Consider the following 72,089-nt stretch of genomic DNA (forward strand, 5'->3'; position numbering starts at 1 on the left):
CTAATTTTTGCTCCTCTTGGAAACTCTTAACTGCCCATAGCTCTTCTTCTAGGTGTGGGGCCCTGTGGAAACAGGCATTTGTTCAGGCAGGCATGCTGCTGAAGTATCATGTAGCTTTCCTGTCATAGCAGAACTTAAAATTATAAGATAAACATAGCTTAAAAGTTACCCTAGCCCTTTTAAAATATATTTTTGTTCAGAGAATTTCACGTATACATATGATGTCTTTTAATAATATTGTCCCCCACTCTCCCTCCTATTTCCTCCCAGATCCACCCTCTCCTTTTCACAATCTTTCAATTTTAAGTCCTCCTTAAAAAAAAAAAAAAAACCCATTAAGTCCAATTTGTGCTGTATTCATGGGTATAGGGCCGTTCACTGGAGTGTGGTTGACCTGACAGTGAATGAAAACCCACCCCACCACCCCCACTGCCTCAGGAGCCACCAACAGTCAAGATCTACTTAGGTGGGTTTGGGTCTTGTAAGCCCCCCTGCCCCAGTTTCCTCTAGAATGTTCACAGGCTTCATATTGTGCAGATGACCAGGCTGCCATGAGCTCACGAGTGCCTTGGTCCTGCCATGTCCAGAAGACACTGTTTTGGTTTGTTCCTCCCTGACTCACTCTTTTTACCTCTTCTTTTTGCTATGGTCCCCAGTCCCAGGAATGGGGAGTTAGAAATAGAGCTCCCATTTAATGCTGACACTCCCAACTTCTGTAACTTCCTCAGGAATGCCTTCTTCTCTCAGTCCCCACTTGATTTCCTGCTCTCTACTCCCCAATGTAACCCCTTACTCCCATGTGGAGCTCTCTTATTCATAATCCTTCTTTTAACTCTATGTCTAGGTCGAAGTATATGGGATGAGTAAGGACTGAATCTCCCCATGACACTCCTAATAGTGTCTGGAACACTGCAGGCATTCAGGGTGTGGCCAAAGCACAGACACCTGCTGCCACATGTGACATGACATCATGTGCATGACAACTGCTGCCACATGTGACATGATGCCATGTCTATGACAGCTGCTGCCACATGTGACTCGATGCCATGTCCGTGACACCTGCTGCCACATGTGACATGACACCATGTCCGTGACACCTGCTGCCACATGTGACATGACACCATGTCCATGATAACTGCTGCCACATGTGACATGATACCATGTCCGTAACAGCTGCTGCCACATGTGACATGACATCATGTCCATGACAGCTGCTGCCACATGTGACATGACACCATGTCCGTGACACCTGCTGCCACATGTGACATGACACTATGTCCGTGGATGAGCCACTCATATACCCCACAGCTAAGATACAGGGTGGACTATAGAGGGACTGTTTCAGGTCACATGATGGTTGGTGATTGCATAGCTGTGTATAAAACAGATTTATTGGCCATTGTGACAGAAATCAATAGTTCTTTTCAGCCCTGGGCATATGGTCAAAGTGCTGGAAATCTATCCTGTCTCTGTCATGTTTTTGTTTCATTCCATTAGAATTGTACAGAGCTTCAAGTTAGCTTGGGTCCTAGGAAGAGGGCTATACTTTGTTTAAAAGAAATCATACAGGTAAGGTCCACTGGTGTTAAGACCCCTCTGCCTCTGATTCCTACATGGGGTGGAACCATGTATGGGAATTCTTTCTTCTCCCAGGAGCATGAGCAGAGTGAGTGGTTTGTGCCAACGGAAGAGACGGGAGCCTTCTCACAAGCAGCCAGGTCTCACATGGAATGCGCAGGGTGGTTTTTTTTATACAGGGGCCAAATTAAGTTTCCTGCAGATAGGGAAATAAGGTCACGGTGAGGACACCTTAGGTGGATGTCTGCTTTGGGCTCTTCTAGGAAAAGACCTGAAAAAATTCTTGGCTTCTTTTGGCGGCAGTGGTATTTCTGAGGGGTAGAGGAGAGAACATGGAAACCTTCTGCTTGAGGCTTTAGTCAGGAAGGAGGAATTGGCTTCAGGGCAGGCACCACCACAGAGCATGCAAGAAGCTCAGTGCTGAGTGTTCAGTGGATGAGGCCATGCCCTCCAGGTCCAGCAGCTGGCTCTGGTAGCAGCTGGGTCTGGTACTTACTAGCTATGTGCTTTTCATGTTGCTGTACCTTCATTTTCTCCCCTGTACAACAGGGATAATGCTACTCTCTAGTTCATAAAATGGTTACAAAAGTAAGGGAATCGTTGTACTTAGTCTAAGGGGAGTATTAAGCTAATGTTGGTGTTAGTGGTTCTTGAATTCATACTTGTAAATAGGAAATACAGATGGACATAGTCATGGACTTTAGACTTGAGGGAGATAAAAATTAATTAAGCCGGGCGTGGTGGCTCACGCCTTTAATCCCAGCACTCAGGGGGCAGGTGGATCTCTGTGAGTTCAAGGCCAGCCTGGTCTACAAAGCCAGACCAAGACAGCCAAGGCTACACAGAGAAACTCTGTCTTGAAAAACAAAAACAAAAACAAAAACAAAAAATTAATTGAGTGTAAATTAAATGTTTTAGTTCTAATTTTAAATTTCAGAGCCAAGAGACATAGAAACTGTAGAGATGAATTTAGCTTAAGGCAGTGTGGCAAGCTTTTATAGAAAGGGTGAGATAGTCACTATTTTTGGTTATGAGCTGTGGAGTCTTCCTGGTAGCTAGTTAACTGTGAGGAGTAGCCCTATCACACCAACAGACAATGTGTTAACAAATGGGAAGGTCTGTGGTCTAATAAAACTTTATTTACAAAAAATTGCGCAGTCTCATTTGTAAACCCTTGGACCAAGAGGAATAACACACACTGAATCCACAGATCTTTAAAGGAACTGTATACTGTACTGGAGGGTGTGTGTGTGTGTGTGTCAGAAAGGAGGGAACTGTGGTGTCTGACACCTTATATAATTCAGAAATAAACATCATAGTGGTGTGTGTGTGTGTGTGTGTGTGTGTGTGTGTGTGTGTGCCTTTCACAGATGAAGATGTCTATGAATCTTTGTATGGTTGACTAAAGAGAGAGAAATAAATCTTGGAATGTGTAATTAAATCTATCTATCTATTTATCTATCTATCTATCTATCTATCTATCTATCTATCTATCTATCGGTGGTAATAGGGTTAATATGCGCAGAAGTTTGAATGAGGTCAAGGGTGGACTACTTTCCCAGTGCAGTAATCAGATGCAAATGGCGGTTTGTGGCTTCTGTATCTTCCCTCACATGAGAGAGGACCTGGAAATGGCCTTCAGGACCCAGAAGTGACCTGACAATCAGAAGTGACCTGGTGATTGTAAGGAAAAACTCCTGGAAAGAACTGAAGGGCTCTCCAAGAGGCCTGAGCATTGCAAACACAGTGTTGGCAAGTCTTTCCCTCTCCTCTTCCCTCTCCCTTGCTAAACTGTTAGAATGCATTTGGTCACTTCTTTATGCCTGACCAAAGCTCCACTATCCAGCAATCAAAATCCATTATTTGGCTATACCGACTAACAGGTCTGAAGAGGGCTCATCCTAGCACAGACTTCCCCCTTTTTCCTTCAAATCACTTCTGCAGAGACACCCCCTGCTGTCTTTGTCAGATCCAGAGGCAGTCCCCACCCCTTTTTCCCTCTGTTCTGAGAATTTTGTATCTGGGTGTGTTCTGTGCTGACTCCGAGGTCCCTTCAAGAACCGCACTTTCCACCGAGACTTCTGCAAGGGTCATTAACTGATCAGAACATCAATGCTCTGGAGGAGTTGGAGGTTGCAATATTGCAGGTATAATCATAACTCATCTTGGGCTATATTTAGCCCCTTAGTACCATTTCCTTGCCTACCTCTCTGGCCTAACATCCTTGTGACTGGCAAAGCAAACCTGTTGGATTTATTAAGATCACACAAGCTTCTCTCAACCAAGGCCATTGTTGGATGGCATTCTTGGCCTATAGCAGAGATTTCCCCATTTTGCTTTAAGCTGTCTACCTGACATCTCACAAATATATTCGAAAGAGTCTTTATTATTTCCAAATTCTTACAGATTGGAGTATAGAATTTGTGGTAACCTGAATCTGTGTTTCTTGGCTATAGTTTCTCATATTGGTTTCTAGAATAAACTATTCCTTTCCCTCTCTCTCTCCTCTCTCTCCTCCTCTCCTCCCCCTGCTCCCCCGCCTCTGAGGTAAGAGATTTGTTTTACTGTCCATGTGATTTAGCAGTTTTACTGATGACCTGGAAGTGAAACCCATGACCCAGAACCTGACAACCTTTTGAGAGATGTGTGCAATGTTGCCTGAGACGACCCAGTTTAAGCTATGAAAGACAGAGCTTGGCTCAAACACAGCCTCAGCCTTGTCAATGAGGGTAAGACATTGACAGATGATCGGAAAGTTCTAGATGCAAGCACACACTGCCTCCAAATATTGAGGTCCATGGCAATTATTTTTAAAAACATGTTTGCACAGTTTTTTTTTTTAAATTATGATCACATATTTCTTTTGAACATCCAAAGAAAATGGAATCCATTTAGAGTGGAAGAATTCATTTAGGAGAGCAGCGTTAGTTTTGGTGTTTATAAATCATAAAAAGGCTCGTTTTCACTCAGCTTGGACGGACACTTGTCCTTGTGATGGTCTGAGTTATAAGCCACTGAACGTGCCAGATCTTAATTGCTTTCCCATCAGCCACGTTCCTTTCTTTTCCTGAGACTAGATCTTGTCTTCTAGTACATTCCTAATAAGACTTTTATTAGCTTCCTTTGTAGTTAAGGTAGAGATGAGACATCCCATATTCCAGCCAAGGAGGTACTTCCTACGTACTGGGGGAAGCCGGGCTCTCTCCCTTCTCTCTTACCCTTCCCCCCCTCCACTCTCTTTCTTTTATCTCTTCTCTCATAGCATAAGTACAGTACACGATGTTATCAGCCACATCGTGAGGAACTAAACCCAAGATCACCATCTAATATTCCAGGGATAGCAGATACGCAATGGTGGAAAGAATAGGACTTCAGATGCACAGGAAAGGAGCCTTCTCTGCCCCCAGTTTCTCAGGCTTCTAAGGAAAGTGTTATTGAGGTGGGTTTGGCTGTGCCTTTTACACTTCCTAATGGTTCAGCCTGTCCCAGAGCATCCACCCAGGCCATGATATGGTCATTACCTTAGACTATCTAAACACTGTCATGTGTGAGGCGGGCTCAACAGTCTTGGATCCCTGGATGCTACTCGTTTTCATGTAAAAAATCTTGCAGTGAGGGACCACAATGCAGTTTTGCAATTTTATTTCATGTCATTATATTTTGATGCTTTAACTATTGGGGGGAATAAAGGCCTTTTCATATGGCTCACTGGTTTCTCTTTCTCATGATGGCTGTCATCCTTTCCCAAGGCCAGCTCTGTGGGAGACAGGGGTAAATCCTGGAGATTCATGTCACTAAGGGATGAAGTACTTATTTTCTGCATGCGGGAACTCATGGGCAGGTCTTGGGGCAACACCAGCCTCCGCATCTCCTACGAGGCAGAGAAGAGTCATGAGAGAGAGAGAGAGCACCTGGGAGTCGAGAGCACTTCTAGATTTCACCAAAGGGAGTGTCCATGGGATTGCCCTGTCGAACCTCCCCAGGTTCAAATCCCAGATTTGCTATGGGATACTAAGAGTTGCAGACAAAGTAACTGTCTTTCCAGCTTGATGTCCTTTGTGGAGAGTGAGCACAATGCTCCTTTGTCAGAGTACATGAGGATTAAGTGTTTGTACAATCTATAGTGCTGTGCCTGGGTGGCAGTTTGAGTCAGAAATGGCTTCAATGGACTCACATATTTGAACACTCAGCCCCCTAGTGGTGCCTTTGGGGAGGTTGTGGAACCTTTAGGAGGTGCCTTGCTGAAGGAAGTACAATACTGAGGGGTGGGCTTTGAGAGTTTATAGCCTTATTCTACTTCCTATTATCTCTTTCTGCTTCCTGTGTTGCCACCATGATGTGGCATCCTTGCCATCACGGAGTCTGTCCCTCAGGAGCCTTAAGCCCAAATGAACCCTCTCTTCCTTCTGTTGTTTTGTTTTGTTTCTTTTGGTTAAAGCGTGTTTTTATCATAGCAACAGAAAAGTCGCTGCCGCAACATGACATGTAGCAATAGCATGTGGACACTGCTCCTTCTAGAACATGGGAGATGATCTCTTCCCATCAAGAAGGTACCCATTTCCAGGGACTTGTTCTGCAGCAAGACCATGTGTGAGTGTACAAGTGCGTGTGCGTGTGCACGTGTGTGTGTGTTTAGCAGAAAGCGTGCTAATATGGATGGCTCTTAGTTCTTTCTTGAGTAATCACTTTGTGCCTATCCTCATGAATCATTTATCACGATTGCGTCTGCAACATGATTTTGGTTCACGGCAGTGTCTTCCTGGAGGAACACAAGCTCCTTAGGGATGGGGTTTGGATTCTCATTCCTAGGTTTGGGCCGGGCATGAGCACAGTGTCTGAGGAATACTGCTCAGTGGACAGAAGAGGGATCTGTCTAGGTCCTAGAAAGCTAGCAGAATAGGTAGCTTCCAAGGTTCAGCTCCATATTTGCTCTGGCTCCAAGGACCCGAGACACTTGCTTTTACCACAAGGACCTTGCAGTCTTCAGAGACTCTAGAAGTCATGTGTTAAAAGCTGGAAACTGGAAGGATGAATGTGAAAGCCAGTCTTGGGGAAATCAGGATGAGCTGGTCACTTCATCCTTGGAGCTTCAGGACCTGATGATGTAACGTCTAGGATCCAACCCCCAGCTTCTCATATAACTGTCCTGAGAAAGACTTGGGTGTTAACCTATCTAAATGCCTGGCTGATTCTGATGTGCAGATAAGCATCAGCACAGATGCGCAACAGTGGGGTCCAGCACGCACGTGACTAGTTGCAGTTGACATCCTGTCCCTTCCACGCTTGGGGTTCTGGTTGTTTAGCCCCATTGGTGGCCTCCTTTGTTTACCCATCTACCCTCCAAGAGATATAATTTTCTGTGTGTGCCACGGTGGGGAGGAGTATATTTGGGACATGTTGACTCAGTAAGAACATACAGAGGCGGTAAATAGAGAGTCATTGAGGAAGGCTATTCCAAGCTCCCTCCTGCCAAGACTGCTCTCTGTATAATTGAAATCATGTAAGCTCGGGATCCATTTGCATGCGTGCGTGCGCGCATGCGCATGTGGATGCATTCATGGGTACATGGAGGCCAAAAGAGGATGGTAGATTTCCTACTGTATCATCCTCTTGAGACAGGGCCTTTCATGGAAGCCATAGCTAGGCTAGTATCTACTAAGCCTTACGGAACCTTCAGTTTCTGTCTCTTCCCACCCATAATCCTAGAATCACCGGCACGGATGGGGCTGTGTTCAGCTTTGCATGTAGATGTTTGGGAGTTTGAAGGAACTCAGACCCTCATCCTTGCACGGCCCAGTAGGTCATCTCCACGGCCCCTGGAATCTACATTTCAATTAGTCTTTCTGGGTAGTGCAGAGGCACACAAATTTTTGGACCGCAAGAATGTATACCAACTGGCCCCTCCTTCTCAGTCTACCTCTTCCCTCGAAATTACCCCATTTCTGAACATCAAAGCAGCTGCAGCCGCTGCCTTCTAATCTTCACCTGAACTTCTCCGACAGGTCATTGTCCCCGTAGGGCATGAGAGATAGATGGGAGAGGCAGGTGTAGTGGCAGGTGGGAGGAGGAATCTCAACTCTTTGCCCCGTCCTGGTCTATGAGCTGGCAGTGTGAGCAGAAGTGCAAGGAGTGTATTTCTCAGGAGAAGAGATCCTTGCCATTCTAAGATACTGAGTTTTGGAGTTCAGTTTTAGCCCTTTGTTACTCAGCATTACCGGGGGCCAGAAGTGACTAATAACACTCCCGGAAAGTCTAAGGAACCAAGGTTTGGCACTGGTGCCCCACAAAGACTCTGCAACTCACTGCGGTGGCCAGAGCCTGGAAAGGAGAGAAGATCTGCCCAAACTTATAGCATTTGTGCACATTGATGTCACCAAACCGGCTACGGCGTTCCTTCCAGCCTGTCAGTCTCTTCTCTGCCTTCATGTCCATAAGGTGTCGGAAAGGGCCTTGCTGGGGCAGACGTGCCTGCAAAGAACCAGTTACCGTGGATACATCAAGAGACAAGCTGCGTTCTATAGCAGGCGGCTCTTGCCTCTTGTCTGTGACATGGACCTTCATTGACTTTTGCTGTCTTGAGAGACAGAGGAAAGAGCCACGCCCTCTGCTTGCTGCTGGGAGTCTAGCACCATGCACTGAGAGCCAGAGTGCTGACTGAATTCCAGCTCAAGCTGTACCAATTTGCTATGGGACCTTGACTCATTCCTCCGCACTATGGGGGTGGGGTGGGGTGGTGGAAACTATTGATCAAAGGTCCCCCGTCCCCCACCCACAGCCTCGATGTGGCATAATTGAGATGAAAAGTGCCACATTTGGCTCAGTAAAAGGAAAGCATGAGGCTCTGAGTTCGAATCCCAACACTCATGTAAAAAGCTGATTATAGCAGTGCACACGCATGCTGCCCTGATGCTGCATCACCATGGCAACAAAACCCTGAGCATATCAGTGAGGAATTTTCTATGCTAGATAAAGTGAAGTGAGAAGCCACACCCTAAGTGGGGATGATATCTCTCTGTGGCTTTGTGTCCTGGACTGAATCAGAAGCAAGGTATCCAAGAGACTGCATTGCCTCATGCTCTTGCCACCAGGAGAGCCCCATGGTGTACTGAGCCTTTGCACTGTGAGCACCAGGCTATCCTCCCAGTGGTGGACTGTGCCCTTGCACTGTGAGCACCAGGCTCTCCTCCCCATGGTGGACTGTGCCCTTGCACTGTGAGCCAAAATAAACCCTACCTTCCACAAGTTGCTTGGACCAGGTATTTTGCCCCAGTGATTAGAAAGATAACAAATATGTTTAGCCTGCAAGTTTTTTGTTTTGTTTTATAATTTCTAGCCATATTAACCTTGTCTCATCTCTCTCTTCTTGCCTTGCCCCTTTAGACAACAGGTCGCGAATTCTTCTGGGACAACAGGAGTCTCCCTTGTGTAGTCACCACCCCCTCTTCTGCCCTTGTGTGTGGCCAGTTTGGGGAGCATCTCTGACTCTTCACAGAAGACTTTTCCTGGGAACACTTGGCTCTCTCGCTGGTGGAGTAGTCCCAGAAATTATCATCTCTATCCACACCCTGATTTCTTTTTGTTTCCACAAAGCCAGGAAAATGGCCAGTCACTGAAATTGGTGGCTGATGGCTTTGGGCTGCTGATAGTTGAGTGCCCCCCCCCCCCCCCCCGCCTGCCGCTTCCTTCTAACTAGGCATCTGGTAGGGTGAGGGTGTGCTGGGGAATGGGAGGCCAGACTCACCACAGGAACTTGGTCCCAGTGAGGGAGTTCAACCACACCCTGCCTCCCACATGGCAGGAAATAAGAGCATGTTTTGTTTCTTCCAACACTGACCAGAAAGACGCCACCCTGGGGAGTGAGATAGCCACCCTGGACTCAGGACAGAGGAGCTGACAAACATCAGAGGCCAATAGGATCTCAGGGATCAAGCCTTTCCCTTCCCAGATGGGGAAACCGAGGCTCAGCAAGGTGAAAGGGGGACTTTTCTAGGTCCTGTCACCCTCTCCAGCGTCAGAGTTAAGTGTCTATATGTAGCTTCAGGGTAGAGACTCTTTCGAAGGAAGGATGTTCTCAGAACTCTCCACAAAGGGGTGTAGGACTTGTTGATGACGGGTCTCAGATGGCCAGAGACCAACCTTATCACCTCTGACCAGAGCTGACCTCCTGCGGAGCTGTCTCCTCCATGAAAAACGAGTGAGCCTTCCATCTCTCACCACCTCCAGCTCTGCTGTTTCTCCCAGTCTGTTATGTTGACTTTTTTAGAAGACTTACCATCACCATCATCATCATCCTCATCACCACCATCATTGTGTTTTTGGTACCAGACCTCAGCTTACATCTTTTCTGCTTTCATCTTCCACTTCCATTGTCCTCTTGCCTTCTCCCTGACTCCTGTTCGTTTTCTAAGACCCTGATTTTGGCTTCCAATTACTTAAGAGCTCTGCTGGAGACCATTCTAAACTCAACTGAGCTAGCTTTCCTCGGGACTCTCACAGCATTTTCTCAAAAGGGTCTCTGCCCCTATATGATGTACATGTCTATTTGAATCTGTCTCAATTAGACAATAAGGTCTTTGTGAACAGGGCCTGTGTCTTATCCACCCACATGGCTTATACATCGTGGAGGAAGTCCCCCATAGAAATTTGTTGCCCAAGTGAGCAATTCTCTTTGGATTTTCTGGATTTTTAAATGTATATATCTATATCTATAACTATAACTAATCCATATCTAACTATATCTATACCTATATCTATCTATATATATAATGGATAAAGATTCAAAATAACTTTGATCTGTTGGAGAAATGCATTTCCCACAAAGTGAAATCAGCTCATTACCTGCGAGAAAGACAGTTAACCTGTTAATGGCAGGAAAGAAAAAAAAAAAGGCCTCTGGCGCATCAAGAGTTAAAGACCAGTACCAGCCTATGTAGTGGACACACACAACAGAAATTCAGGGCATGGAGGCAGAACAGAGGGATCCTGGGGTGGAAAATGCCTCCAGGAACCTCAGACAATTGTGCCCATTTGAGAGTTTCTTCCTGCAGGGTCTCATTTCTCTAATCTGATTTAGTGGCAGGCAGGTGATGGGGTTGGGTGGGTGGGAATCCTGCTGAGTCAAAACCACTTACTCCTGTCCCTCCGATGCACCACCCCCCCAGCCACTGCACCTCATTCTCTCAGCTCACCCTTCTGTGGGGACACATCTCCTCAGTCTGCAACGGGGTAAGGACAAGAAAGAGAACTCACGTCGTATATCCGGAAGCTCTTTGCTGTTGCGGGGGATAGTTCACGACTCCGTCCTGCAGCTTTGCTGTCACTCACTCCTGAGGAGACTAGAGGTGGATTCGTAGGTCCTAGGGGCATCGGCAGTCTCCAATCTGTTTCAAACAAGCAGGAAGAGAAAGACTGATCTGGTGTGCTCTGCTTTCCTAGCACGAATGGGGTTAAGTTTGTGGTGTCTGACCACGAGACTCTACAAGAGAGGAAAACAAACCCGCCATCAGGAGCGGAGAACGGAAGCCCTGGTGGGGATGTGTCGTGGGGCTACCTCTGCTGTCAGCTTGACTCTGCGAAATCACAAGCCACTTGGTGCTAAGGTGAGGGATTCTCTTCATCAGATTATTCCGAACAGGAAGCTTGGCTCCCAAACGTGGGTGACAGCCTCTGCTGGTTGTCCAGGTGGACATGGTAGAAGGAAGGTGTTTTCTACTTGCTCGCTCACATTCTGACATAGACTAAAGACCGGCAGTGCTCCAGGAACCTTCCATGCCTTCAGCTCCCTACTGGGACTGCTGAGCCGTTCAGCCTCGCTGACTGCACAACCACGGTACTCTTGGCATCTCTGAGGGCAAGCTACTAAATTCCCTTTTAATATATGTATTCACTCTGTCAGTTCTGTCCCTTTAGAGGAACATGACTAATAAAGGGTGCCGTGTAAACCCTAGATGGTGCTGGGAGATGCCTTTGTGGCAGCTCTGACCCTGTGCCTCAGCAGGAAGCTGGTCTGTAGGCCGCAGTTCTGCTTTGTGAGCTGCTTGCGCTCTCACTGTGGGAGTTAACCAGGTAGAGAATATCATGATGGTTCCAACACGGCTGGTTAATTGGGTCAGCGAAAGAGTCGATTCTGTAGACCCTGCATTTTGCTTGCACGGATGCAGAATTCTCCTATCTTAATGCAGACGTTGACAAACCTTCTCCTCAAAGGCCAGATGGTAAATACTTTAGAATGTGTAGGCCACATGGCTTTGTGTTTTGTTTTGTTTTGTTTTGTCTTCCAACTATACAGCATGTCTATTGGAGCACAGAAATAGCTTTGGTTGGACCTAGGGAGGTGGCTCAGTTAGAAAAAATGCTCGCTGTACAACCATGAGAACTCAAGAAGTTTGATCCCAGATGTGGTGGTGGTGATTGCTTCTGATCCCACTGCTGGAGAAGCTGAGACAGGGGAATTCCTGGGGCTTGCTAGACAGCTGGTCTAGGTATATGAGTAAAGCTCTAGGTTCACTGAGAGACTCTACCAGAAAATAAGGTTGAGAGTGACCGAGGAGGGTGCCCTATGTCAACCTCTGGCCTTTACATGCATGCTTATGTGTGCATATGCGCACATGCACACACACACACATACACACACGCACACACGCATACATACATGCATCTGCATTCAACTCACACACATGTCCATGCACACAGTTGTACTTCCATAAAACTTTTCTTGCAGACACTAATATTTGATCTTAAAATTATTTGTGTGTGTGTGTGTGTGTGTGTGTGTGTGTGTGTGTGTGTGTGTGTTCATGCAGGAGCCTATTGTGTGGATACGTGTAGAGGACAACGTTGGCTGTGATTCCTCCGGTACTGTCCATCAACTCAGTTAGGGCAGCTGGCCAGCAACCTCCAGGAATCTGCTAGTCTCTGCCTCTACAGTGCTGGAGTTATAGATGCATGCTGCTGTGCCTGACTTTTTACATGAGTGTTGAGCGCAAACACTCTGCCTATGGAGCCATCTTTCCAGCCCCAAGGCTCCAAGGCTCCTGTATATTAAAGACAGAATAAAGGATCCTAATCCTAAAGTGAATGACTCCACTGTCACCATCCTTAATCACCCATTCTCACGCTGGCCAGCTTTCAGGGATCATGAGAATTTCCCAGGATGCGGGGAAGGGCTACTCCTTCTCCCACACATGAGCACCAATGGGTACAGGAAGGGCATTGCATCCCCTGGGTTTCCTCTACTGAGCCGGCCCTGCTCTCGCTGTGGCTTTCCCTCTGTGGAACATCCCTCTGCTCTAGAGGGCCAGGGCTGCTGTGTGCTTCATTGGCCATCAGTGCTGTGAGCTGTGTCTTCCCTCAGCACCTCCTGCAGGCTGAGTGGAAGGCTTGCATGTCTCAAAGGATTAAAAAACAGAAAAAGTAGTAAGCTCCCCACTGAACAGTTTCCCCCTCAGAAGCCAAAGTAAATATAAAAATATGACTCGGAATCAAACCTTTCTGGGTCTGCTAAAAACATTGGAGGCCATGGTCAGGTTCCAGAATGTTGGGAGCATTTTTTTTTTTTTAATCCTTCCCTGAATTTGTGTTCCTGAGTGTGCACATATATGCAGGTGGGTGTGGAAGATGGTGGTCCCCTTTAGGTGTTGTTCCTCATGAACTGTCCACCTTTTTTATTTAGGCAGGACCTCTCGCTGGCCTGGAACTTGCCTGTTAGCCTAGGCTGTCTGGCCGATGAACTTCAAAAGTCCATCTCCCTCCTTTTAGTGTTGGGGTTTCAGATGTTTGTCACCATTTATTGCATAGGTGCTGGGGGATCGAACTCGAGTTCTTGGGCTTGCACCCAGCAGACACTTTATTGACAGACATTTCTCCAGCTCTGAACGTTTTCACGGTGGGAGTAAGGTGATGATTGGGCTACCATGGCTTAATGGGGGTGTCTGGCATTTGACAGACCCCCCCAATAAATGTTTGGGAAACAAGCATATGTGGAGATGACTGGGAAAGAGGGTGGTCTGGGCAGTGACACTGCTTTTCTTCCAGCTGCTCAGCCTCCTGGGCTGCCTCTGGGGACTTTGCAGAAGTGTGTGATATGCCAGGAGGGACTCCCCTCTTTACACCCCAGGCACCAGAGCACACACGGCTTTCCATCTCAAATGTCTTCTGCTGGTCCAGCATTATCTTAAAAAGTGGAATCCAACCTCTTGGGGCTTTGCTGAAGCCTCCTTAGGCCATAAGTACTAGAACTTCTGGAATCAGACAACTGAGTCAGCCCTTCCCAGATCGGGATGTGCTCTTGAGCCAAATGATGGATGAGGCCCTAGGGATGAGGAAAAGCACAGGCAGAGGAAGGCAGAGCGAGCGGTGGACTCCATGTTGCTCTTTAGGTGTGTGTGTGTGTGTGTGTGTGTGTGTGTGTGTGTGTGATAACCACAATTGAGTAATTTAAAAATTATTTCTTTAGTAAGATTTTTAGGGAGCTCAGGGTGAGGGGAAGGAGGAGGGAAGATGCAGGGAGGCAGTTCTCTGGAACTGATTAAACCCTGGAGATAACACATACTCATAGAAAACTGGAGACATTTAAAAAGATTTGTTTATAACCTCAAAATTAATCCCATGCCCTTGCTGCTGAAAATAATTCCTTTTGGGCACAGAAAGGGCACCTTCCTACTCAACTTGGGCCCTTTAAAGTAAAAATAGCCTTTTACTGACCTATTCCTTTTTCCTCTTAAGAGGAAAAAAAAAAAAAAAAACACTGCTAAATACTGAACTCAGGCCCTCATACATACTTGGCAAGTAGCCTGCACCTCCCATCTTTCTTTTTTAAAATTTTATTTTGAGACAGCACCACTGTGTAGTGTAGGCTACATAAAATACATGGAGGCTGGAGGACAACACTGGGTGTCACCTTTGGCATTCCATCACCTTTGAGCCAGGGTCTCTCATTTGCCTGAAGCTCACCAATTTAAGCTATGCTGGCTGGTCAGCAAGCTTTAAGAGCCTCCTGTCTGCACCTTCCCAGTGCTGGGAGTCCACGTGTGCACCACCACACCTAGCACTTTCTGCAATTGGATGTATGTGGGTTCTGGGGAATAGAACTTGGGTTTTCATTGTCTCAAGGCAAGCCTCTTATGGGCTGAACCATCTCCCTAACCTTTTAGATTTTTTTTTTTTTTAGTGTTCAGGGTAGAGGTACTGAACTCCCACTGGCTATAGTAGCTGCTCCTGGTCCTGGTAGTGTGTTCCAGCCTCTCACGGAGCTTTCAAAAAGTCCAGTGCACAGGTTTGCCTATGCCCATTGCATCTGAGCTTTGCTGCGAGCTGCTTTGAACAAGCCTCCAGGTAATTTCTACCGGGGCAGCAGGAGCTCATGCATAATCCAGTTAGAATCAGGAGTTGCCTACACAAACTCTGGCAGCCAAACAGATGGTCCTCTGATTGCAAGCTAGAAGCCAAAGCAGGGCTTTTGAGGGTGGAAATGAAAACCCTATAGATTTCAATGTTTGGCTGGTGCCACCACTTCTTATTTCTGACAGTGGCTCTCCTACACCAAGAATATACTGATTGAATATATATATATTTGGTTGTATTAAAGTTTCTGGCCAACTTTTGCATTAGGGAAATGCTGGAGAAACATTGTAATTAAAAAAAATGTTTTAATTTAATTTTGTTATTGTTACTTTCACTACTGTTTTTATATAACCCAGGCTGCTCTCACTCTCTTTGTGTACCCAAGGTTGGCCTTGAACATCTGACCCTCTTTTATCTACCTCCCAAGTGCTAGATGACATGCATGTATTGCCATGCCTGGCTCGTGATTTCCTTTAAAACAAAGTCTATGTTAATATTGTTTGACTTCCCCAACTCCTAGCATAGACCCTACTCTGTGGCTTGAGTATTCAGAATGACAATGAGAGATGCAACCTGAATCTTCATTGTAGAACACATGACAGGTAGAATTCTAAGATGCTTAAGATTATAATGCCCTATGATGCGCGTCTTAGATGCTCCATCTCCTTGGATGAGACATGTGATGAGCCAACATTCCAATGGCTATCTACATGGCAAAAATGAAGGAATTGTGTGGTTAAAAGACCCTAATCAGCTGACTTTGATGTGATCAAGGTGGAGCTCATGGGAGTGGAGAAATGGCTTAGTGGCTAAGAGCATTGGTTGCTTTTCCAGAGGACACAGATTCATTTTTTAGGACCTACATAGTAGCTAAGAACCATTTTTAACCCCAGTTCCAGAAGATCTGATGTCCTTTTCTAGTTTCAACAGGCACTGAACACATATGGTACACATGTCTACATGCAGGCAAAACACTCATACCCAGAAAATAAAAACAAACAAACAAAGAGCTTATCTTGGCAGGCCTGGCCTAATTCAATGAGTCCCTTAGAAATGGTCTGGGGTTCAATGCCTTCAAGAGACAAGCCACTGTGAGTTCTAGGTCCACAAAGAAATGGATCTTGCCAAGAACCCAGAGCCACAAGTAGATAGATGCCAAGGACAGGAGTCAGTTAAGCTTTGCCCAGTTTCCTGACCCATTACGATGGACATAATTAGCATATGTAGCTTTAATTCACCAGATGTGTGGTCGCTTGCTTTGCGGCATGAGGACTCTGATACAGTGGTGGAGAGATAATAATACAGAGAGGTTAAAAGACTTGGCAGGGATGTGCATTGGAAGCCGATGGAGCTGGGAGTCATGCTTCTATATTTCCTACAGTATGCTTCTAACCACTACTGCACCACTAGTCTCCAGAAGAAGGCTCATTGGCACCAGCCCTCTTATTTTCTGGAAAATATAAACCCAGACAAACCAAGGCTGATTCTAAACCCTGCTGCTTTGTGAAATGAGGGGGAAGCAGAAGAAAGAGCTGCCAGCACAACACATATCCCTCCTTTCCTCCTTCTCTCTCTCTCTCTTACACACACACACACACACACACACACACACACACACACACACACACACACACACGGCAGCAGGGTGAGGGGAATTACAGGATTTGTATACTACCTGGACTCTCTTTGCAGGATGATGGCTGTTTCAGCAGATAAAAGGCAGCATTTATGAGTAGATGCATTTCCGTGGTTGAGTCTAAATGCTGCCTCATGCAAGACCATGGGTGTCCCACACAAAAGCTATGGGACATCAGAAGCTGAGAGGTGCTATGCTCCATGGCTGCCTGTGAATTTGGAAAAGTCTCTTGACTTAATGAGATTTAAAAAAAAATAAATAAATCAGGGGTAATAATACTTGGTCAGCCTTGACCCCTCACCATCCGTTCTATCATTCTTGATCTTGACTATGTCATAAAGATAGTGTTTTATATATAAAGCCATCTCATTGCTTCTGGATGGGATGACCTTGTGACATAGTTACTGCCAGAGAGCAGGAAATGTCAGATGTGGGGAAGAGGGTCTTAGGAAACTATCATTTTCTGGTATATGCCATATTTTCCAGCATATAAGGTGACTTTTTAATCCAAAAAATCCATACCAAAGTCAGGGGCCTGCAAATAGACACATAATTTGGTCTGCTGTAGAGAGTGCGAGTTGGAAGAGGGATAGTCTTATATGGCAAGTATATTCCAAACTGCATTTTAACTGGAAATGTTGGGGTTGTCTTATATGCCCAGTTGTCTTATACTCTGGAAAATACGCTGGGTAGAATAGGCCTGTTTGACTTCCTGGGATCCATCTGTCCTTTTCTTGTCTGGAGTGTGTATGTGATATACCTCAGGGGTGAGTAGCTATCTGTGGCTATGAGACTAAGGGGGACTAGAAAGCTGGGGAAAGCTTAGGTCTCTGATAGCAACATGGAGAAACCTACCAGCCTTGTATACATTGTTCCAAGTATCTTGTTAAATTCAGGGAATATATTTCTTCTTTCTGTTTGTGACATGTTATTTTTAAAGACTTTAAAAAATGATAAAGTGTAAGTACTAATTCATTCATTATGATATTTGGAATATTCCTCTCTAGAACTGTAATGGGTATAAGAAAGAGACAAGACCCTCTCTTTCTCAGTCCAGACTCTTGGAGAATATCGATACAGTGTGAAGTGTAACAAGTCATGGAACATGCTTAATAAATATGGCCTTATCAGAGCCACAGCACAACCAACAATGTGTTGCCTTTTGTCTTTGAACACTGAAATCTTCAAACTATAAAAACTCTGGGAAGAAACAGCCTGTCTGCCTGCAAAACAGTGTCCTCAGTCAACAGACATGGGGACGGGCCATTCTCTCCCATTCCTGTCACAGTGGAGTCTCTGAAATCAACTCCAGTGTTGGCTGCAGGAGGCACCTGAGAAAACTGGGTTCATTAATGGCATTGGGGAAGAGGATTGAGGAAAATAAAACCCATCCATCTTTAAGAAGGATGGACCCAGTTGGGGACATGAGGTTGTCTTAAAGTCTCATGTATTGTGGGGCATACTCATTTGGTTCCAAACCAGTGGTAGACGGGACAGATAATGGAAACTTCTGGAAAGCAGGTTTGTATTTGTATTTAAGGAAAAAACCTTATATCAATGTCTTCCATGGAACAATATATTAGTTTTGTTCCTCGTCACTGTGAAAGAACCTAACAGAACTGAAGGAAGAAGGACTTATTTTGGCTCACGGTTTGAAGCGTACAGTCCACCATCCAGAGGAGGGCATGGTGGAGTTCTGAGCTTCAGGAGTGTGTGGCTGGCACTCCTCAGGGGACCAAGAAACAGAAAGAAATTGACGCACAACAAATTTGAGTTTGGATCATGGAAGACGAAGTTCCTGAGACCAGAGGCAAATTACCCATCACCACTTAGCATGCTTATGGAGAATCATTCACTCTCCCCAAGTCTTGGATCTATCCTCTGTCCATCTTTTTCAGAAATCTGATCCTTCCAGAAAAACAGTCATGCTCTGCTAAACGTAGAGTGAGCATGTTCCAGCAGGATTGCAATTATGTAATATTGGCCTGAAAGAGGAGTTTTCCCTGAGTCTGGATAAATTGGAGCAGGTTTTTTTGATCTGCAGTCTCCAAAGTTTTCCTTGATACCCTCAAGCGAACGCAGATTATAAGCTAGGATTACGGTTTCAGTTGCATCCAACACACAGATCTTGGATGAGGGAGGACTGAGGACTCTTCAGTCGGCCGTCTCTGTTATTTGTCTGCCCTTAGATTCCAAAACTTTCTGTGGAAACCATGTATTTTCAAGCAAACTCATTTCTTTTTCAAACATGCCTGACTTAGCCTCTGTCTCTCTCTCTCTCACACACACACACACACACACACACACACACACACACACACACTCACATGCACACTTCAAATCCATTTGAAATGCTAATATTTCTGTATTTCTGTAAGTGTCTCATCAGTCAATGAAAGCCAGTCTTGTTTCTGTAGCTTTTTAGCCCTAAAGCCAGGGAGGCCACGCGGTGTCCACTTCTTTTCATCCACAGTATGTCAGTCAGGCTTGCAAGATGAAGGGAGAACAAGTTTGGAGACATGGAAACCTGCCTTGCTCTGTAGAAAACTTTCTCTGTAGGAAACTTGCCTTGTAGTTTCCTGAATGTTTAGGGTCAGAAGTGGGAGGACACCCCCAGATGGAAGAAAATTTTAATCACTTTCACGTGGGAGGAAAATAAGAGACACACAGCTCGGAAAGGGTACAAGGGAATGAATTCTGAACTCAGGCTCAAGGATAAATATTCCCCCAAACACTCCTTTCCTAAGGCATGAGTGACAACTGCCTGGCAAGATTTATTGGCCCAGATGGGACCACCTGTGGTTAGGAAGGATGCTCAACACGCCCTGCACCCCCCCACACCCCCCCCCCCGACCACAGAACTGTTCTTTGCAAAGATAGGGGTGGCGAGGAGACTGGGTAATGCACTATCTTCATGCCTTTGGCCACTTTTTTTTTTTTTTTTTTAATTCTCCAGAATGTTTTCAGTTCTTGGAACAGTGTCTGATACATGGTGGGTGCTCAGCAAGTATTTGCTGAGTGAAAGACAGAATGTGGTTTCCACTTGAAGCTCTGTCTGAAGCTCCTGTCACTCAGTTGATTACATAAATTATGCCTATAGTAGAGGTAGGAAAGCTAGAGGGACCTTGGCCTCTGAAGAGAATTGGAGAGGAAGATGTACTGGGAAGGGGGAAAACCTGGGAGAGAGTCAATATAGATGTGCATGGTATCTGGGAAAACTGGGGGCTCAGGAGAGACCCTTAGAATGTGCCTAACAGGATGTGGGCACAGCCTTTGATGCACGCATCACCTTCAAAGTTCTGATGGTTTCTCACTTTTCCTGCCTTAAAGCCAAAGCTTTTATCCCAAAATAAAGGCTCTCCCCTCCTTTTCCTTTCCCCTTTGCTGCAAGCCATCGCTGTCCTTTGCTTCCCCCACAGTTCTCCTGAGGACTAGGAAGTAAGGCGGGCTTGGCAAGCTGTCCATTTTCTAAGCTCTTCCTTATCAAGGTCATGTGTTCATAGCTCTCATGGGCTAAAATGTCACTGCAATGAGGATTTTTTTTCCCTGGGGACCAAAATTGTACATTTTCAAAAAGTATGTGATGTCTGTATAAAATGGAACCCATTCTGCACTCTGTGTGGCTGGGCCACCGGAGGTCACTGGGAGAATTTGGCAAATGCATTTTGTCAGTCTCCTTTGCACTAATAGCTCCATGCTCATGACCAGGATGCTTTTGTCTTTCAGATTGTAAATGAGGGTCACAAACAGCTATCTACCATAAAAACACCTCCTGGTTTGTCCCTCTGTCATTGAGGCTTACTTAGCAGACCCATTATGTAGTCGCAAAAAAAGTTTGATTCCTTTAACTAGAGAAAGACGTAAAAATGTAAAGACAGCTTGCCTCTCTCAGACTCTCTCAGCTTGGACAATGTGGGTATCTTCAGGGTAGAAAACCTTTGCCTTTAGTGCTAGAGTAATTCTGTGGGTAGATTACAGGTGAGGCTAGGAGGAAAAGGACGAAAGGGGGTGAAGGAAGAATCTTCCAGAAGAACTGGGGTGTAGCTCACTTGGTAGTTCAGTTGCTAGAACGCTTGCCTAGGATGCAAAAAGCCCCAGGTTTGCTCCCTAGCATAAACTTGCTCTGGAGGTACATAACACCAGAAGTGGAAGCAGGAGCATCCGGGGTCCAAGGACACCTCTGTTACACAGTGAGTAAAACGCTAGTCTGTGACACATGAGACTGTCCATAAATATGTAAATTAATGAATAAACAAATGAATAATATAAACCATTGTCTCAAAAATAGATACATGAATAAAAAAATCTTCATTAAAAAAAAGAATTTTGCAAGAGTAGGAAGAAGGAGGGGGATGTGACATGACGCCATCTCAACTGTTATTCTGTGTATCACTTACAGCACCATTGCTGTGCCTCTGAAGACACCTACTGTTGGCACTAGGCAAGGTTTCTTCTTCACACTTGAAGAGAACTCTCATTGGCTAGTAGCTATTCTCTTTATGGGAACTTTTCTGGGATTCAGGTATGAACCTCTCTGGGTTGGGAGGCTCTCTCCACATGGAGGAAGCCAACTCTGCATGCTAAAGCAAAGTAAGGGGCAAAGAGTTGTGGGTCCCTTGCCAAAGCCAAAGTATGCCCAAAGCCCATGCACAACACACTTCCATCAGATTCTCTGCCTGAGGATTTGCTCTAGTTAAGTAAAAAATTAAAACTGAATTCTGAGAACTATGTAAACAACCAGCCTGGCAAGACATGCTCACTGGTACAATAGTGGCACTAACGTGAGAGTTAAGGCCTACCCCACAAAAAGCCTAGCACTGTTATTAGTACAGTCAGGAGATAAGGAAGCTTCATCCTTACTGGCTAACTTTTATAGAACCGAAAGGTGCTATACATGCTACTGAGGAGAGAAGTAGCCGTGACTCTTGTGAGCTACAATAACTGGCCTGACAAGACATGGCCGCGGGTGCCATAGCGGTACGAATATCATAGGAGTAACCAGCCACTTTTGTCTTGGATTTAAGTCCTACTCTACAAGATGAAACTCATAGCACTGGGTACCATTACCAGGCCAAGAACCTGTGTCTAGACAAGGAATAGGCCCACATAGAGAACATGCTAGTATTACTCTAAATAGACACAATATTAAACCAACTCTTAATGACTTAGCACTGCACCTACAGATTATTGCATCTATAAGCCCCCATCAGAGAAGTGTCTTTTTGTAGTAGATGGTGATTAGACTCATAACTGGTCAGTGTTCACAGGATAAGAATCTTTGGGCTACTCCACCCAAAGTGGGACATCTATATCATACCCCTCCTCCCAAGACTCAAGGATCACGATGGAAGAGGGGACAGGAAGGTCATAAGAGTGGTAGACATTGCATGGTTATATGGAAAGACTGTTTTCCAGATGCAACAGGACAGTTTCACCTCTGAGCTCACAGCAGCTGTGACAGCATGCACGTGATTTGTGCAAAACTCCATAGAGGGGAAAAAAAAAAAATCTCTGTATGAAATGGAGATGTGGGTCCAAACTCTTACCACTAGCTGAGGAGCTACTGGCAATTCATAGCTTCTGGACAGAGCTCTCTTTAAGGATATGACCTCTCGTGGGTTGACAATACCCTAGTGGGTGACCACACACCCGAGAGTATATAGACAAAGTAAGTTGGCTCAGTGGGTTATTTATTTTTTAAGAGAATACAAATTTGGGGACTGTAGATCTGGGAAGAGTTAGGGAGAGAAGTGGGGATGGATACGGTGAAGATACTTTATTTGAAACTCACAAAGAATTAATAGGGGTTGGAGAGATAGCTCAGAGGTTAAGAGCACTGCCTGCTCTTCCAAAAGTCCCGAGTTCAATTCCCAGCAACCACATGGTGGCTCACAACCATCTATAGTGAGATCTGCTACCCTCTTCTGGCATGCAGGCATATATGAAGGTGAAACACTGTATACTTAAATAAACAAATATTTTAAAAAATTAATAAAAATATGTTTAAGGATAAATACATTGGCAAACACTTCTTATGTTATTCATGTCAGATATTTTGTCATTAACAATGAGAAAAATAAGTAATATGAAAAGTAGAGTTTTCAAGCCAAATATTTCATCATGGATGGTAGGAGCTCTGCAGACTTGCTATTACAACATTATATATGATTAGTCTTGTCTTATGACAGTAGCTTTACCTATGTCCTATGCATAGTCCCAGCTCTGGAGTCCTGCTATGTAAACCCCTTTTGCCCACAAGTACACCATGGCTAGGCTGTTCCTACCTTTCACATCTTTTCGTAGTTCTATTTTGCTGGGAAAAGGTCCTTCCTCTGTAGCCCTGTCTTCTCCTGCCTCTTTAGTTTTGCTCCCAGCACTCCAGACACCCTCCATGTCCTGTAGCATCTGGCCACGGGTTGAGTGGTGGCTTCCTGGAAGGTCTTCATGTTTTTTATTCTCCCTTTTCCTCTCATGAAGAACTCTACATTTGGAGAGAAATACAAGTCCACCGTTAGGTATGTTCAGAATGACCCAATGACTTAAAAATGATTCATCCAGTGTGTGGCCAAGTGAGGAAGAGATTGAACTGGGATCCCCAACTTCATGACAAGCTATTTAATGTGGACAGAAAGAAGTTGGTAATGTCACCCGGTTCTTGAAGAAGACATTGCTGGGAGTGTGTTAGCAGTCCTGTGTGGTGATGCTGACCATTACAGCTTTTTAGTTACTTTTCTTATTGCTAGGACCAAATACCTGATATGAATCAGGGTTAGGAGAGAAGGGTTTATTTTGGCTCACAGTTTGAGAGGACATAGTCCATTACAGTGGGGGGTGGGGGGGGGGGAAGCCATGATAGCAGGGATGGGAAGATGCAGGTCACGTTGCATCTGTCCACAGGAAGCAGAAAGTGAACAGGAAGCCAGGCAGCACTACTTAACCTCCAGACCTGCCTCAGTGGCCCACTTCCTCCAGGGAGCCTCCACGTGCTAAGGGTTCCCCAACCTCCCAAACAGCTGCCAGCTGCCAGCCAAGCATGTAAACTCATGCATTCTATTGGGGGACATTTCATATTCAAATCAGAGCAATTTTATGATCTGGGATGCTTCCCCAAACTCCATGTGTTGAAGATAACTAACCTGTGGTACCTCAGGAAGTAGTAGAAATGCCTGTGGGTGTGGCCTAGTGGGAGGAAGTGGATGCTCGGGGCCTGTGTGCCTTTGAAGGTGTCCCTGGCCTTTCTGCTCCCTTCTGTTTCTGCCTTCTGATGGCGAGATGAACGCCTTTGCCATTCTCCTCACCATGGCTGCTTCACTGTGACGCTTTTGCTTCCCCTTAGCCTCACAGACAATGGAGCTGGCTGGCCCAACACTGAAATTGTGAACAAAGATTAACCTTCTTCCTTTGCGACTTGGCTCAAGTTTCTCCATCTGTCCAGAGTGCAGTAGTCTCTGTCCTCTTGCCCACTCTATTCCTGTTTTCCTTCTCCTAGGAGTAACTAAGGTCCCTTCCTTTGGATACTGTCCATGACGCCTCCTATTGCCAACCCCTCTGGCCATCAATGCCTTGTGAGGAAATTCACTTTCATAAGAAGCAGCCACACTTCAATGCTCATGTCAGATGCCTGCTCTCTTACAGGTTCCATGAGGTCCTGATTCTGCCTACTTTGAGTGCAGATATTTCTCTGTCATGTAGTGCTGTACTTGCCATGAGGTGGATAATATTTGATGGGCAGATGGGAGCACATTGGGCAAGGGCAAGGGTAGAAAGAAACCAAAGTAGGTGATCCAAAATATTAAGTACAGGGGAGGGAGAGTTGAAGTACGCCTCTCTCTCTCTCTCTCTCTCTCTCTCTCTCTCTCTCTCTCTTTCTCGTGAGAGAGAGAGAGACAGACAGACAGACTCAGAGAGACATAGACAAAGACAGACAGACAGATAGACACACACACACACACACACACACACACACACACACACACACACAGAGAGAGAGAGAGAGAGAGAGAGAGAGAGAGAGAGAGAGAGAGAGAGAGAGAGAGAGAGAGAGAGAATCACTAAATTTAGGATTTGGAGTATTCTAGGCAAGTTTTCTACCGCTGAGCTATACTCCCCTTCCCTTAGCTGGCCTCACACTCACTATGTAGCTGAAGGGAGCCTTGAACCTCCAGTCTTCCTGACTTTACCTCTTGAGTGCTAGAATTATATAGGTGTGCCACCATGTCCATTTCTGTGTCACTAGGCACTGAACCCAGGGTTTTCTCTTTTGCTGAGCAAGCATTCTATTAAGGGATCCACATTCTCAAGCTCAGCCAGCCTTTTAAATCATTGTTTTCACTTTTGGTACAAGGTCTTGCTAACTTGCCCAGGCAATTGAACTTGGAACCATCTTCCTCCCGCCTCCCGAGGAGCTGAGATTACAGGCCTGTCCCACCAGGCCCGGCTCGCATTGTGCCTTTTTGGTCAACCCCAAATTCAAGGCCATGACCAGAACATCAAAAGAATGCATTTTTATCTGAGCTTGAGTCAGAGTGTCTGAGCACTGGCTAAGGGTGTCTCAGGGGATAGGCTGTTCTGGGATTGGGTCAAGGTTTCTTGGGGCTTGAATCAGGCTGTTTTGGGATTGGCTAGAGGGGTGTCTTGGGGGCGGGGTGAGGCTTGCCTGGGATTAGTTAAGAGATTTTTTAGGATCCAGTCAGGGTGTTCCATAATTAGGCCAAGGCTCAGAAATTTTCTTTGGTATTTTGAGGTTAGTCCATCTGCACGATTGCTAAATGATAATACGTCTTTTGGATTTAATTATTTGTTTTTCTGCCCAAACCCAAGAAACTAAATTTGAACACCACCATCCTGGATGCGGTCCTTGGGATTTAGAAATAACAGGCTCCCGGATGGCTCCTCATGTCCGCACCGGGCTCTGAACTATGCACACTGATACTGGACAGGAACATGACACTTTCCTCCAGCAGCCAGATGTAAAAGCTGGACCATTTTTTCTTTTATGGGTTTGAACTTGGTTTCTGTCATTGTGGTTTACTATACTTACGTTCCCTTCTGATGTGTCTCTTGTTTCTCTCCAAAGACCTAACTTAGGCAATCCTGTATGCACAGTGGTGGGAAGCTGGGCATCTTTTTTTCCGAAGGAAAACAAAATTGTTAAGCTTGGAAAAACATCTGCTCTGTGTCCACTCACTGGCTTCCTCAAGGTTTCTTAGCAAGCTGTGCCTTTTGAGCGGAGAGCCCTGAGGCGTATTTTGGCACATCAAGGAAATCTATACTCAATAAATAAGTGATTATGCATTTCTCCAGTGGCCCATTCTGAAAGGGCTCCAGGTACAGTATGATTCTTGTTTACAAATCTGCATCGAGGCGCTGGCACCTTATTAGCCACATATGCAAATGTATCTGAACCCACAGGACTCAATTAAGCCAGTCTTTGCCAAGAGGAATGGAGCCATCCAGGAGCTGCTGGGGGAGCTGGCATGCTCATCTAGAGAACAGCTACTGACACTTAAAAATTATACTCATAAAATATTGATGTGAAAATAATACTTTTTGAAAGGCCCCAAAATCCGGTAACTAAGAGGCTGCGGCCAGATTTCCATGTCTCTGAAATTAAACATGTTTATTGCCACTGTTCTCAATGTAACCAGAAAATATCTTTTGCAATCTTAACAGCAAGCTTTTAAAATTTATTATTATAAATTGAAGTGGCTGCTCGTACATTATATGTACAAAGCGGTGTTGTTGTTGTTTTTTCTTTCCCTTTTCTAATGCATGTTCTATTGAAGGTGAAGCATGTTGTCCATTGGCTTTATACAGTAATGTTTTATTTATTATTTATTTATCTGTTCTGGCCCCTGGATCTATGCCAGATGCTAGAGGTATAGTGGGACCAAGTCAGTTAAAAAAAAAAAAAAAAAAAGGGAAAAGCAAGCCAACAACCTGGCATGTAACTGCAGTTTATGGAAGATGCCAGAAATAAATACAGGAGGGAGAAGAAGCAAAAGTGAGAGAGCTTGAAAAGAGCCTTTGGCAGCAGGATTTAGGGCGGAGATCCTGCTCTAACGGCGGCCCCACCCAGATGGAAACTGGGGGTTGTGCAGTGCACACAGGGGAAACAAAGTCTTTGAAGCAGAGTTGAAGCGTATTTGAGGAACAGAGAGAAGCCATCGTGGTCAGAGTGGCTGAGACGAGAGGTGGTATGAGATGAGGCTAAGGAGAAGCCTGAGCTGAGCACAGAGGCCTTATGGGTAATAGCTGTGACTTTGGACCTTATTCTGAAAGGTGCCATGGTGGAACTTGCATTTTATGGAAATTAATCTGGTTGACCTTTGAGGAAGAGATTTGAAGAGGAGAAGAATGAAACATGGAGGCAGGCGGGTGTGGGGATGCGCTGGAGTGCATGGGGCTAGTGCCACATGAGGGAGGGGGTGGGGGAGGGATGCGCTGGAGTGCACAGGGCCAGTGCCACATGAGGGAGGGGGTGGGGGAGGGGATGCAGTAGAGTGCACAGGGCCAGTACCACATGAGGGAGGGGGTGGGGGAGGGATGCGCTGGAGTGCACAGGACCAGTGCCACATGAGGGAGGGGGTGGGGAGGGGATGTGCAGGGAGGGGATGTGCTGGAGTGCACAGGACCAGTGCCACATGAGGGAGGGGGTGGGGGAGGGGATGCGCTGAGTGCACAGGGACCAGTGCCACATGAGGGAGGGGGTGGTGGGGAGGGGATGCGCTGGAGTGCACATGGCAAATGCCACATGAGGGAGGGGGTGGGGGAGGGGATGTGCTGGAGTGCACAGGGCCAGTGCCACATGAGGGAGGGGGTGGGGGAGGGGATGCGCTGGAGTGCACATGGCAAGTGCCACATGAGCCGGAGAAAGGAGGATGTATGGTGGTTTTGGAGGAAGCATTAAGGAGACTTCCTGATGCATTGGATTGAGGGGTCTGGGGGAAAGAAAGACTCAAGGGAGAAATGAGTGGATTTCTTTACATAGGGGTGTGCTCGTGTGTGTATGTTCTGGTGCAAATGCACGTATGTATAGAGGCCAGACGACAATCTCCTATGCCATCTTCAGGAATTGCATCCAATTCCTTTGAGACAGGGCCTCTCAATGGCTGGAAACTCGCTAGTTAAGCTAGACTGGCTGACCAGTGAGTCCTAGGGGGAATCCTGCTGTTTTGAATTCCCCAGTGTTGGGATTGTAGGCAAATGTCACTAGGCTCAGAATTTTTATGTGGGTTCTGGTGATCAAACTCAGGCCTTCACGCTTGCATGACAAGCACTTTCCCCACTGAGCCACCTCTTCATCCCTGTTGCTAGTGTTTGGAAATGAGCAGTGGGGGTTGTTGGTGTTATTGGCTAATGGAGAACTCTTAAAGAGGAAAGGTAGTCACAGGAAACTTGGGGATGAAGACACAGAAGCTCACAAGTGGCTAGAGGAACTGCAACCAAAGCACTTGGTGCTGCATGCTGAGAGGAAGGAATCCTGTCAGGTCGCCTCCAGCGTCAGTGTCCGGTTCATTCGTTCTGAAAGCATTAGATAGTCCTAAAATTATAAATATATATGAGGTGTGGGTAATGTACAGAATGACTGAGGCTGGTCCTCTGCTCTTTGTATGAGCAGAAGAAAGACATCTTCATCCATGCCATGCAAAGAATGGCATCTAATAACCAGCAAGATGCCTCAGTGCCTAAAGGTGCTTGCTGCTAAGTCTGAGGACCTGGGCTTGAATCCTGGGAGCCATATGATGGAGGGAGGGAACAGATCACCCACCCCGCTCCTCACCAAATAATCAGGTAGTCAAAGATGAAAAACAAGAGTCAGAGAGTGATCGATATTCATAGATGGCACAATCTACTTATTTACCATTGTCCTTGGAGTTTCAGGATGTGTAGCTCAGATTTATTTATTGTTTTTTTTTTAAATCTACTCTTTAAAGTGAAAATTTTCTTTCCAAACCAAGTATTTATACAAAAGGCAAAAGCCCCAAAGCCCTTCATAGCATTCTTCAGCAGAGCTGTTTCCGATTACATTTCCCAGGTCTGTTTGCTTTTCTGTCAGCCTGCCTATGTCTGAGGACACACTGTCCTGTGCTTTGCTTCTCTTATCTCTGCTTCTGTTTGCTGTTCTGACAGTGTCTGTGGTGCTTTTGGAAAGCATAATATTTGGACTGTTGGTTAGCAGTCAGCAGAGCAGAGCATAATTTTGGGGAGTACGGAGGACAAGGCACCTGAACCGGAAGAAGGGGTTGCTGTGAGGTGTTTCTGGTTGTGCGCTTAGAATCGCAGTGTTGTGCAGGGGTCAGCTCCCTGTCTGTGACTGGTATGATACACTTAAGGTTTGGAGTGAGAGAGAAGCCCCAGTTCAGTGCTTAGCTCTGCTGGTTTCTACTGTGTCACTGTAGGCTTGTGACTTCATGTCTTTGAACTCCGTGTTGTCATTAGCAAAGCGTGGATAATTATAGATATGCAAATTTCAGGGGTGTTGGGAAGGGCAACTGCTACCACTCATGTAAAGTGCTTAGTGTGCTACTTAAATCATGCTGGGAACCACCAAGTCTATTATGTCCATCATATTATAATAATTGAGCTTGCAAACATGGCTGTCAGTTTGACAGGAAATCCATTCAAACCCTGGAAGGGCTATTGGTAGCCCTGATGTCATGAGTGGAGAGTGTTAAAGTGATGGGTGATCTCTCTACGACAGTCCAGCAACAGTTGTAAACTGTAAACTTCTGGTATGTTGTTCTCATTCAGTTTCCAAATTCAGTTAAAAAGTTAAAATTAAACAATTAAGGGGCATGGATCCATTACAGCCGTGGATGAGGCGTGCTTATAATACCAGCACCCAGCAGAGACAGGAGTCTGAGTTAGCAGGCTATTGTAGGCTCCATAGTTAGATGCTATTGGTGTGTGTGTGTGTGTGTGTGTGTGTGTGTTCTAGGGAGATAACTTAGTTGGTAAAGGGCTTGCCCTGCAAGCCCGAGAGAACCTATGTTTGATTCCAAGTCAGGCAAATCCCTGAGGCTCAACAGTTAGCTGCCCTATCCTACTTGGCAAGTTTCAGGCAAGTGTTTCCTAAATTAAGATGGATGGCACCTGAAGAATGGTATTAGAGACTGTCCTCTGGCCTCCAAAGGTAGATAAACACTTGTGAATGCAGTATGCATGTACACACAGACATACACACATACACAAATAAAAGAAAAACTTCAGTGGCCAAAATAGGCCCTAGAGTGTAGGCTGTTAGCACTAGAACAGAGCCACACACCCATCTCAGGCAGCCACTCTCAGCCATGACTTGGAAGGACATCTTTCCCCAAGTTTTCTTCCTCCCCAGCTCCATGCCTGGCTCAGACAACCTGCTTTCAGTCTTAGACCTCTAACCAGTTCATAGTCATATTCTTTTGGCTTCTCCTTCGCTCTTGAACTTTTTTTTTTTTTTTTTTTTAGCCTTGGTTGTCCTATTTGTAACCTGGGTACAGTAATATTGTTTTCCCTGGGGGGCAGGTGGTAAAGCTCTTATGAAAGTAACACCAATATAAACGGGTTGGCCAGGAGGGACAGAGGCTAGCCACTTTTACCACCAGGAAGCTTTGCCGTGAGGTTGGCATCCAGGTGAAGTTTGATTGCCATTTGCTGAGTTCAGCAGGCCTTGGGCCTTGGGTTGGTAGCAATTACATAGTCAGTCAGTTTCTTTCAGCATTCCTACATTTCTGTGTGATCTTGTTTGGATTTATCTTACCTTGATTTCTCCTCTGCATTTCCCTTCTCTCCTTCTTCTTTCAAAGCCCTTCCTTTCCGTACTCTCTCTCCCTTCCTTCCCCACTCCCTCTTTTATCATAGCCCTTCCTGTCTTTGAATCCATGGTCCCAGCTGCCACAACTTCCCCTAGAACTAGTGGCTTACATCTGTGCCCTATCACAGCTGGTATGAATTATCCTATTTTGAGTAAATAAAAACTGACAGAGTGTCCATAGAGATTGGAGAACATTAGGATGGCTAAAGTAGGAAGTGAAAAAAAAAAAAAAAGAGGAGTCAAGTTGAATGCTATAAATCGCAGGATGGTATGCTGAGTCCACAGCAAGATGTTATTACAGAAACGAGCCTCCATGGAGAAAGAGGATTCAATATCTAGAGGATTTAAAAAAAAAATGTAAAGAGTCCATCCAGATCATGTAAATTCAATGTCACCTTGTGGAGCAAGCAAAGAAAATGACTAATGAAAATTTCTGGTAGAGAGGCAGTGGAAATGGAAACTATTAGCCAGGAAGGAGGGAAAAAGCAGAGAGACTCAGAGAGTACAGCAGCTGGTCATTGAAGAATTACTCTGAGATTCTCCACTCTACCAAGCTTAAGCAAACTTGGCAAAGGTTTTAATGACATATTAGAAACCCAAGGATGCCAGATGGCACGAGGGAAAGTCAGCCCTTCCTGGCATCCCCACTATGCCCACCATGGCTGAGAAAGGTTCCTCACGGTCTGAATCCCTTATATCAGTAACAGGTCACCAATGTGCCGAGGACAACATTGTCTTGGCCCAGGCTTGGGACCAGGGAAAGGAAGCAAGAGGGCACAGAGGGCAAGGGTCTTAGTGATGGGAAGACCACAGGGACTTTGGGTTTCATCAGAGGATGACAGCAGGAAACTCCACAAAGGACATGGGATCAGCTAAACTCCAGCAAACACTAATCAGATACTTAGGGACAATGGCAGTCTATAGTGGGCGGACACCAAAGGTTCCAGGGACCTCTTCCAAAAGCATTTCTACTTCCTTTCCCACCTGGTAGAATCTTTTCTTAGTGACTGGTTGCACCTGCCCAGGATTGCTCTTCTACCTTTCTAAACTGAGCAACGCTTTCTAGTTCCTTTTCCTGTCTTCTGGAAATTTCTTCTAGTTGTTTTTTCCTCTGCCCGTGTTTAGAAAAGAGGAATGGCCAAAGGGGCTTCTGAGAGGCAAAGTGTCATCCATTGAATTTAGTGGCTGTTTTCTCAGTGGAGTCGAGTTGATCTCAGAGTGACCTGTTTCTAACAGGGGTAGAGTAAGTAAAACTTCTGTTGAAAAGTTCCATTCTTCTCTGCTGTTAGGACAGATGGAGGCTCCAGAGGAAGGGTGTAATGGTTTTAAAAATAAATAATGAGCCAGGTGTTGTGGTGCATGCCTTTAATTCCAGTGTTCATGAGGCAGAGGCAGAGGCAGAAGAATCTGTTAGTTCTAGGCCAATCTGGTCTACACAGTGAGTTCTAGGCCAGAGGAAATGACGTTGTCTGTTGAGACATTGTCTAAAAGGCAATTATAATGAATTTCATCTTCTTCGAAAAATTTCTGAGTGTTTTGTGTAAATTTTTATTCCTTTTCTGGATTCTCTCCAAGGTTGACCCTTTTCTGGACCTTCGTTTTTGAGCCGTGGAGTCATCTAGTATGTGTGACTGTCATTTCATAGTCAATACGTTTACTTATTAGGTAATTTTCAACACAATGGCATTAATACAATGGCAAAAATAAAAGAATAATACAAAGAGAGAAAGATAGATCTACAAAACCAAAGCATCATTTTAACAATATGTTGTCTTTGCCTGGGTTAAAAATGTTGATTGGCTGACTGACCAAACACCTTCTGCCTCAGGAAGTCTGTGCTACCCACATCCTTTGCTCAGCCATCCATGACGACACAAAAGAAGAGAGAGAGAGAGAGAGAGAGAGAGAGAGAGAGAGAGAGAGAGAGAGAGAGAGAGAGAGAGAGAGATGCAATTTTACCTGATGCTGTCATGTGACATGAAGCTTTGGCTCATTTGGGTGCTCTTCCAATTATTGAAGTGGGACATTGTTTTTTTTTAAAAAGACGGTGTCCAGACTCAACAGTGGTGGCAGGCGTTTCGTTATTTCCTTAATCCTTAGCCGTTGCCTTTATACAAAACCCCAGGATTTGTGGGGATTGTTCTCCATCCTTTCTCTGGCATCCTAGATCCTGCCTCCAAGGCTCTGGACTCCTTTGGAATGTTGACATTGTGATGTTACAGGAAGGGTGTTGACAATGCCAACCCTAGGATTCCGCAGATCAGGCACTAGAGAACAGGCATCAGCTCTGTGCGACCTCTGCACACTTCCCTTCCTGTGGTCCACAGCCCATGACCGTTGGCGGAAGTGTTTGCCTGATTGACTGAAGGATGGATGTGCCAGAAACACACAGCCCTGCTTTGGTTTGCACTCTTCTGAGTCAAAAGCATGCAATGCTTTTTAAAGTTTTCCCCTTCTAACTTAGGACACGTCCACATCTGAAAGGAGGGGAGATCATTGTGTCGGCAGCCATCAGAGCTAATACTCAACTTTGGTTGTGGAAACCACTACCTAGCTTTCCCTGTGCTGCCAGAGGTGATCACACCAATCAAATCAAGTGTGTGTTGCTCATAATCTCCGTCATGGTTTCCGCTGCCACCCACGAAGAATTTTTAAAAATATGTTTAAGCTTCCAGATATGCAAGACTGTGTTTGAATACTTCTCAGTTTCTCTGTTGCTGTCTTCCCTCCACCCCTCCCCTTGCCTGCCTCTCCTTTCCTCACCTTCTCTCTCTCTCTCTCCTCCCCTCCTAATGCCTTCTCTTTTAGAAGGTCATGCCACTTCTCTCTCTTCTCCCTCTTCTTCTCTCTACCACTTTGCCCCCTTTCTGAAACTCAGTTCCCACCTTGCTATATGTTATCGTCGGAGATTATGCACTCTATGTGGCTTTAAAAATAGTAATTGAAATGTCCTGTAGAGCCTGGAATGTGCTCAGTCTTTGAAAACATTTTTCTGGATAATTGGAAGAATGCAGATTATCTAAGAGTTGACAGAAGGCTCTACAGATGTGAACACGCCCAAATGTCTTATGTTTAACTCCCAACATCATTATTGGTTTTCTTGGTGGCTTAATCGATTTGCAATAATTTGATATTAACATCACACTTGGAAACAGCCACAGTTTTCTCCTTCTGCTGCCTTTCACCTTCAACACATTGCTGTTTCGTACACAAGAAAACAAACACACAGACACATAAAGTCAAGTGCTGGCTTCGGTATGGTGGAAACCAGTGTTTTAAGCCTATACTATTGATGTTTACTGGTTCAAGTTTCAGATCTGTTAGTTTTCTGGTATGTTACATAATACCTTTCTGTCTCACCAAACAATGCTATAGTCTGGAATTTATTTAATCTGAATTTCTACAATTAAAGTATTGTAATTTTTATTAGTATTTTAAAAATATAATTTATTTTCTTTGTTCTAATTAAATTTTTTGAATTGATGTTTATTATTCTACTGTTCTGTGTGTGTTTGCTTTGCATAAATTTCTTATTCCCATCTCCCTTTATATTTACCCAAATTTCTTTAGTGTGCTTCCTCCTTCACATTATTCTTTTAGAAGTTATTTATTCTATTTAACAAGTGTTTCCATGGGTAGCTTATTTTAATGTGCTAAGCAAGCATCCTACCACCACCTAAACTCCATCTTGCCTCTTTCCTCAGATTTAATAGGAGCCTAAAATTTGAGCATTTCAATGCAAGGAAGTGCTATGGTTAAGTCAATGTCTGTTTAGTTTAGAATTTCCCCACGCTATCACCATCACTTGTTATAACCATCATCATAGCTCATTTGTCCATCTGACACAGACCTAGACACACCTGGGAAAAGGGGCCTCCACCACATTATCTATGGTCATGTCCTGGGGTACCATTTTTCTTGATTGCTGATTGATGGAGAAGGACTCAGCCTGTTGTGGCTGGTGCTGTTCCTAGGCAGGTGGATTGTCTAAGTAAGGTAGCTGAGAAAGCCAGAGGAAGCAGTCTGGTAAGAGGTAGTCCTCTGTGGCTTCTGCTTCGTGCCCCTGCCTTGAGCTCCTTGCCCTGGCTTGCCTCTTGTCTTGATGACAGACTGTAATCTGTAAGACGTAATAAACCTTTTCCTCTTCAAGTTGCTTTTGGCCATGGTGTTTATCACAGCAACAGAAAGCAAACTAGAACAACCATATATTTAACGTATTAGAAGTGCGTTTCTGGAACTCATTTACACTTTCCCTCTGATTGGAACCCAGTTTGTAAACAAAAAAATCACACAGGTGGAAAATAATGTTTCAACAACCTCATAAATATCTGAGAGAAGCAATGAAAAATGTGAAATGTATCAAACCAAGAGCACATTTATGGATTCAGGCCAAAGTAAGATTAAGAACCCTTAGAACTTGTAACACATTTTCTACTACCTTATATGTTTGTTTATTAAGAAAAACTCTGTGCAAACACTAAGACACTATAATGCATATTTTATTGTTCATATATTTTCCTATTTCACTTGCATTAGCACAGTTAACAATATATTCTTTCTGGCTATGTCACCTATTATGTGTCCTGTGATATATTGTTGTTTTTAGCCAATAGTTACATTTATTTATAGACAGAGTCTTCCTGTGTAGCCCAGGGTGGGCTAGATTCCACAGCAACAGTTGCATTCAGATACTTGACAGTAAGCCAGATATTGGAGAAATGAACTAATAAACAAAATAAGAAAGACTGCATTTTTTTGGTGAGACATTAGTTATCCATGGTCAAATCTTTCTGCTAGTTTGAAAGGATAGGTGGAAAGACAAAACAGGAGATAACACTATAAATTAATTAAAATATTATCTGCAGTCATATGTACACAAAATGTATAGAATGTTCTAGATTCTGGATTATTATATGTTAATTACTTTTTTGAATGCCTGTGTACTACTTGTGTTTAAAGGCACTCTGAAGTTGAGCCACTTGTGTGTTTTCTGTATATGGATTCAAACGGGCACACTCTAATTAAGGCAGTTCATAGTTGAAGTTGGCCATCTTTTTGCCTTCACAGTTTTGTTAGAAAGCCAATCAGACAGGTAACCTTTGTCTAACAGAAAGCCTTTCCAAGAACTCTAAAGCCTCTTGGTGCTTAGAAAGAACTTCACAGTTCTCAATAGTGCCCAGGGTAGGATTTCTTCAGAGAAAATCAGGCCATGTTCCCAAGGCCCTTAGGGAACACGCTGTATTTTGTATTCTATTTATTGGGGGGAGGGAGGGAGAGTTGGATCAAAGAGTCCATGGGGAGTGGAAACCAGACACTCTGTCTAATAGTGTAGGCTATCCAGGGCACCCTTGCTTCATCATCTGCTCCTTTGACTTTTCCTGTCCTTAAAAAACAAACAAACAAAAGCAAAACCCCCAAATCAAAACCATCCTTCTAATTTTAGGAAAGCAAACACCTCAGGTTTCCTGAGAAGCCACTTTTCCGTGCTATTGTTTTGGTTGTGATTATTTCTTCCTATTCTCTTTATTTTCTAAAGCACTCCAGGTTGGAGAAGCAATCCTACGGAATGTCTTCGGAAGCCTTTTGTGACTCTGACTGGTGCCGGACCTCGGCTGAGCTGACGTTGCAGCTGCAAACAGAGACATAGATACTGAGGCAAGAAATAGCACCAGACTGACTCTTAATGGTTTGTCACCATAGCCATGTGCATCTCTCAACTCTCGTCGGGGAAGCTTCTATTTGCAGTAGGCGGTCGTTAACACGGAGACCCACAGTTGGACACAGTGCAGAGAGTAGCTGTGGAGTGCTCATGCTTAAATGATCCTTGTCTGTTACATAGCTTCCTCCTGAGACTTCGGGGCCATGACAGAAGCGGGGGTGCGGGGGGTGGGGGGAAGAGAGGAAGAGACAGAGGTGGTAGATGATTATAAGGAAATGGTGATTTCTGGACCCAGCAGGGAAGCTGTCCATGTGAACTCACATGACAACATGTCCAAGCTCTGAGCAAGCTCAAGGCAGACCAAATCCCAGCATGCAGACAGGAGAGGGGGAAGGAATACCCACTCCATAGAGAGGAGCTGTTGGCAATGGACAGCCAGCCCCTGGGAGAGGGAGAGTCAAGGTTTTTAAGGAAGTTGACCGCTCTCCAGTGGGAAGGCCACACATCCAAAGACGTATGTGCAAGACACACTGAACTTGATGGATGAAAAAAAAAGAGGGAGAGGGAACACAAAGTAGAAGGGATAGGTGAGGGAGTGGGGTAGGTCTTGGAGGAGCTGGGGGAGAGGGTGAATAGGATGAAAACTATGCATGAAATTCTCAAAGAACTAATAGAACAACAACAAAAATGAAACACTGAAGCGGAGGCTGGGGGCAATTTAGATACTATGAGGACCTGATCTCGGATCTCTCTAGCAGCCAGATAAAAATCCAGGCGCTACAGCATGTACCTGGAATCCCAGTGCTGAGAAGGGAAGGACTGGAAGGGACTCGGGCCTGGCGGGTCAGCTAGTTTGACCGGAGCGGTAAGCTCCAGGCTCAACAGAAGGAATTGCCTCACAGATTAAGGTAGAGAACCCACAAAGAAAATGCTACTTATTTTTACAAATCCAACACGCAGGACCAGAACGGTGGAGGCAGGAAACTACCAGGAAACGACTTACAACTCCCCTTCACACACCAGCCACCCAAGAACACCGAGACTGCAGAGACCAGCGACTTTCATCCATCTTTTCTGCACACAGAACCTCATGGTGCCTGCTAGAACCAAAGGGATCTGAGACCTTTCAACTCAGCACAGCTGTGTCAGTGATTCACCACAGAAGTGAGTGTTGCTTCCAGCTTCAACCAGGGAGGCTTCATTTGCAGTGGTTGTTTGCCTATAGAAGACCACAGGGTCTACGCAAGCTCAGTCACTATTCCAGCAGGCAGAACCACTCAGACTCAGGGGGTTACTTCAAACATAAATGAGAATTCTCTGTTTAGCTCTGTAGCCCATTTTAAAAATTGGATTATTTGGTTTGGTGTTTAATTTCCTGAGTTCTTTATATATTTTGATATTAGCTCTTTGTCTGATGTAGGGTCAGTGAAAATCGTTTCCCAGTCTGGAGGCTGTCATTTTGTTCTGTTGACAGTGTCCTTTGCCTTACAGAAGCTTTTTAGTTTCATGAGGTCCCATTTATTAATTGTTGATCTTAGAGCCTGAGTTGTTGGTGTTCTGTTCAGTAAATTGTCTCCTGTGCCAATGAGTTCAAGGCTTTTCCACTTTTTCTTCTAACAGATTTAGTGTGTCTGGTTTTATGTTGAGGTCTTTAATTGCCTTGGACTTTAGTTTTGTGCAGGGTGATAAATATGGATCTACTTGCATTTTTCTACTTGTAGACATCCACTTAGACCAGCACCATTTGTTGAAGATGCTATCTTTTTACCATTATATGGATTTGGCTTCTTTGTAAAAAATCCAGTATCCATAGGTGTGTGGGTTTATTTCTGGGTCTTTGATTAGATTCCATTGATTAACCAGCCTGTTTCTATGCCAGTACCATGACAGTTTTCTATTACTGTTGCTTTATAGTACAGCTTGAGATCAGGAATGGAGAGTTCTCAACAGAGGAACTTTGAATATCTGACAAACACCAAAAGAAATGCTCAATGTCCTTAGTTATCAGGAAAATGAAAATCAAAACATCTCTGAGATTCCTTCTTTCGCCTATCCAAATGGCTAAGATAAAAAATTCAAGTGGACAGCACATGCTAGCGAGATTGTGGAGAAAATGGAACACTCTTTCATTGCTGGTAGGAGTGTAAACTTGTACAACCACTTTGGAAATCAATCTTGTGCTTTCTCAGAAAACTGGGAACAGTGCTACCTCAAGACCCAGCTATATCACTCCTGGGCATATACCCAAAAAATGATCCACCATACAACAAGGATTCTTAATTATTTTCATAGCAGCTTTATTCATAATATCCAGAATCTGAAAGCAACCTAGAGCCCTTCAACTGAAGAATGGATAAAGAAACTGATACATTTACACAATGGAAAACTACTTAGCTATTAAAAACTAGGAAATCCTGACATTTGTAGGCAACTGGATGGAACTAGAAACAATCATCCTGAGTGAGGTAATCCAGACCCAGAAAGCCATGCATGGTATATACTCACTTATAAGTAGATATTAACCCAACATAGATATCCTCTGAAAGATTCCACCTGGATCCGGGGATTGAAACAGATGCTGGAACTCGCTGCTGTACTCTGAGTGGAGCACTGAGAGTGGTATGGAAGAATGGGGGGATGGAAGGACCCAGAGGGTTCAGGATCCCCACAAGGAGACCATCAAGGCTGGCAAATCTGGATCCAGGGCATCTGCACAAACTGTTGCATCAACCAAAGACAATGCATGCAGTAAACCTAGACCTCCTGTTCAGATCTAGCCAATGGACAGCTCATTCTCTATGGGTGTGAGGAGAGCAGGACTGCCTCTGACATGAACTCTGGTACCTGCTGTTTGTTCACTTCTCCTTGGTGGGGAGCCCTGGTGGCACACAGAGGAAGGGGGTGCAGGCTATCTGAATGAGGCCTGATAGACTGTGGTCATATGGTGGGGGAAGATGTCCTCGTCTGTCAGAAGTCTAGGGGAAAGAAATAGGGCAGAAGAGGGAGGGAGGGTAGGAATAGGAAGATACAAGCAAGAAGATAATAATCAGGATGTAATCTGAATAAGTTATAATAAATTAAAATTAAAATACGTGAGAGGACATGAAAGTGGGAGGGAAATGTGCTGGGGGGATGTTCTAGTTTCATCTCTGTTGCAGTGATAAAACAGCATGACAAAAATTTTATTTTAGCTCACAGTTCCAGAAAATAGTCCATCAAAGGGAAGTGGAGGCGGGAACTTCAAACACCTAGTTATACCCGCATCCATAGCGAAAAGCAGAGAGAAAGGAATGCAGGCAAGCTTGCTCGATTGATTGTACTCAGCTTGGTTTCTCCATTCTTACACAGCCCAAGACATCCTATCCTGGTAATAGAGTTGCCTGCAGTGGGCTGGGTCTTCCCACAATTAAGACAACCCTCCACAGACTTGTCCACCGTCTATTCCAATACAGACAACTCCCTCATTTAAATGCTCTTCCCAGGTGACAAGTTGACAGCGTGAACATTCATAGGTGGTGTTTGGGGGTATTGAGAGGGGAAGTTAGTGATGGATATTATTAATGTACACATAGGTAAAAATTTCAAAAACAAAAGAAAGATTTTGTTTTTATAAAGATTTATAAAAATCAACAACAAATTAAGGTGTAGAGTAATTGAAGAGGACAGCAAACAGTGAGTGGCCTTTGCCATACACACACAGATACACACACACACACAGAGGCATGTGTGCACTTCCAACATCCCACAGTAGAGCAATTAGCTGTTGTGCAGGGGAACTGAAGAATCCTCTGGACAAGATGTGGGGATATGCAAGTAGATCAGTGAGGAGAGACAGCAATTGGTGAAATAAGGTTGATGTAAGAGGTCATACAGTAGAAACCAGGAAATGTGAGAGAGAAGCTGCCTGGGTTCTGGAGGGCACTGCCACTTCTACTTCTAGTCCATCCTGGGTATAGTGTTGTGTGTGACAGGCTCCAAGCAGTACCTACACTCCTTACAATCTCATTTCCCAGGTTTTTTGCTTTTGTAGTCATTTTTGAGCCAGCTCTGGTGACTTCCCTGTCCTGCCAACAAATGTTCTGGGGGGCTTTTCACAGATTGCTTCCATGGCCCCTGAGGACCATTTATTACCAGTGCGTTCACTGGCTTAGTTGATTTTATTGGAAGTTTGCTCTGGCTTAAGAGTAGCAGAGTGGGTGAGAAGAGCCTCTGTGTTAGCTGTGCAGCCGGCACTCACTTCCCACCTCTGTTCATAATGATCGGCTTCAGTCCCATAAAAAGCATCACAACGCTGTCCTTTGAGACTTCCCCATCCTGAATCTCAATTTTGCAAAGAGGACTAGGGTCAGGACATGCCCTTTAGATGCAGGGCACAGAGGCTCCGAAAAGAGACTAGCAATGAGGTCACGTGATTTCATTTCCATTTTTTAAATGTTTGCTGTAGAATATGAAAACAAGAGATTTCAACCCAAGAAACCAAAGCTTATTGCACTAGGACACAGCAATTTCCTCTGAGTCAGACAATGTCATCTGAGGCCACATAAAGCACTGAGTTTCATAAAATTTTTTTTAACTGAAGACGAGAAGTAACTCCCAGTTAATAATAAAAATAAATCCAGAATGTTGGTCTCTTGATTCCAAGCTCGCCATTCCACTTATGAAGCCATCAAGTGTTCTCTGTAGTTAGGTTTCAGGGTTATAATCTTTTATGAGGCACTTCTTTTTAAGTGGCCATACACAAATTATTAGTATTAGTATTTTGCATACATACATGTTTGTATTTGGTGTAAACATGTGTGTGCAGGTCAGGTGTCATTTTCAGTCACTTCTTGTGTTAGGTATCTGTCTATTGCTATGATAGACAACCATGACCACAGGAAATGTACATAGAGGGAAGTTTATTTGGGGCTTACGGTTCCAGCAGGTTAGAGTCTGTAATGGTCGGGGCAGCAGGCAACAGACATGGAGGTCAGAGATGGAAGCTGAGAGTTCACGCCTCAAAGTGCCAAACTGAGAGAGCAAAGGAAACAGTGCAAGTCTTCAAGTGCTCACTTCCCATCCCTACAGTAAGGCCTCCCCAAACAGGGCCACCCCACCACCCCACCAATGGAGGACCAAGCGGTCTATTGCCAAAGACTGTGTTTGGGGGGGGGGGGGCCTTTGTCATTCAAACCACTGCATTTCTCCGCCTTATTTCTTTGAGACTGAAGACTAGTCCCTCACTAAACCACTCCCGGCTGGATTACAAGCTGAAGGGACCCCCCTTGTCCCTGCCTCTCCAGCACTGGAATTACAGGTGCATGAGGCTGTACTTGGTTCTTGACTTGGGCCATGGTTCATTGTTCTTGTGTGATATGCACTTTACTCACTGAGCTATTTCCCCAGGCCCACAATTCTAATTTTTAAAATTTCACACATTATATTTTGATCACATTGCTTCCCATCTCCCAACTTTTTCTAGGTTCAAGACACACATGGTATGTACTTACTTATAAGAGGATATTAAAAAAAATTTAAAAAATAAAAAAAAGAGGATATTAGTCATGAAGTACAGGATAACCATACTACAATCCACAGACCCAAAGAAGCTAAGTAAAAAGGAAGGCACGAGGGAGGATGCTTGAATTGCTCTCAGAAGGGGAAATAGAATAGACAGAAGAAATGGTTGAAGAGAGGGAACAGGATAGGAGTGGGGAGGGAAAGAAAGGTGGGGCCAGATGTGGAGAGAGGAGAGGGGAGGACAAAGGGCTTGTGGAGAGAAGAGAAACCATGGGCAGGGGAATCTTGTTTGTTTGTTTGTTTGCTTTGGGTTTGTTTGTTTGTTTGTTTTCAGCTGTTTAAAAATCTACTTTATTTTTTTATTATGTTTCTTTTTTAATGTGTACATTTATATCATTACAAATGAATAAAATAAACTACGTACAGTTGGAAGAACCACGAGACAATTATGAGTTATATAAATGTTACATTCATAGTGATTTGGCCGTTTGTATTTGGCAGACTTGAAGTAAACATCTTTCCTATCTTGTTGGGTCTAAATTTCTTAATGAAGATCAATATCTATCATATCTCATCTCTATTAACTTAAAACATTTATCTTGATCTAAAAAAAGGGGGAGGAAGTCGCCCTCAGTCACAGTCATAGGGGAGGGGAGTAAGGGGAAAATGGGAGGGAGGGAGGAAGGGGAGGATACAAGGGGGAGGATAACCATTGAGATGCAATATGAATAAATGAATAAAATAAAATTAAAAAAAAAGAATTCAAATTGCAGACAAGCAGGTCACTTATACTGCTTATCCTATTGCACGGGACTAGCTCTGAGACTGGCTGAGATACGAAGGTCTATGCATAGACAAGGCTTCATGTTGGTCACAGATTCTCTGTGACCGATAATTAGAGGCCATTCTTAGTATGGCACGAAGGAAGATTTGCAGATGTCTTACATCTGCTCACAAATGAGCAGAGAACCAGCCTTAATTGCTCTGTGCATCCTGTACACCTCATACCATCCTAATGTTAAAGCTGTATAATGCGTGTGAGAAATTATGCTTTCAGAACAAAAGAACCGGACACTGATGCTGGCTCAGACCTGACAGGATTCATTCCTCTCAGTATGCTGGGCAGGGGAATCTTTGAGACAAGCTGGGGACCTATAACAGGGTCTCCTGGAGCATATGGGGATGACTCTAGCTGAGACTCTTAGTAGTGGGGATCATGGGGACTGAAGAGGCCACCCTCTCACCAGACAGGACTACTAGTGAAGGGTGGGGAACACCAACCCACCCACAAAAACTTTGACCCAAAATTTACCTCACTTACAAAATGTGTAGGGATAATGAGAGCAGAGCCTGAGGGAATGCCCAACCAATGCTTGGTCCAACCTGAGGCCCATCTCATGGGAGAAAGCCAACCCCTGACTCTGTCAGCTATAGTCTGCTATGCTTGCAGATGAAAGCCAAGCATAGCTATCCTTTGAGAGACTCCATGTAGCAGCAGGTCGAAACAGATGCTGAGACTCACAGCCGAACATTAGGCAACGTGCAGGGAGTCTTGTGGAAGAGTGGTGGTGGTGGTGGTGGTGGTGGAGGACAGATGGATCTGGAGGGAACAGGAGCTCCACAGGAAGACCAACAGAGTCGACTGACCCTGGGGCCAGGGGACTTGTGGAAACTAAAGCACCAACCATAAGCCATACAGGGACTGGACCTAGGCCCCCTACACATATGTACTGAATGAGCAGCTTGGTCTTCATGTGGGTCCTCTAATAAGGGGAGCAGGGTGATCTCCGATGTGGACTTTGTTGCTTGCTTTTCAATCATTCCCTGCTGGCAGGACTGCCTTGGTAGGCCACTGTGGAAGACGATGCTGGCAGTCTTTATACGATTTGATGTGCTGGGGTGGGTTAGTTGGGGGACTCCCCTTTTCTTAGTGGTAGGGGAGGATGGATAAAGGGAAGAGGGAGGGAGAGGGAAAGAGGAGGGAGGGGCTATGATTAGGGTGTAAAGTCAATAACTAAATATTTTTTAAAAAAGAATGAATCAATTGAAATTTTTAGAAATCACCTGGTGTTTCTATATATTTTACCATTCTTTGATTTTGTTGTTGTTGTTTTGTTGTTGTTGTTGTAATGGGATTGTACATGATAGACAAACATTTCACCACTAAGATATACTCTCAGTTCACATGTGACTTCTGGCAAATTCCTTAATCCTCTATGCTTTATGTGGCCAGTTGCTGACTAGATGTTGTGACCCCACTGCCTGCCTTAAGGCTCATTGGGAAAGTCAGTGAAATCAAGTACATGTATTGTGTTGTCTAAAAAGCGATGAACAAAATAGTGCCGTGAATGCATTGTACATGAAATGAGGGCCTATCATCCTCAATTCTATGATTGTGTAAAGAAAACTAAAGGAGACTGAGTCAGTCAGTGAAGGGCCACTACTTTTGTGTGTTTGAAAATTTATGTAACAAAGTTTTGAGCATACTTTAAAAAAATACTCCTTTGTGATTAAAAACAAACAAACAAATGAGAAAACAAACAACTTCTTTGTGGACTGGGGAGATGGCTCCCTCGTTACCTGCTTGTTTTGTAAGCACAAAGATCACCAGAACCTGTGTTTTTAAAAAGTTGAGTGATGGTGTGTGCTTCTAACCTTGGTTTTGGGGGAGGAGAGACAAGTGAACCTCTGGGGCTTCCTGGTGAGCTAGTCTAGTTGAATTGTGTTCCAGGCCAGTGAAAGACCCTGTCTCAAAAGAAAACAAAGAAGACTAACCAACCAAAACCAAAACAAAACAAAACAACAAACAAACAAAAAAGTAAATGCCCTGGAGGAATGACTACTGAGACTTGTCCTCTAGCATGCTCTTACATGTAAGTACACACACACACACACACACACACACACACACACACACACACACACACACACACACCTTCCTTGACTGATTTATTCAGGATGAACTACAATGGTACTTAACAAGGGTTGAGTAGCCAGAACACATCCGGCTGCAGCATGACTTCTCATAAAAAGAACTTATCTTACAGTCTTAACAAAGCCGCAAATGAGTTGAGATTTGCTAAGCAGTTAAAAATGATACACAAGTATTTGATAAAATAAAAATAGTTTTTTATGCCGAATCAGACTATCTATAAGTAACACCAGACTTGGGAAAGTCAGGCGCAGAACTCAACACCACAGTTAAGCTCTGGTGTGGATATTTGCCTCTAGGGCTGTTCAACTGCAAAGGTTTGACTTTCTGAGACAGGCTTCCCTGATGGGGGACCTGTCACAATTTAACTGGGCCCTACTCTTACTAATGAAACTGTATTTATCTAAGGCTGAGAGGAGGTCTTCAGGGTTGCTGGGGCAGGTCTGCTTGCAGGTGGGGTAATTATCAAGCACACACTGGGGATACAAAAACAAACAGCTGTGCTCTAATCAGTATTTCTCTTCATCACGGATAAGTCATGTGCATTTCTCACTTGATTTCTTCTCTTGCAGTAGGGCTGAGTATTAAGCTCTTCAGAGTGCTCCAGAGGACTTGCTGGGGGTACGCTGGAAAACACTATCCAGAGATTCCAAGATCCTTCTGGAAGTGGTGAAAGGGAGTCAGAACTTTCTAGAGGGGTGGAAATGGAGCCAGAGACACACTCTCTGGAAATGTCGGTGGGCCTCCATTTTTTTCAGTGGGATCAAGAGTTAGAGAATTGGGGCCAGAGAGATGGCTCAGCAGTTAAGGAGGAAGCACTGCTCTTGCAGAGGACCTGGGATAAGTTCCAAGCACCCGTATAGCAATACACAGCTGGCTGTCACTCCAGATCTAGCGGTTCTTCTGGCCTTGATGAGCATGGCATGCACATGGTAGGCACACACATATATACAGTTAAACACTCATCACACAACAAACAAACAAACAAACAAACTTTTTTAAAAAGTAAGAAAAGCAATCACCATACAGGCCTGCTTGTACCCACTCAGCCCTCATTCATCATCGCATTCCATTGTCACTCAGTATCAAAAGTTCCCATGTTCAAAGTCTTCTGTGTCAGGCACACACACACACACACACACACACACACACGCTCGCGCGCGCGCGCGCACACACACCACACACCACACATGCATATGCACACGCACACACACACACCTATGAATCCAGGCCACGGAATGTGATCCGATTCCTTAGGAACCCACATAAGCTCTCAAAGCCTGAACTCCCCAGCAGATTCTCTGTAATTATCTCACACCATATTGTGCTAAGAGAATTGCAACTGACTATAATTCATTAGCTCAGGAGTGAAATAAAATTAGAACCAGTCAGAGTACGTAGGTTGCCTCCATCATATGTCTGACAGGAACTTTCCAGCTTTACTTTCATCTTTTCTGGCAGTGTTCTTGCTCTTTCTGAATTAGGCTGCTCTGAGATCATAAAAAAATGGCAGTGTCATGTAACGCCCAAGGAAAAACGAACACAGAAATGGACTGAAACTCCTCATTCTTTAGGAGAATTAAGAGAAGGCTTGAAATGCCTCCTTACTCTTTAAAGAAAGAGAATTAAGAGAGGGCGCGTTACTCTGACTTGGAAGAAAATACTCAAATAAAAACAGAGACAACATGTATATTATTGAATGGTCCTTCAACTCTTTTCCGTTTGAATGAATTATATCTGAGGATCACAGATCAACATTTAAAGGCTACACTATGGCATTTCCATAAAACGGGGGACTTAAATGACTGAGGATGTGATGGCTGTCTACCTGTGATCCCAAGGTCTAGTTTGCTTCCTGTTGCTGTAATAAACACCATGACCAAATGAGACGTGGGGAATTAGTATTTTATTTGACTCTTGATCACAGAGAGAAGCCAAGGCTGGGACTGAAGCAGGACAGGAGACCGGAACTAGGAAATGACGCAGAGACCATGGAGAGATGTTGCTTACTGGCTTGCTTTCCTGTGGTGTGCTCAATCTGCTCTCTTATAGAACACAGAGTCACCTGCTCAGGGATGGCACTACCCACAGTAGGCTGAGCCCTCCCACAACAATCATTAAATTGTTAATTATTAATTAACTATCCATTAATTAAATCAAGAAAATGCCCCACAGACCAATCTAATCATGGCAATTCCTCGATTGAGGTTCCTTCCAGGATGGCTCCAGTTTGCGTCAAGCTGACAAAAACCAGTATACCCAGTGAGGACACAAATACAGACAGCAGAACTCTAATTAGCATCACTGCTCATTTATAAAAATCACATGCATTTTTCACATTTGGTCCCTTCAACATCCCTGCCTGAGGAATGATTTATCACCATTCTAGAAGTGGGAGAAACTAAAAGCCAAGGCATATCCTGAGATCTAACTATTATCATATTGCTTGGACCTTTGACATATTCTCCCTATTGTGATCTGAATGTGCAACGTATCTCATGGGCTTATGGATGTGAATACTTGATACCCAGCTGATGGTGCTGTTTTGAGAGGATTATGGAACCTATAGGAGGCGGGGACTTGATGGAGGAAGTGGGTCACTGGAGGTTGGCCTTTAAAGGCGATGTCCACCCCTGGTCCCTGCCTGAATGCTGTACCTGATCTGCTGGGATTGAGTAAGTTGTGTTATGAGTGCCTCCAGCCATGGGGGCAGCTGCACCAGCTGTCATGCCTTCTCACTGTGATGGACTGATAACCACAAGGCAGAATAAATACTTGCCTTTTTAAGTGGCTTCTGTCAAGTAGGTTGTCACAACAATGAGAGGAATAATTAAATATACTTAGTTCATTCTATTGGTCCTGATTTTTAAAAATGAATTAAAGCATCGTGGTAAAGCTTGATGCCCATCTAAGTGGAGATGGCATGATGTTGGATATAAAAAGTTTACAAAGACATGCCCTAAAGGAAATTAGCTCTCAAACTGCTATAAAACCAGCAATCCAGATTCTCCAAGAATAATGTATATGTAATATTTTTCTACAAGCCTCTCAGTCCACCCTCCACCCCCAGAACATAGAGAACTGGCCATTTACAAAGTTGCTTAGTGGAATGGCTTACTTCTTTTAGAACAGACATCAGTCAGCAGAAGAGGAGGTAGGAAGAATGTAAGAACTGGAGGGTGGAGAACAGTGTTATAACATGCTGCATCTGGATAAACATGCACACTGAATCACACACACACCACAGCTGTGCATATCAACATAAGGTCTACAGGAGATGGAGCCCTTCAGTGTTCCATCATCGGCGGGGTGATGTCCATGAGGGTCCACATTTTGCTGAGGAGCTATTGGCAGTTTGGCAGTCAATGGTTGTTATAATTAGTGTTATTTTTTTCTTGGGTTGTATAGCTGCTGGTAAATTACCCATGTTCCAGGAAATACCCCTCTGCCCATGATCATGTGAGCAACCCTAGTTAAATTTTGTGGAGCAGAATGGGAGGGAATAAAAAGGGGGATTAACTGGGAAGAAAGGGGTTCAGTGGGAGGGGGGAGGATAAGAATAGCTAATGGGGGTGAATATAATCACTATACATTGTGTATTTGTATTAAATTGTAATAAACCAAACTAAACTAAACTAAACTAAACTAAACTAAAAAAGAACAGCTAGTTCAGCTCTGGGATAACATTGAAACACTGCTACATTGTATCCTCTGAAAATCCTTGGATAATCACATTAGGACAGAGAAGCCTACTGGTCTACCTAGTCTGTTAAAATGATATTGAAAGAAGATTATAATAATAATTCTCTTTATAAAATGATATTTTATGAGATTTATGTATAAATTATGAGTACAAATGATTGTGAGGAAGACAGCCTATTAACAGAAAGGTTTTGCCTTAGCTGATCACTAATTGCTGTAGCTTGGAGGGAAGCCAGCCTGGAACTTGACCCTCTTCCTCATTCAGTAGCTCCCTTGAGAGGGATATGATGTCTTTTCTTGGAGCAGAAGAAGACCAACTAAGTCTCTGCATTTCACAACATGCTGCCTCCATCAAACGAGTGACGGAGAAAACGGAGAGGTGGATAGTCATCCACAGCTCAGATTGCTCCATGTGGAACTGCCCTCCATTGTCATGTGTATGCACTCCTCACAATGACTGTTCCAGAAAGAACCACCCTAAGCCAGGCATGGTGGTACACACCTTTGATCCCAGCACTCGGGAGGCAGAGGCAGGTGGATCTCTGAGATAGAGGCCGGCTTGGTCTACAGAGTGAGTTCCAGGACAGTGAGGGCTACACAGAGAAACCACATCATCATCATCATCAACAACAACAACAAAAGAACCACTCAGGTGGAAGGTAATGTAGATTTCTGGTGAGGACAGGTCACTCTTCCACATTGGCTTATGTAGACTATAACAACCCCACACTCTACAAAGAATTTTACTGAACTCCAAAGCAAGCCTCAGGCAATGCCAGCCCCTCCCATTAACGAGTGCATGCAAGATAAGGAACACACAGACTGTCTCCTGTTGTGGGTAATAATGACTAGAAACAGAGACAGCTAGCCTCTTTGCCCCCAGTGGTCCTGGGTTTCCTCTCTCCCACCTAGTCACCTCTCAATGAATCCTTAGGTTGACTGCTGTTCTTATGCTGACTGCATATCTATGGCCTTTGTCTCCCACAGACTCTCTCAACAGGGTATGGATAGATTTTTAATCTATGCATCTATATGTGAGCACACATGTCTGTATGTGCACACACATGCTGCAGTACACATGTGGAGGTCGGAGGACAACCCTTCAAGTTGGCTATCTTCTTCCACCATGAGAGTTCCAGGGACTGAACACAAATTCCCAGGCTCGGGAGCAAGCCTCTTCAACTACTGAGCACCTTTACCAGTTCTTCATTTCCCACATCGGTATCTCCTTACAGGACTTCAAATCTTTAAGGGAATATGTGGAATTGTTTGTTCTGCAAGTACTGGTATTATTATTATTATTATTATTATTATTATTATTATTATTATTATTATTATTATTATTATTATTATTATTATTGTGAAGGCAGGGGGGCCCTCAAATTTGCTATGTAGTCAAAGATGAGCCTGAACTTCCGATTCCCTGGCCTCTATGTGCCAAGGTCTGAGATTAGAGGTGTGCTCCACCATGCCTGACTTACATTATGCAAGAGATTGAACTGAGGGCACCAGGTGTGCTAGGCAAGAATTCTGCCAACTGTAACCCTATCATCTATCAGGTATAAAAGTGGATTATTTTTGCTTCAGTTTTGTCATCTATAATAGAGAAATGGAACAAGCAACATCTCATAGGCTCATTGCATCTTGAATAGGTTGAAATACAACTGATCAGAACTTGGTACAAAAAAAAAAGCATCTAGTGCATTCCAACTTCTAGTAAGACTGGTATTGACAGTACACTTCTGTGCTTGCATACGTGTACACAGGTATGTAGAAGGTGATGGTTGACGTCAACTGTCTTCCTCAACCTCTCTACATTTTATTTTTTGAGAAAGACTCTCACTGAACTTGAAGCTCACTGATTCATCCAGACTGGTTGACCACCAAGCTCCTGGAATCTGCCTGCCTGGATTGCCTGACCCACACCCATCCCAGCGCTGGGGTTATAGGTGTGAATTTTATGTGAGTCCCAGGAATCTAAAACCAGGTTCTCACAGTTAGGTAGCAAAGCACTTTGCCTACTGAGCCTTCTCCTAAGACTCTATTGATAGCACTTGGGGATGTTTCCAAAGCAAAGTAGGATCATACCTTAACAGATAAATGCATAGCCCTTGAGTGACCATTGTGGGCACTGTGCAGTGTTCTGAGGGACCTGGAGAAGAAAGCCAAGGACACCGTCCTCAGCAATGTCGCAATGTTTGAAACAAATGAGACACACAACGGTTCAAAAACCGATGAACCATGAAACAAAACCTTAGTAGTTTATTGGATGACATAACAATGGTGAACTGGTGTTCATGACAACACAGTTCTTACTAAGAATGTAGAGAAAGAAGGAGTGACATTGTTTGAGTGTTTGGGGGAATCTGTAGCCTGGGGGAGGGTTTGACCTAAATAAGAGAATGAAATGGCTCTTCTGTCAGCACAGCTGTTCACCCTTTATTCCTTCCTTTGGTAGTTAAAGGTGTGGTCTACTTTTTCTCAAGCTCCTCTCAATGTGTGCATCTATATTTCTGGCGTCATGCTTATCTTCACAGAGTTTCCCCAGGCTGTTGTGTAGGGCTCTGTTACGAGGCTTCTAAGAAATGACCTTTCTCTGCTTCTATGATTTATGAATATGGCCATCACATTTGTCTCTTAGAATAATCTGAACACATAAATCTTTTAATTTTAATGTTTTCTAGTCTCGAGAAGACATATGTTTTCCTTTGCCCAAATCCTTCTTTTCCTCAATAAGCTAGTCAGTCAGGTGCCACCAGTAATCTGTGTGCTTCACATCTGCTTTAAAAAAAAAAAAAAGCCCAAAGAGCTTCATAAAATAAGCACCCTTGACATGGGCAAAGGAGGAAGAATAGAAGGAACGGAGCCTGGAGGGAGAAACTGTTGTGTATCTAAGGAAGCCAAATACAAGAAAAATAGAACTCAGAAGTATTTGAAACAGGAGGTTGTCAGGGAGAATTTAAATGGAATTTCTTCTATTCCCTGCTCATAATTATTTTGTCATAATCTTTAATTTCTTGTGATGAGGACAGAATCTATGCAAGTAGGAACTGCCTGTGAAACAAAACACGTGGCCTCGAGTGTGAGGACATGTTTTGAAAGTGTCTAGGGCAGCAGGTCTAGGGGGACAAAGGTACAGAGGAAGACGTTCACAGAACAAGACGTTATCCTGCCAAAGATGTGGTTCACCGTTCCTTTCTGTCTTGCTGCTCCCTGAGTCAGACCCCTCTACCATCCCTGCCCCTTTCCATCCAAATGTGGGACCTGAAAAGTACAGGCATTGGAGGGAGGGAGGAGACTCCAAGCCCGTGACAAAGGTGAGGGCCTACTACTGACTGAGAGGGACCATGAAAATCTTTTTTATTAGTTAATTACTTTTTGAGATAGGTTTTCACATAACCCAGATCGGCCCCAAATTCACCATGTAGCTGAGGATGATCTTGAACTCTTGACCTTCTTGTCTCTACCTCTCAAATATTGAGATTGCAGGCAGGTATAGCACATCTGGCAGGTGCTCTACTAATTGAGCCATACCCTCAGGCTTCCTGCCCAAGCTTCCCCTGTTAGCACAGAGAAGACAGCCTGAGACGAAGGACTTTTCTCACTATTTCTTTCTCCTTTGGGCAGCGTGGAGTCACAGGACTGCAAAGCAGCAGATTTTTCCAATTGCTTTGAGCAACAGAGGGATTCTCAGCAGCAGAGGGCCAGCTGCTGACAGCTAGCATCAGGAGGGTGGAGGAGCCAGGCGGTACATGGGAAACGCAAATCCCTTCACACTAATGGTTTGTGGCTCCTCAGGGACCCAGAAGCAGGAGACAGGAAAAGTAGTCGGCTGGTTTTACCCCTCAGTGGTTTTCTTTGAAGGGACTCTGTTTTAACTGCAAATATTCAGTACGCCAAAAGCTATACACTCTGGGGAGTACTAAACACAGTCATCCTTGTCAAACATTGCCACACAACCCCAAATCTCTGATGGAATGCATGTTTTCTGTAATCACTGTGTCTTTGACTTCACACAGAACCTTGCACAAAAAGCAATACATTTAAGTTTTACCATATTTTCTGGCATATGAGGCAACTCCTAACTTTATCTTTCTCCAGTTAAAATATAGGGTTTGGAATATACCCACCATATAAGACTACCCCCTCTTCCAACACACACCCTTGTGCAGCAGACTCGGGCTGCAAATTCTATGTTTTAACTGGAAAAGTTAAAGTTAAAGCCGAAAATATGGTAAATTAAAATTAACCCCAACCTAGAATGTCATTTACTATAGAGGGGCTAAATACCATAATTTTAAAAAATGACTGTATAACCGAACAAAATCAAACTTTTTACAGAGATATTTTTAACACAGAGTGGCTCAGAGATTGTAAAGCATGAGAAGAGAATTGCCCAGGAGAAGGAAAGTTAAAATAAGGTGTAAAGTTAAAACTAAGACAAAGAATTTAAAGACATCAACCAATCCCCATCCTTTGCCACAACCCCTCCCAAAACAACATGTAAGCACAAATATATTAAACAAAAGAAGATACTTTATAACCTCAAAGACAATCATATTTAAGCCCTATGTAGGTCCTGTGGTCCATAGGGGTATGAAGAATATTTTTCTTTCTGTTTGTGTATGTGTAAAGGATCTGGATTCCGTCCCCACCATAGCAAACAACAAACAAAAACAAACAAACAAACAAATCTCAAAATAGAGATTGTTAAAGAAAGAAAAACAGGCTGGTGTCTGTCATGAATATAGATGCCACATGTTTTTGTAAACAAAGTTTAATTGGAACACAGACATGGTCATTTGCTCAGTTACACTGTGTTCACATTACCAGGGCAGAATCCAGTAGTTGTGACAGAGGCTGCCTGGTGCATAAAGTCTCACATACTTGTAACCTTGCCTTTTGCAGAGCCACTTGACTGGTGAACTCCATAGCTGTGAAGTAGTTCTCTCTCTCAGACCTGTTCAGCTTTATGAACACCCACTTATTTCTAAGTCAGTTTGGTTCCACGTAGACAGTGCACAAATGCATGTATTAACATAAACATCCGTGAAAATGTATATACAATATATACATGTGCACACTGAATACAGACAGAGACAAATGCCTCCAGCCTTGCTTGCTGCCTCACACATGGACAACTTTTCTCATTTGTTTGTCTACTTAGGTCTCTAACAGATTCGCAAACTCCTTTTATTGCCATACTCTCTTTTCTTTATCCACACCATTTAATTCCAGCTGATGACAGTGAGCTGGCACATGTTTCCTGGTCTATTTGTTTTTTTTTTTTCCCAGAAAGAGCTCATGTGGAATTTATGTGAATTCTTCCTTAGGCATTTGCAGATATCGCTTGAAAAGTCTTCTAGGCTTGGAAATTCTGTATAAGGTGGGTGTGTCTGTTGTACAAACATTTGACCCACCTTTAACACATGGAAGATTCTAGGACAGGCTGGATGGTTTGAAGTCATCCAGCAATGTTATCAAGAACAATTGGGAAAGAGTCAAACAAAGCAAAGCAAAGCAAAACAACAGGACAATGCAACGCAACGCAACACAACACAACGCAACACAACTCAAAACTCTTTCTGTGGAGGTGCTAGAAGGCAGCCAAAGTAGTTGAGCCGCTGGGGCCAAGATTCAGAGGAGCAGGAAAAGCTCTGAGGTGAGCGCCACATTTGGTTTCTTCCTCTCCGAGAATTTGCCAGCCACACCACAGGTCTCCGAGAGAACAAAACAAGGTTGCCTGCAGCTTGTGGCTGTTTGCTGGCAGGTGATGGATGGATCATCAAAGGAATTAGGACCTCGGTACCAGCATCCCAGGGAAGGTAAACTGCAGGGAAGTGAGCTTCATGTTCTATGTGTAGTTTCCCTTTGAAGTAGTTGCTGACTCCTGACCTCTGTGTTCTAAAACCCAACGCTATTTTTAACCTTCTTTTACTAGGTCTTTGAGACTTTTGTACAATGCATTTTGATCGTAACCTTCCCTGGTCCCCTTATCCTTCAAGGACCTCCTTCCCATCCACTCAAATTTATGTCTTGTTTTTGTTCTGTTTTCCTCGTCTAGTACAGTTTATGGTGCGCATATACTCTTGAGTGTGTGGCCTTCTCCGGGGACCGCGCTATCCATCAGGGGCCACCCCATTAAAGAAAAACGACTGCCTCTCCCAGAAGCCATCGACTTCCGATGGGTCCTTAGCTGGGGGTGGGGCTTCCTGTCCACCTCCTTGCTGGACTTCCGTTTGGCTTAAGCTAGTGTGGGTGGGCCTTGGGCATGCTTTTTCAACCGCTGTGAGTTCATTTGTACAGCTGTCCTGCTGTATCCAGAAAACGCTGTTTCCTTGTATCATCTGCCACCTCTGGCTCTTACAACCCTTCTTCGTTGAAAATACAAAGCAGAGAAGAAAAGAAAATACGAAGCAAAAGGGGCAGCAGAGGATAAGAAGCTAAACGGAGATTGTGGGACAATTAAACCCTGACTTGGGCCTTTTAAGGCTTGATAACATTTCCGGGGGGTGGGGGGAGCTGATAAGCGCCGTAAGAGGTAGGCTTTGGTAGGCACCCCAGAGTGGATTTGTTAAACATCTTTTGGAGTGTTTGGTTAAGTTCAACCCACTGAAGTACTATACACTAGGATCCAGGGCAACCAGATTCTCACAAAACCTGAAGACAACTCCTGTGTGACCTTTGCCCCGGTGGAGGTCACTTAACTAAGTCACACTTGCTTAATCATCTTTGGAGGAAAATTAACCTGATCAAGAGTCTCCTTCTGGTTGTTACTGTTGGGGATCAAACCCAGGACATCACACAAGATATTTAAGGCAAACATTCCATGACTGAGCTGTCTCTCCAGCCTGGGACTGCATATTATTTTTTTCCCCCTAAAACACAGTGCCTGACAGCCAAGTGAAAATTACCAGACATGCCCAGAAACAGGGCCAACTGACCCGATATTAAAAAAAAAACCAGTCTTCTGTGAGATACAGACGATAAAATAAGTATGTTAAATATGTTTAAAATAGATTGCAATCTGGAGAATTTCAGTAGGGAATTTGAAATGATCTCGTTTATGTACAAAATGAGTCTAGTCGAAGTTATTGATTTAAAAAATAAGAAATTACGAAGGCAGTAGGCGGATTCAAGGGGAGATTAGAACCAGAAAAAGAAATGATTAGCAAGTTGTCCTTATTTTTTTTTTTGTTGTTGTTGTTATAGAGAGTTATGTAAAGATACTTTAGAAACTGGTCTTTAAAGAATGGGGAACAGATTGAAGCATGGCTATTAAAACAAAGAATGGAAAACACATCAAAGAAGCATAAAAAACATGAAAGTTTCTGAAACTAACATGTATAACTGAAGTGCCAGAAAGAAGGAGGAAAAAAGCGAGGAAGGGAATAATTAGAGAGATCCTGATTGACAATTTCCTGCAGTTGACAGGTGACATCAATGTATAGATTCAAGAGTCTTTTACTCTAAGCAAAATATATAAAGAAAACCACACCAGAGTCTATCCAAACTGGGACAAGGCCAAGAAGACTATAAAATTAAGAAAGAAACCAAAACATTACAATGCTGAAGAAAAGAGGATTCTAGATAGAATACTATTCCCCTCAAAAGTAGCAACATCTGAGCCCCCTCCACCCAAATATGATCACATTTATACGTCTGGAGACATTCACATGTCCCTTGGGAAGGGACACAATTTGATGCACTGTAATTATTAAATTAACAAAATCTGATAAATATAATAAAATAAACAGCAGCAATCAGTTCCGAAAGGAAGCTGACCCTTAATTCGTAGTTCCCTCTCAGAATGTGGTTAGTCAGAATTTGATAGCCTCAAGGACGTGACTGGACCTTGATGTGGGTGAGAGAGCACTTGGCAGAGAGCACACATAATTAAATAGAGACCGAGACTTGACAGGGCCTTAAAGGGAAAGGAAACTTCACTTTAAAGGCTGGAGAGGGGCTTTCTTTAAGAGAAACATAGAGGCCGGGCGTGGTGGCGGATGCCTTTAATCCCAGCACTCGGGAGGCAGAGGCAGGCGTATCGCTGTGAGTTCGAGGCCAGCCTGGTCTACAAAGTGAATCCAGGATGGCCAAGGCTACACAGAGAAGCCCTGTCTCGAAAAACAAACAAACAAACAAAAAAAAAAGAGAGAGAGAGAGAGAGAGAGAGAGAGAGAGAGAGAGAGAGAGAGAAACATAGAAAGCCAGGTGTGGTGGTACACACCTTTAATACCAGCACTCAGGAGGTAGATGCTGACAGATTTCTGAGTTCGAGGCCAACCTGGTCTACAAAGAGAGTTCTGGAGCAGCCAGGGCCACACAGAGAAACCCTGTCTAGAAGAAGCACGGGTGAGGGCATGGTGCTGGCTGTGACTAATTTCATGCCTAGACCTTTTAATTTGAGTGCGAAGACGTATGTGTGGTACAGGGCAACAGTGGTCTTGGAAACTGCCTTGTGCCCGTGTTGTCTGAGCGTGAAAGAAGACCGCTGTGGCCTCCGGCAGCCAGAGGGAGTCGGAAACAAGAGTGGAGTATTAGCTTCTCTCTGCCTGTATCATTTAATAAATACTTATTGCATACTCACTGTGAATTAGGTTCAGGGGATACAACGATAAATAAAACCTGATGCCTCCCTGCAGAGAACACTCTGTGTAGCTGGGATATCAGGCGTATACATTTAGTAGCTGAAGTATCACGTGACTAGGCTGTATGACAGAGGAGTGGAACCAGCCCCACATCTTCTACATCAGGGAAAAGAGGACGTCTTTTATCTTTTCCCACTGGTTGTAGTGATGCTTAAAGAAGGCGGGCAGAGGGAAAGGCCAAATGCATTCAGGCAACTTTAAGCCAGACAGCAATGTTTGAGTGAAAGAACAGGCAGAGAAAGCAGAGAGCATGCGTATGAGGCTGGGGTGCAAGGGGTGTGAGTGGATGGGACACCGAAGCAGGGAAGGTAAGCAGCACATCCTTAAATCCATAATGCGGAACCTGAATTTTTATCAGAGAGGGAGGCCTCAAGCAAAGACATGATGTCATCAATTTGTTATAAAGGAGAACCTTGGATCAGGATATATTGAGTGAGAAAGAAATTATTTTTGATGATGATGATGATGATGATAAGAACGATCTTGGAGAAACAGCATGGAGAATGGCCCAGAGGATGGAAGTCGTGGACCAAGATAGTAGAGGTCAAAGGTGAGACTGACCCAAAAAGACTTGGAGAGCTGCTCAATGTAGGGAACATCAATTTCAACAAATATTTACCAAAGGCCTGGACGCTGTCCTTATTGTGGTGTTTGGAAACCAAAGCAGTAGTAGCATAATTGTGGGGGAGCAATAGGAAACAAACAAACATTATTATACCTCGGATCACGGTGAAGGCTTTAAGGGGTGGTGGTGTGGTGGTGGAGTTGTTGGTGATGGCTGAGACGTTGAAACCTACCCAAAAGTCCACGGAACCAGCAATGTGCAGGAGCAACAGGGCTGTTAGTAGGAATCGTGGGGCTCCATTTGCTGGGAACTAACTGTGGCTCCAGCTCAGGCAAGGAAGCCAGGCCACAGCCTAGGAGGTCTTGGCCACTGAACAGAGGCCCTACTGAGCAGTGCCGTTTTGCTTCTGTTTGGAGGCCTGTCCCTCCTCCATTCTAGCAGAACATTGTTCTGCCCTCAAGTGACAGGAGGAACCACTAGAAGACCGCTCAGACCAGATGTTTACTTTCGGGGCTGGGGAGTGACGTTGGTCCATCTGGCTGTGCTTTGGGGATGGGCAGTAGCCTGGGAAGAGTGCTCGGGCAGCAGGCACTGAAAGACATTGGTGGTCACACTCATGTGTCTCTCCCCAACCCGGCATCCCAGGGGGCAATGAAAGAACGAAGAAGAAGCCTATTCACTCTATTCTTCGGGGGTATTCCTAAACAGGACTTTACCCAGATAAACCCTGTCTTCCCTGCCCCCTCTTCCCTCTCCATTTCCCTCTCTCAGTTCCTTCCCTTCCTCCTTCCTTCCTTCCCTCCCTCCCTCTCTCTTCCTTCCCTCCCTCTTTCCTTCTCCCTCACTCCCTTCTTCCCTCTGTCTCTCTCTCTCTCCTTCTCTATCTTAAGAAATGAGGAGGTAGCAAGAATTTACGATTTTGTGAGTTGCTAAACCCAGCTAAGCCTTGATGACTCCCCCCCCCCCCCCAGTTTTCATTGGGGCTAATAATTGTACAGTCCCAAACAGTTCAATAAAAGGCCTCAGTGAGAGAGTCTATGTAAGGCACTTAACATACTGCCTAGAACATAGCAAGAACTTGATGATGTTTCAAGGAAGGTTTGAAAATAGTTCTTTAAAAAAAATTAATTAATTAACCATTTGCCTTCTGTAAAATGTTCTGTTGCCATGATTTTATTTCAGACCTTTTTAAGCCCCCTTTAAGGTGTACAGGTCTGGGAGTCTCCTTGTTAGACCTGTCCATGGGTTACTAGAGCTGATGTTTATTTTATTTTATTTTATTTTATTTTTGCTGCTGGGAACAGGACACCAGGGCCTCACAAATGATAAGCAAGCGCCTCCCAGATGCTCCTGCGCCCCCCTCCCACCCCCAGTTCCACCTTCAGCCTGTAGCTGCTAAAAATGCCCCTGAAGGCCCAGATGGTTTGCTAAAGCAGCGCCCTCAGAAAGAGAGAGTGCACTGTTTTCTCTGCTAAGCACAAACAGCTAGAAAATATCATTTTGTCCTCCTTAAACTCTGGGAAGCACACCAAACATCGATATGGGCACCAAGAGGCAATGCATATAAAGTCCACTCACTGAGTCATTGGAGTCCTAGAGGACCTGACCTTGAATTACCCCCAGCGGTCCTGTCAATCCCTCAGAGAGTGGCTGATGGGTGGCTGCTGCCTCAGGAAGTTGACAGTAGTGCAGGGCTCATGGCTCCCCCAGGAGAAGCAACATTCAAAGTGTCCATCCGACCTTTTGGAGAGGGAGCAGGGACAGGATACGGGAAGGGCAGCACTTTGAATGGGCAGCACAGAAGGCAGCGCCCCTCCCCCCTGACCTTTCAAGGTATAGGAGATGGGCTCCGACCTCACCTTTCAACACTGCTTCTGCGGGCTTTTCTTTGGTTGATGTCTCTAATTATTGTGGGCTTTGGGAAGCTGGCAGAGAATGAAACGGCCTGATTCTCTGCAGTGTCCTAGATTGGAAATGGCTTTACAGTGGAGGCTGGAGATGTGCATGTAGTGGAGAAAGTGGCTGTGCCTTTGTACTTCTTAGGGGTAGAAGACAGAGATAAATGGTAATATGCCTTTTTATCAAGGTTAGCCCTCTGTTGATCCCCGCACAACCCACTTTTGATGAATATTCTTGCTTAGCCCTCATGACAAGCTAATAGCTAGAGGCTATGGTGTCATCAATTTTCAAATTACTTTTACTCATTTATGTTGCCTGTTTGTGTATTTGTAGGTGTGTGCACATGTGTGCCACAGTGCATGTGTGGATGTACTCTTTGCAAAGCCTGGCTTACAGAGACAGCCTAGTTGGTCACCAATGGAAGGGGATTGGACTAGCTAATGTGGGTGGTCACAGTTGGCCACTGGTTCTCTTGTTGTCCGGTCTCTTGTTGTCCGGACTTGGAGTTGACTGGCAGCAGACTTTTATCTACAACTGTAGGAGCCTCAGAGGTTCTGGACGTGAGTTTCTTTCAATGGGGTGCTGTGAATTTAACATCCAGCAGTCTTGAAATCAACAAGCATGCTGGTTTGCATGCTTGAACATTCTCGGAGTTGAAAAGTGCTGTCTCCTTATATTGGAAAGGCCACAGAACAGCCCATTTCTGAAGCTGTGTGCATGTGCACGAGAGAGATAGGTAGATAGATAGATAGATAGATAGAGAGAGAGAGAGAGAGAGAGAGAGAGAGAGAATGCATATGTGTGTGGGCACATGCACACATGTGTACATGTGCCTGTGGACGTCAGAGTATCATTTATTCCTAGCAGCTGTCCATATTGGTTTTTTGAGACAAGGTCTCTCCTTGGCCTGGAGTTTTAAAGTAAGCTGGCTGGCCTTGACCAAAGGGACTTGTCTGTCCCTGAAGTCTTCCATGCAGTGGTGCATTAGATACACCATGATGTGTCTAACAAACTACTTACACATCATCTATTGTTGGCGAATTCATTCCCAGCCTGTGTCTTTGGTCTGTCTGTGCCATCCCCAGCATGACACAGACTAAATGGTTTCCATCAGCATCACTCAAACTCCTCAAAGTTCCACCCTTCTTAATGTCTTTCAAGAGCATTTAAAAGAACATTATTCAGACCATTCTTGCCTCTCTGCAACACCTCGTCTGCCTTTGATGCAGTTCCACCATCTTTTGGGAGAGGACAACAGTGGAGGTTTGAATCAGAAACTACACTGGCTTTGGGAGGAGGAGTGAGGTCCACTCCTGGTTTCTGGGTGATGCTGAGCAGGAATTAAATCCCTCAAGATCTCAGTTCTCTCCTCTGTGGAATGGGCAGAGTGAAGCCAACTTTAAAAGGTGCTGTGTGGAGTAATCATAATGAATACACCAAGTTCCAAGTGTGGAGTCTGGGAGATGCTGTGTGCTGTTTAGATTGGTTAAATCGTGCTCTGTATAACAACAAAGGCAGGTTGTCCTCTGTGCTCATGTGGCCTGACTAAGGATATTTCTTTCTTTCTTTTTTTTTTTTCTTCTTATTTTTTGTTTTTTTCGAGACAGGGTTTCTCTGTGTAGCCTTGGCTGTCCTGTACTCACTTTGTAGACCAGGCTAGCCTCGAACTTACATCGATCTGCCTGCCTCTGCCTCCCGAGTGCTGGGATTAAAGGCATGCACCACCACACCCGGTGACTAAAGATATTTCAAACAGATTGAGGGAATGTGCACAAAAGAGAAAGCTCAGCCCTCCCGGTCTTCTCCCCAAGGGGAAGAGTAAAGGCTCTTTATAGACAGGTGGTGGGAGAGGGATCCATTGGACCATCGGATGTAGGGTGAATGGCGAGGACTGCAGTGTGGATTTGATGGATTTATGGGCACTATTTTCATATCTTATCCTTGATGCCTACAACTCTTGGCTGTTTAGACCACAAAGGTGAAGAGCTTTGGGCTTTGTGCTCATGAGAAGATCTTCATGGTCCTTTGTACTGTAGAGCTCATGGGGTCACTGAGCTCTGCCTCTGGAGGCAAAGACTCTCAGAGGAACACACTTGCAAAACAGGCTGTGTGGGTGATGGCCAGAGATGACTTCCCAGATCTTGCTTCTTGCTGCTGCTGTGCCTTCTCACATTTGTCATTGCTGTATTCCTCATATATCTGGCGTGGTGTGACTGGATGTGGGGAGACCCTCCCTGCCTATAGTCTGGTGTGATTGCTTCCTGGGTATTAGCCCACTCTGTTGGGCAAATTTCCTGCAGATCAACATGGATAGATACTTTCATGAAATAATGCTGTTTAGATGAATTGATGATTTTTATATTTATTTATTTATTATTTTTAGTTTTAGTGTGTGTGTGTGTGTGTGTGTGTGTGTGTGTGTGTGTGTGTGTGTGTGTGTTTTGAGACAGAATTTCTCTGTATAACAGCTCTGGCTGTCCTAGACCAGACTGGCCTTGAACTCACAGAAATCCACCTGCCTCTGCCTCCTGAGTGCTGGCATTAAAGATGTGTGCCATCACACTCAGCTGTTTTGATTCAAGTAATTTTAAGAAGCTACAATGTTAAGATAGTTGATAGACAGTTTGAAATTAGAATCAAAAGTAGAATGTGCCTCCTTCTTGCAGACTAGTTAAAGCTTCATAGTAAAAGCTTTCACGTGTTACAAGCACGTATATTGCACTAGGAATAAAAATAGGCTTGGGACAAGTTAATGATCAAGGGAAACATTCATTCTGTGTTAGGTCCGGGGATGAGGTCACAGGTCTCATGTGCACTGTGATAAGGAGGGTCATGACTAAGGAGGGGGTAATTCTGTGATGAGCATAATGACAGAGAAGGAATGATTAGCTAGTTTAACTATACAAAATTTCAAAATTAAGAGGGCAGATAGATGACCTATTTCTTGGTAAAAACCTTGTTAACCTATGACATAAAAAACTATTGTTTTGAACTTATAATGAGCTTATGACTCAAAGAAAGAGAATGGTTAGTTAGGTACAAGTTTTGATAGAAAAACATGTAATCAATAATCCCGATGTAAATCCCTCTTGTGAGGATTTTTATCTGTTTTTGAAAGATATGTTTTAAAAAAAAAAGAAAGATATGTTTTTGTGATGATTCCTCTAAAAATATGTAACCTATGGCTATGAGGTAATATTTCTTCTTACATAGAGAACTTTATCTTAGGAGGTATAAAAAGGGTTAAGAGGAAAAATAAAATTATTGGCGCTTGCTCTTTGGATTTTGCTCCATTCACCCAACATGTCTGTCTGTCTGTCTGTATATGTGTAATTATGCAAAATGGTTGGAGTTGTTGAATGTGTGAATGTACATTTGTCTGTCTGCTTGTGCATGTATGTATGTATGTGTATGTAAAAAGTTTTGAAGTTTGTTGTAACTTGCACATTGGAGCCTGTTTTGCTTCATCCGCCGTGTGTGTGTGTGTGTGTGTGTGTGTGTCTTTTTCCCCTTTCTCTTTTCTTTCTCACCAGCCAAGAAGAGTTAAGAGAGTTCAGAGTTTCTTGTCAGTTACAAGTACTGGCCCTGAGTTACCAGTTAGTTGCACAGTACTGGCCCCCAGTCACCAGCCATAATCATCTCTGACTCTAGTGCTAACTCTACGCACATGCTCAGCCTACCCTGACCTGCCGAAGCTAGTCTTTGACAGGGACTCAAGGTGGCCTTGGATGAGATGTCCATGTGATCTGAAAGGATAGAAAGGCCCACCGTGAATGCTGTTTAGTTTGCTCCCTGCTCTACAATCATTGCAAAGTTGTCACAGGACCTGACACTTGTCAACCCTTAGGAGTGCTATAAAAGTGCACAACCCAACTAAGTCTTAACTGTTCTCTTTGGAGATCATAAACACGGTAGATTACTGGAGTGAGAAAGGCGATGCTGTAGGTCGGCTGTGGCTTAACTCCCTAGTATCCATGTGTCAGAGGCTTGTCCATCAGTGTGGCGGTGAGGAAAGTGGTGGAGTCTTTAAAAAGTAGAGTCTCAAGGGAAATCCCTAAGCCCATTCGGGGGTGTGCCTTCAGAAGGAATTTCCTGTAGTACTCTCAGTTCTCAAGAAAGGATGATAATAAAAGTCTGAGCTTTCTTTTTAAAGAGATTTACATATTTATTGTGTTTACAGTGTTCTGCCTGCATGTCTGCTTACAGGCCAGAAGAGGGCACCAGATCTCATTGCAGATGGTTGTGAGCCACCATGTGGTTGCTGGGAATTGAACTCGGGACCTCTGGAAGAGCAGGCAGTGCTCTGAGCCATCTCCCCAGCCCTCACCTCTGTACATGCATCTGCTGTTGTCTTTGCCAAGAAGACCTTCTTTAGAGCTGAGCCAATGCTGGTGTCATGCCCTTGAGCCTTCAGGATTATAGTAAGTAAATCTCTTTAAAAAGAAAATCAACTAGTCTGGGGTATTTTCTTATAGCAGTGTAATATTGACTAAGCCATGTCCACAACCTAACCTGACACCAAGCAGAGATTAAGGGAGTTACAGGACATACCATTCCAAAGACAGTAGAATGGAGAGCATTCTGCAGAATTTACTGCAATTCTATTCTTGTAGATTTGAAAACTGTATTGGCAAAAAAAACAGCCAACTTGTTCATTTTTATAGAGGCTTGCATGGGGCATTCCCTACATGGTCTGGAACCGTATCACCGAAGGGAGCCTGTGCAGCAGGCAGGTAACGCCTCTGCTTCCCTCTAGTCTGTGACAACGTGAGGAGCCACTGGCAAGAGCTTAACGCTGCAGCGCAGACATGGGTCAGTGTGGGTAAGACAACGAGAAGATGGAAGTGTGGATTTGTATAAGGGGAAAGAGGCTTACGTGCATGGCAGAAGTCAGGTAGCTCCTGAATTTGGTATCAGAGTTGGTATCTCTGACTGCAAGCCAAGAGTCTAGTATCCATGTGTGTGTGTGTGTACATATACATATGTGTATGTGTATGTATGCATGCATGTGCATGTATGTATGCATGGGTGTGTATGCTCTGTATATATGTATATATGTGTGCATATGTGTGTATGTATTCATATGTGTATGTATGCATACATAGTGTGTGTATGTGTATGTGTGCATGCACGGGCATGTGTGTATGTGTGCCTATGCATATGTATGTAATCATATGTATATGTGTATATGTTTATGTGTGTGTGCATGTGTGTGTGAGTATTAGTGTGTGTGAAGGCTAGTGGGTGACATTGGATGTGTTCCCTTTAACTTTTAATCCTCTCTACCTTTTAAGACATACAATACTTTTATTAATTTTTTTTAAGAATCCATACATGCATATAATGTTTTGATCATAGTTCCCCCTCATTCCTTTCCTTCTTTTCTACTTCTTGGCTTTAGCCCGTTGATTTCATTTTGTGCTGCCCATGTACTCACGGAGCTTAGTCACCCTATCAGGGGCCACACCTTTAAAGAAAATGGACTCTTCCTCTCCTAGAAGCCATCAACTGCCAATAGCTCCTCAGCAAGGGTGGGCTCGTAAGTCCCTCCCCCTCCATGCTGGAACGTTGACCGGATTGATCTCACACAGGTCTTGTGCAGGCACCCACAGCAGCTGTGAATTCACGAGTGCAGCGGTCCTGTCATGTCCAGAGGACACTTTTGCTCTGGTCTTTCATCACCTCTGGCTCGGACTTTTCTAAGATGGTCACTTATGACTGATGTGGCAAGATGCCTGAGTCCACCTTATTATTCAAAACAGCGTCTCTCACTGAGCCTGAAAGCCACTGTTCCAACCAAACTGGCTGGTTAGTGAGATCCAGGGATCCTCGTGTCTGTACTCCGTCCCCCTGCCCCCCCCCCCCAAGGACAGGGCTAGAGGGCCGTGTCACAGTGCCTAGATTATGTGGGTGCTGGGGATCCAGACTCAGGTCCACAAGATGGACTAAATACTTCACCTACTAAGCCACCCGTGCCCTCAGCCTCAGGAGTTGTGGCTTCTAACTCTGATGCCGACATTACTCCCTGTATCTGGTTCTGCTTCGTCATATGAAAGCAGAAACGTAAAAAGTGAAGGCGTTTAAATTTTTTCCTTACAGGAATCACAAGACGTAGAGAAACCCATGAATTAAGACGTTTTTGCAACCTGTGGCTAAGCTCAGGGCTTAATGACAGGGTATAGATCTGACCACCAGCAGATAAACCAAGTGGCTGCAAAGAGGCACAGACAGATCCTGCCCCGCAGGATTGTGGGCAGCAGGCATCCTGGGCGCAGCCTGAGTCATGTCCGGTGTGCGAAAACATGCAAGCAACAGGCTGCAACTTGGGTGACCTCAGTCCTTAGAGCAACCTTGACAATCTGGAAAGTAAGTAAACACAGCAAGGAATATTGGCTTTTATTGTAGAGAGAATAAAAGACACGGAACAGCCAAACTTCTGCAATACCGCACCCGCCTTTCCTGCTAGTTCAGGGGTTTCCCTCTTCATTGGAGGAATTTTGTGGGACTTCTTTTAGTCTACGTAAGGAAGGTGGCATCTAAACAGCTACTTTTCTAGACCACAGAGATGGTAAGCTTGCGGCTACTAGCCCTTGGCAGTCTCCTTGGCTTAAATTGCATGCTTCTGCCACTGCTTTTTTTTTTTTTTTTAAATGCTAGCTTCGAAATGCCTCTCTGGATCTAGTCTTTTCCTCAGAAAGCCTGGCTTGCTGGGATAGAGCAAGATCGCCACCGTGCGTCTTAAACGATTACTGCAGGCTCTTCCTAGGATAGGGTAGAGTGATGGGAGTGGCTCATTTTTGTAACAAGGGAAGCAGAGCAGTGGGGCATAAATGTGTCCGTGGGATCCTGAGTTGATTTCAGTAAGACGTAGGTACATCACTTAGGGATCTCTAGGGAAGCCGAACCAACCAGAGTCTTTTCCTAAGGGAAGAGGAAGCGCCTTATGCATATGTGGGTCCTAGCAAGCATGCAATTAGTGAGAGTGGCTGGCAAGCTGCAGTGTAAGCAGGAACTAGGGTTACAGGTTTTATCTATCTATCTATCTATCTATCTGTCTATCTATCTATCTATCTATCTATCTATCTATCTATCATGTATGTTTGTATGTATGTATGTATGATTTGTCTATCTTTCAATCATCTATTTATTTATTTAAATTTATCTTTACATTTTACTTACTCAGAGATGTCTGTGTGTGGGTATCTGTATGTGAGTACAGGTACCCACAGAGGCCAGAGGCATCTGATCACTCTGGAACTGGAGTTACAGGTTGTTTTAAATCAGCAGATGTGGATGCTGAGGCTCAAACTCAGGCCCGCAAGAGAGCAGTATGTTCTCATAACTGCTGAGTCATCTCTCCAGCCTCTGGGGTTCTCGTTTTTGAAGCAATACCACCTTGCAAAGGATGCGTCATGTCAACTGCGTTTTCCCAGGGCCAGTTATGAAGCTGCCAGAGAACAGGTCATTTGGATTTTGTGGCATGAAGGATAAGACGCACTAATGACGTAACACTCAGCTCATCAGAGACCCACCCATGGAATGCACGTGTGCACTTTCCTTCTTTGATTTGAAACTGGTGAATCTATGAGCATCAGCTGCTTTTCTCTTTGCTGTAGTCAAATACTTGAAGGAAACAAAAGACCCCTTTTTTATTGTTTTTTTTTTTTTTTTTTTTCCCAGAGGGTTCAGCCTGCCACATAATCTCATATACTTGGGTAGATTATTATGGTGGCGCACAGTGGTGGTGATGGTGGTGGCGGCGGTGGTGGTGGTGGTGGTGGTGGTGGAGATGGTGGTGGTGGTGATGGTGGTGATGGTGGTGGTGTGCTGGTGGTGCGCATGGTGGAGGCTGTTCTCTACTTCTTGGCAGACAGGAGACACAGCTAAGCAGATTTATTGGACTGGGTTATGCAATTGGAGGCTGGGTAGTCCAACGTGGCTACCTACACCCTAGAGAGACAGAAAATCGGGGGCTTATGCAGTCCAAGAAGATGGGAGCCTCAGAGCAAAAGAAGGCGGGTGATGAAGGCCACTCTGCGGCTGACGGGAGAAGTCACTGGTGAGGGTCTGCACTCAGAGACCATGGAAGCTGCAGTCTGCTCCCCCTCAGTGACAAAGGAGCCGTAGATGCCCCCTTCAGGAAGAACGGAGCTGACTTCGTCCATTTCTATCCTCCTGCCTGCAGAATAGCGCTGCCCACATCCAGGGAGGGCCTTCCTCCCCCAGTTACTGTCCCACACGTCAATCCTCTTTGGAAATTCTCTCACAGACATACTTGTTGGCATCTCCAGGTCCAGTCAGTCTAACTGTTGGGTCAGTGTGATGGCTCAGCAGCTGAAAAAACACTTGCCACATCAAGCATGATGTTCTGAGACCCCTAGTGGCAGGACAGAGCAGATCCCTGAAAGTTGTTCTCTGAGCTCCACATGTACGCCATGGCATGTGTGCAAACCGCCCCCGCCCCCTCCATCCCCACACACACTTATTAATTAAATAAATATTTAAAAGTTAGCTATCACACGACTTTCTCACGTACTCTGGTGCCTCACATTTGACCATGTCCCCTGGAGGGGGAGACCTGGTGGCACTCAGAGGAAGGACAGCAAGTAGCCAAGAAGAGACTTGATACCCTATGAGAATATACAGGGGGACGTAATCCCCCTCAGGAACAGTCATAGGGGAGGGGAATAATGGGAAAATGGGGGTGGGGGGGGAGGAATGGGAGGATACAAGGGATGGGATAAACATTGAGATGTAACAAGAATAAATTAATAAAAAAAAAAAAAGAAAAAAAAAGTTAGCTATCACACTATGCAACTTTGTCTTCGAATTCCTTTATAAACTCTATTGCAAACATTTTGCTTTGCTGTTTTCTGCATGTAACTTACCAGAAGCACTGACACCCCCTTTTCAATGAGATGACCTGCCCTGGTTCCTAACACTCATCCTACTGTTTCGCCCCTCAGACCCTTGTTTACATCATGGCAATTATCCATGGGGTTTCCTGATCATAGCTGACTTTTAAAAAAAATTCTGATTACTGACATATACTAATCGTACAGGTTCATGGAATTTATCGTACAACATGCTGTTACATACATATACCACTCACTGATTATGTGCACCCACTTTTCTTCTACTCTCCTGCCCCCCTCCCCCACCACCCCCGCTTTATTCTCCTTATCATGGTCCCTTTTCTTCTTCGTCTACATGTTGTAGTTTACTTTCCTGTTGCTGTGATGACATCAACACAACACATCAACACAACAAAAGCAACTTACAGGAGAAAGTGCTTATTTTGCCTTACAGTTCCAGGGGATACAGTCCACTGTGGCAGAAGATGTGGCAGCAGGCAGGGAAGGAATGCTGACAGGAGCGGGAGCCTGGCACATCACATTGCATCCACACTCAAGAAGCAAAGCGGAAACAGGAAGTGGGGCTGGGCTATAAAGTCTCAAGCCCCGCCCCGAGCGACTGACTTCCTCCAGCAAGGCTCCACCTCCCAAGAGACCTTCATAACCTGCCCAAACAGCACCACCAGAGGGGGACAGTGTTCAAACTTGTGTGTCTGTGGGAGTCTTTTAGTCTTTTGAGGACCTTTGACATGGTTTCCCACAGTAGCCGCACCCCTTTATATTCCTGGCAGCAGTAAGCAGAGGTTCCCATTTCTCCATATCATTAGCCAGCATCTATTCTAACTGGGTGAGATGAACTCTTAGTGTAGTCTTGACTGGCCAGTACCCTGGTTATTCTTTATCATCCCTGTGACTGGATTCGGAATCACCTAGGAGACTGATGAGGCACAGATTTTGCTGTGTCTGTGTGAGCCTTTCCATATATATATAGAGAGAAGCAAGTGGGGGTGGGGGAGGGTGGATGACTAAGGAGGACTAATCAATAACCATATCGACAGTGCCATTTCATGATCTCAGGACTCAGAGAGAAGGAGAGGAAAGGAAGAAGAAAGCTGTTATTGTTCTGGTGTTCCTCTTTCAAATGAGGAAGGAACCCGGAGCCAGGAGCTGATGCAGAGCTGATGGAGGGGTGCTGCTTACTGGCTTGCTCCTTGTGGCTTGCTCAGCCTGCTTTCTCATAAAACCAGGACCACCAGCCCAGGGACAGCACTGCTCACAATGGACTGGGCCCTCCCAACCAATCACTAGTTAAGAAATGCCCACGAAGAGTCTTCTACTTTCTAGAACAAAATTAGGAGCCGCTCCTTGGCCAGCCACGTGCTCTGGCTTGCCCTTCCTTGCCAAACTGGACTGATTCTTTTGAAACTATGAACCAGTGTGAAACTTCCCATCCTTAAGGTGTTTTCTGTCAGGCATTTTGTCACACTAATACAGCTACAGACATCAAACACCTTTCTGTATATTTATTGAAAAGGACTGGAATCAATAGAGGATATACCAAGACCAAGTTCTTAGCACAAAGGAGATTTATTTGCCTCAGGTCAGCCTCAAGAGGAGGAATTGGACAAATAAGGGAGCAGGCCTTGGTGACTAGCTTAGGGAATATAATCTAACGGTTTTTAGGAAGGGAGAGAGAAGGGAGAAGGGCAAGGCCTGCCAGAGTCATTTTTGTCATGCTCTGGTTTACTAGAGCCCTACAGATTAGTCTCTGTGTGTGTGTGTGTCTGTTGAGAAGTGTCTGGCTAGATGGTTGGTTTTGTGTTTCCACTTGACACAAGTTAGTCATCTGAGCAGAAGGAGTCTCAGCTGAGGAAATGCCTCCAGGAAATCTAGCTGTAAGGCATTTTCTCAAGAAGAGACCAAAGAGTGAGGCCCCGCCCCTTGTGGGTGGAGCCATCCCTAGGCTGGTGATCTTGGGTTCCATAAGAGAGCAGCCTGAGCAAGCTATGGGGAAGCAGGGCAGTAAGCAGCATCCTCCCTGGCCTCTACATCAGCTCCTGCCTCTAGGTTCCTGGCCTGTTTGAGTTCCTGTCCTGACTTTCCAGTGATGAACAGTGATGTAGAAGTGTGAGCCGAATAAATCCTTTCCCCCCCAGACTTGCTTTTTGGCCATAGTGTTTCATTCCAGCAACAGAAACCCTAACTAAGAAACCGACTTTGATTATATTATTTGCTTTAAAAATTTTTTGCACTTATTGAGTTTGTGTGTGTGTGTGTGTGTGTGTGTGTGTGTGCGTGCCTGTGCACATGCCACAGCACATGTATGGAGACTAGAAAACAGCTTGCTGGAGTTGGTTCTCTCTGGAGACTGGACTGAAGTCATCAGGCTTGTACTGTGACAAGCACCTGTACTTGTTGAGCTGCCTTCCCTACCTGGATTACTTTTTAGATTAAGAGGTTTTGTTGTTGTTATTGATAAATTTTGAATAGATGTGATGAGGAGTCGACTCAACTTATCTCCTATCCTGTAGCTAATCTCTTTGCTTTGTTGGCTTTCTTCTTTGCTGTGTAGAGTTTTTCTTCTTCTTCTTCTTCTTCTTCTTCTTCTTCTTCTTCTTCTTCTTCTTCTTCTTCTTCTTCTTTCTTTTTCTTTCAGAAGGGGTCTCCCTATGTAGCCTTGGCTGTCCTAGAATTCACTGTGTAGTCAGGCTGGCTGTGAATTCACAGAATTCCTCCTGCCTCTTTCTCCCAACTGTTGGGATTAGAGGAGCCCACCACCACTCATGGCTGGAAGATATTTTTAAAAAGTTAATGTAAGTACCATTGGCAATTTTTAAATTTTGTTTTATGTACCTTTATATCCTTAATTTTCTTCCTAGTTTTTTATTTGTTTGTTTGTTGTGTGAATCCTGCAAATGGATCACTTTTTAAAAATTCATCACTGGTTTCCTGAAAAGCCTTTGATTTTTGCCTTGCAATTTACTGGTTTTGTTTAGCAGTTCTACAGTGCTAAAACACTGTGGGAAGATTACTCTCGGGGTTTCCAGATGTAGAATCAGCTCTGAACAGGGATAATTGGACTTCCTCCTTTCTGGTCTTTCACCTTTTATTTACATGGATTTTTTGTTTTGTTTTGGTTTTGGTTTTTGAGACAGGGTCTCTCTGTGTAGCCTTGGCTGTCCTGGACTCACTATGTAGACCAGGCTGGCCTCGAACTCTTTAAATGCTCTGGCTGGCATCTTTAGGGGACACTGATTAGAAGAGGAGAGCATAGGCACACACAGCTCACTGCTCATCCTGGGGCAAGTGTGTTCAGGCCTGCTGAGGCCAAGACAGGTGGATCCCTGGGGCCTGAGTATCTGTGAGTCTTGCCTACTTGGCAAGTTGCTGGCCAGTGAGAGACTTCATCTCTTAATGAGCAAGGTGAGATGAAGAGATGGGCTGGCAATTCTGAGCACTTAGTACTCTTGCAAAGGAACCCAGCACCCACATGGCAGCTCTAGGGATCTCTTCTGATCTCCATGGGCTCCTGAGCACACGTGGTGCACAGAGATAGACCCAGGCACACACATAGACACATACAATCAAATAAATATTAAACAAACAAACAAAATGAATTGTATCTGAGGACAATCAGTACCCAAGGTGGACTCTGGCCTCTGGGTTAATTACACACTCTCTCTCTCTCTCTCTCTCTCTCTCTCTCTCTCTCTCTCTCTCTCTCTCTCTCTCTCTCTCTAATAGATAGAGCATTGCCAGCTTTATGAATTAAAATAAGAGAAGAAAAAGAACAAAATCCCTTTAAACGAATGTGCTGGCTTTGTGAGGGGATCAGATAGAAAGTGTTGACATTCATATGCCCTGTAGAGGGCAGTATTTTTCCTTCCCTAAAGTGTTTCACTCTAGCAAACATGGGGGTGGGGGTGGGGTGGGGTGGGGACCTGGAATCATTGTTAATAGCAGATGTCTACTGGAAA

General features: G+C 44.5%; 1 protein-coding gene across 1 annotated transcript; it reads right to left on the reverse strand.

Moving 5' to 3' along the window:
* Positions 1 to 5,218: 5,218 nt before the first annotated feature.
* LOC127199885 (uncharacterized) lies at positions 5,219 to 32,667 on the reverse strand. Its single transcript, XM_051157873.1, is given in 7 exon segments — positions 5,219 to 5,449; positions 7,882 to 8,046; positions 10,031 to 10,039; positions 10,767 to 10,805; positions 10,807 to 10,904; positions 22,840 to 23,036; positions 32,310 to 32,667. Coding segments are annotated over 7 exon segments (807 nt in total). The 5' UTR covers positions 32,378 to 32,667.
* Between the last annotated feature and the right edge of the window lie 39,422 nt (positions 32,668 to 72,089).

This window comes from Acomys russatus, chromosome 16, assembly GCF_903995435.1.
Source record: "Acomys russatus chromosome 16, mAcoRus1.1, whole genome shotgun sequence".
Classification (NCBI taxonomy): Eukaryota; Metazoa; Chordata; class Mammalia; order Rodentia; family Muridae; genus Acomys; species Acomys russatus.